At 41.7% G+C, this 72,089-nt stretch overlaps 3 protein-coding genes across 3 annotated transcripts in view; 1 reads left to right on the top strand and 2 right to left on the bottom strand.

The window, feature by feature from the left end:
* The first annotated feature begins 19,083 nt into the window (after window positions 1-19,083).
* und (methionyl aminopeptidase und) lies at window positions 19,084-48,997 on the top strand. The gene is made up of 9 exons (XM_045740778.2): window positions 19,084-19,297; window positions 22,229-22,338; window positions 26,634-26,784; window positions 33,267-33,421; window positions 35,149-35,386; window positions 35,704-35,940; window positions 39,632-39,806; window positions 40,431-40,560; window positions 47,961-48,997. Exons 1-9 carry the CDS (start codon window positions 19,099-19,101, stop codon window positions 48,081-48,083), a joined length of 1,518 nt encoding a protein of 505 aa, XP_045596734.2. The 5' UTR covers window positions 19,084-19,098; the 3' UTR covers window positions 48,084-48,997.
* A 4,366-nt stretch (window positions 48,998-53,363) lies between these two features.
* LOC138364406 (uncharacterized) lies at window positions 53,364-54,847 on the bottom strand. The gene is made up of 2 exons (XM_069324029.1): window positions 54,313-54,847; window positions 53,364-54,172 (listed from the first exon to the last, which is right to left on the bottom strand). Exons 1-2 carry the CDS (start codon window positions 54,845-54,847, stop codon window positions 53,364-53,366), a joined length of 1,344 nt encoding a protein of 447 aa, XP_069180130.1.
* A 16,548-nt stretch (window positions 54,848-71,395) lies between these two features.
* Window positions 71,396-72,089, bottom strand: part of Mct1 (Monocarboxylate transporter 1) — a 269,013-nt gene continuing 268,319 nt past the window's right edge. Inside the window, exon 12 of the mRNA XM_069323794.1 lies at window positions 71,396-72,089. This exon is cut by the window's right edge and continues 237 nt beyond it. The gene's annotated coding sequence lies outside the window, so the exon portion shown is untranslated.

The raw sequence follows: 72,089 nt of genomic DNA, 5'->3' as shown, positions 1-72,089 counted from the left end.
AAGTCTCTAAAACAGTTGGTATACTCTCCAAAATCAGATATTATGTACCTAATTCTGCTCTCATCTCTCTATATTATGTACTAATCTATCCCTATCTTAATTATGGTATCTGTGCATGGGGTTCAACCACTGTAAACCACCTCAAGTCCATCATCACCCAGCAAAAATCTGCTATCAGAATAATAACAAATTCTGCTTTCAGACAACACTCAGCCTCCTTGTTTAACTCCCTAAACATGCTAAACATAATCTCACTCCACAAATTCTCTTGTGTCAACTACATTTACAAAACCCTGTTCTTAAATGCAAATCCTGCTCTGAAACTCTCCCTGGACAGATGTAATAGGACCCATTATCACCACACCAGAAATAAATATCTCTTTGATATTCCCAGAGTCAAACTTAATCTGTGTAAACACTCTATGCAAATAAAGGGACCCAGTCTATGGAACTCACTCCCTATTGAATTGAAAAGCTGTCCAACTTTTGCGTCATTCAAAAACAATACTAAATAGTACCTAATTTCATCTTCATAGTTTTTTACCTTTTGCTTTAAAATTGCACTGTATCTATTGCTACCCAATCTCCCAATCTTTATGTACCCAATCTGAACATCTTTATCATTGTGATCATTGCTGTCTTCTTATATGTGCTGTCAATCTGCTGTATGGTATCTATTAATCTTGTTTAAATTACCAACGATGCAATCATTAGTCTCCTTGACGTTATCTACTCAGCCCTTGACAAAAATGAGTTTCCGATTGGACTCTTCATTGACCTAAGAAAAGCCTTTGATACTGTTAATCACAACTACCTCTTACTTAAACTCCAGCATTATGGAATCCGAGGCCTTGCCCTTGACTACATCCGATCCTATCTTAGTGACAGACACCAATATGTAACCATCAATGATACAACTTCGTCCACTCTACCAATTACCGTTGGAGTGCCACAGGGCAGCATCTTAGGACCTCTTCTATTTCTTATATATATAAACGATCTGCCTAATGTCTCTAATATTCTCAAACCTATACTGTTTGCTGACGATACTACTCTTATCTATTCAAACCTCAACCCACATACACTAAATAATGTTGTGAATAATGAATTAAAAAAAGTCCACTTATGGATGTCAACGAACAAACTAACATTAAACATCGAAAAGACTTACTACATCTTATTTGGAAGCAAATCATCAAATGCAATTCAGCTACAGATAGACAACATTAACATCAGTAATAAAGATGATGGCAAGTTTTTTGGCCTATTCCTAGACAAGAGACTCAACTTCAGCACCCACATTCAACACATAACTAAGAAAGTCTCTAAGACAGTTGGTATACTCTCCAAAATCAGATATTATGTTCCTAACTCAGCTCTCCTCTCACTATATTATGCACTAATTTACCCCTATCTTAATTATGGTATCTGTGCATGGGGGTCTACCACTGCAAACCACCTTAAGCCCATCATCACACAGCAAAAATCTGCTATCAGAATGATAACTAACTCAGCTTTCAGACAACACTCAGCTCCCTTGTTTAAATCCCTAAACTTGCTAAATATAAACTCCCTCCACACATTCTCTTGTGTCAACTACATTTACAAAACCCTGTTCTTAAATGCAAACCATGCTCTGAAACTCTCCCTGGACAGATGTAATAGGACCTATTATCACCACACCAGAAATAAATATCTCTTTGATATCCCCAGGGTCAAACTTAATCTGTGTAAACACTCTATGCAAATTAAGGGACCTAGTTTATGGAACTCACTCCCTAGTGAATTGAAAAACTGTAAAACTTTTGCCTTATTTAAAAGCAAAACCAAAAAGTACCTAACTTCATCTTCTTAGTTTTCCTACACTGAGCTTTAAATTTGCTCTGTACCTAGTGTTACCCAATCTCCTAATTTTTATGTAATTTCAAACAACCTTATCATTGTGTTCATTGCTGTCTTCTTTTATGTGCTAGCCATATGCTGTATTGTGACTACCAATTTTTGTCAACTACCATTCAAGCTGTCATTGCAACCAATCTTATATTGTTTCTGCTGTATTATGCCTACCAATTTTTTTGTCAACTACCATTCAAGCTGTCATTGCAATCAATCTTAGCTACCTATGTGCTTTAATATACTGTACCTACAATTTTCTCTCATCTTTTTTTTCATTTCATGTAATCTGTTATCATTTTTTGTCTATAATTTTGCAAGTATTTACCTCCTTAAAATTTTCTTAGATTAAGGACCTGCCCGAAACGCTGCGCGTGCTAGTGGCTTTACAAGACTGTAATTACCATATTTGTATCCTCACATTCCTTATGTACATTCTTGTATATGCATAAATAAATAAATAAATAAATAAATAAAATACCAATCAAGCTGTCAATGTAATCAATCAGAGCTTTAATATACCAATGTGCTTTAATATACTTACTAATCTTTCTCATCTCATTTTATTTCTTGCAATGTATTTGTTATCATTTTATTAATTCTGATAAAATTTACCTACTTAAAATTATCTGTTAGATTAAGGACCTGCCCGAAACGCTGCGCGTACTAGTGGCTTTACAAGAGTGTAAATACTGTACTATGCTATGTATTCTCACAAACCCAATGTACTTTCTTGTATATAAATAAATAAATAAATAAATAGATAGCAGATTTTTGCCGGGTGATGATGGGCTTAAGGAGGTTTGCAGTGGTTGAACCCCATGCACAGATACTATAATTAAGATAGGGGGTAGATTAGTGCATAATATAGTGAGAGGAGAGCAGAGTTAGGAACATAATATCTGATTTTGGAGAGTATACCAACTGTTTTAGAGACTTTCTTAGTTACGTGTTGAATGTGGGTGCTGAAGTTGAGTCTCTTGTCTAGGAATAGGCCAAGAAACTTTCCATCATTTTTATTAATGATGTTAATGTTGCCTATCTGTAGCTGAATTGCATTCGATGATTTGCTTCCAAATAAGATGTAGTAGGTCTTTTCTATGTTTAATGTTAGTTTTTTAGTTGACATCCATAAGTGAACTTTTTTTAATTCATTATTCACAACATTATTTAGTGTATGTGGGTTGGGGTCTGAATAGATAAGGGTAGTATCGTCAGCAAACAATATAGGTTTAAGAATATTAGAGACATTAGGCAGATCATTGATATATATAAGAAGTAGAAGAGGTCCTAAGATGCTGCCCTGTGGCACTCCAACGTTGGATCCAGATGCGAATCCGGGATCAAAAAGGGTAATTACAGTTGCAACAATGCACGGCCCCCACGTTGGTGCCAGATGGAAGTCTTTGGTCAATGTGAGGCAATCAAGGTTGGAACCAATTACGGCCCATGTTGGTGCCAGATGCCAGATCCGAGGCCAGCGTGGGGTGACTGATGACCGAATGACAACAACTGACAGACTTGTCACTGAGACGAGTCTTCCGTGCAACACTCAGTTTATTACGTTACTTTGTCACCAAGACAAGCAATCACAACAGAGGTCAATGCAATCAACAATGGCTACGGGTAATTAGCAGTCCCTGAGTAATCGTACCAGGATCTGTCACAGCCTCACAGCTCACTCAATTCACGAAGAATTTACGTTAAGGCTAAGAATGCTGAATTAACATCGATCAGTCAACACGATTACTAATCACCACGTATCAAATCAATTGAAATTAACACACTGATATCTCAAGGATAATTGAACATGAAGTTACACTGATGTCGCAAGATACTGAACACAAGTTTAACTGAACACTGAGTATACTGACTTCTCAAGTTAATGAACACAAAGCTGCACTGATGTCGCAAGATACTGAACATAAGTTTGACTGAACACACCAATATGGGTCACTGAGGCCAACACAACATATTAATGATAATTGTACACACCAATATGGGTCACTGAGACCACCAACAATACACTAAACACCAGGTCACACAGACCACCAACAATACACTAAACACCAGGTCACACAGACCACCAACAATACACTAAACACCAGGTCACACAGACCACCAACAATACACTAAACACCAGGTCACACAGACCACCAACAATACACTAAACACCAGGTCACACAGACCACCAACAATACACTAAACACCAGGTCACACAGACCACCAACAATACACTAAACACCAGGTCACACAGACCACCAACAATACACTAAACACCAGGTCACACAGACCACCAACAATACACTAAACACCAGGTCACACAGACCACCAACAATACACTAAACACCAGGTCACACAGACCACCAACAATACACTAAACACCAGGTCACACAGACCACCAACAATACACTAAACACCAGGTCACACAGACCACCAACAATACACTAAACACCAGGTCACACAGACCACCAACAATACACTAAACACCAGGTCACACAGACCACCAACAATACACTAAACACCAGGTCACACAGACCACCAACAATACACTAAACACCAGGTCACACAGACCACCAACAATACACTAAACACCAGGTCACACAGACCACCAACAATACACTAAACACCAGGTCACACAGACCACCAACAATACACTAAACACCAGGTCACACAGACCACCAACAATACACTAAACACCAGGTCACACAGACCACCAACAATACACTAAACACCAGGTCACACAGACCACCAACAATACACTAAACACCAGGTCACACAGACCACCAACAATACACTAAACACCAGGTCACACAGACCACCAACAATACACTAAACACCAGGTCACACAGACCACCAACAATACACTAAACACCAGGTCACACAGACCACCAACAATACACTAAACACCAGGTCACACAGACCACCAACAATACACTAAACACCAGGTCACACAGACCACCAACAATACACTAAACACCAGGTCACACAGACCACCTACAAATAGTAAAACACCACACACAACACTGACACACTCACGTGTCACCAAACCATAATAATACACAAAGTGAATAACTCTTTTCTGATCAGGGAAAAAAGACACCGACAGTATGGGGCTTATTTATTACGTAGTAGAAGTACAAGTAAAATAATTTCTGCAGAACATGTAAATGAGGCGACTATAACTAAGACTTGACAAATGTAACATGTCCATGTCTAACTGAGTACAACCAATCAACTTAAAATGTACACCCATAGTAAAATAAGAATATGCTTATAGCCTAGTAAAACGGTAAACGTAGTTTCGAGTGCAGCGGTCCGAAGCCGGAACAGAGGGCGGGCAGAGCCCCTCTTCCCCCGGCTATTTATATGTCACCCAGTACCGCCCGCACTGCGCCTGCGGAACGCGCTGTGCAATTGTCTCTTTTTCCCCCCATCAGAAACATCACCGCTTTTCTGCAAAAAGCAGTGGCCATTACTTGGACTTACAGCATGTCCCCTGCAAATAAAGACAGAACGGCATGGACATGGGTTAATCACACAGTGATGGTATATAAATAAATGAACCACACTAAACACTGTAAAATACACGTCACAAAAACAACTAAATGTGTAAAACTGAATGTGTAAGATGACAATCACACTAAAGATCTAGCTACAGTATTAACACCAAAAAGCTGAAGCAGGTCTTTACCTATCGTGCTTCCTCGGGGAATCGAACTCGGTCCCGTAGGGGAACTAGTGAAAACGAACACCGGACGGCTGAATCAAATTCAACACAAGGAATTTACACAACAACAGAAGATACAGAGACATAATGTTTGAGTACTCACGTTAATTTATACCAGTATGACACACTCACAAACATCAATCACACGCACACTGCTCCAGCTGTTGATTGAAGACCACACACTGGAGATGACGGAGTGAGGGGAAGGTCGGGTTGGAACACCGACGCTCAAAAGTAGCGTCGAGTGAGGCGGGGCTGGACCACGAGGCGCGGTTGGAGGTGCGACAAGCGAGGTTGGGCGCGAGCCCGACCCTAGTCCAGGGCGGCCAGGGGAGATGACCGCGCGCGCGTTACTTAAGGTCGAGAATGGCTAAGTGCACTCTTGCTTGCTATAAACACCAGTTTTATGCACAAGCGTGTTGTATTGCTGAAGGCTGACTGTATGCACGCTGGAATAGACAAACATATATATATATATATATATATATATATATATATATATATATATATATATATATATATATATATATATATATATATATATATATATATATATATATGCGGAAAATCCACAGAGAAATGTGAAAGGAAGTGAACGTTTCGGCCTGATTAAAGCCGTTGTTAACACCAAACTGAGGCAGGTGATGACATTTTTACACAGGTACCTGATGTCAGACATCTGCAGGAGCTGAAGGAGGCATTTGAGCGGAATTCTGTGTTGCGTTTCACTTATGAGATGGAGAAGGATGGGAATTAAGCTGCCCTTTCTAGATGTAACAGTCACGGAAAGGAGCGGAGGTTTCCACACTGCAGTCTATACTAAGGAAACAAACATAGGAATGTGCCTCAATGCCAACAGTGACTGCCCAGACAGGTACAAGAGGAGTGTTGTTAACGCTTATGTCGACCGTGCTCTCAGCCACAGCTCAGGGTGGAAGCAAGTCGATGAAGAACTCTGTAGGGTAAGGCAGGTCCTAGTCAACAACAGCTTCTCCAATGGTTTCGTCGAAGACATCATAAGAAGGAAGATGAAACGCCATGCAACCTCTGAAGAGACAACTAACACAACACCTGTACCCCCTATTAGACTATTTTACAGGAACCTCTTTTCCACAGCTCATAAAACGGAGGAAAGGGTCCTGAAAGATATTGTTAATAGGAACGTTATCCCTACAGACAAAAATCAGAAGATACAATTGACGATTTACTATAAAACCAAAAAAACGGCCAATCTACTCATGAGAAACTCTCCAGACACAAAGCAGAACGCTTTAAAAGAGACCAATGTCGTCTATGCCTTTAAATGCCCACTTGGGGACTGTAAGCCTCAAAGAACTCAGTATATAGGCAAGACAACAACATCTCTTTCCAGGCGATTACCGATGCATAAGCAACAGGGTTCCATTAAGGAACATATAATCTCTTCCCACAACCAGACCATCACCAGAGAAGTCTTAACAAAAAACACGGAAATCATCGATAGATACAGCGATAGCAGGTGGCTTGATATCTGCGAGGCACTATGTTATAAAAATAAATGGTGGGCTTGCTATGGGGGAACTGGTACTATTAAGGGGTAAGGGTAGTTAGAAGACAGAGTTATCAAATATGGGAGAGCTAAAAGGCCCGGCCCCCAAAATAAACTATCCACAGTAATAATAATAACTTGCTACTAGACTATGTCAGTCTAAGGGTTGATCAATGCACTCCCACACAGGAAGAAGGGATACTCTGTTCTAATTTACTTATTTATTAGCCCCTTAACAACCCCCCATATACACTCACACCAATAACAATAATAATAATTTCTGATAACGGAGGAATGAGACAACGACAGCATTGGGAACTATTTTATTTAATTTTTTAGTAGAAACAAATAAATAAATTTTTCAGACCATGTTAATGAACAGGTAACTTGTTTAAGTTTACAACAGCATAAATACATGTATAACTTGACTACAATGACTTAATAACATTAATACATATGCTTATATCCGGTAACTAAATAGAACATGGTCTGCAGAACGCGGAATCCTTATTAACTATTGGTACAAGTAAGGCAAACGTTTACATAATTTTCAAGTAGAATCAGGGCTTATAGAGTATCATATAGTGGCCTAACACATGACAGAAATAATGCGCCAATCCCAGACATAATGTGAAATGGTAAATTACTAGTAGCTGTAGAATACACCTATAGGACAAATTTAACAATATTCTTACAAGTGAGAGTAAGTAGCTGCGGACAGCGTAATACTTAGGGGCCGGCGCTGCACCCCACTCGCAGAGCCAGCTGGCCGGACCCCCCCCCCAGCGTGTAGGGCGTTGACTTCTCATCTGACGTTGGGGGCCGTGCCACCAGGAATGGCGTAGCCGAAAGTTCTGCGTCGCGGGGTATCATGGAGTTTTTCCTTGTCTGCGTCCACGTCCGTGCCCGTACACCCGTTACCTCTGCCATTAAAAAAACAGTCAAGAATTTCCAGTACTGAAAAAAGGTACAGAGTCGGGCGTACATGGCTGGTAAATGCTGCTAGGTAAGCAGCATCCTGGAAGTGACCAATGGAGCCCCGTCTGGTGCATGTGTATACAATGCGGGCGTCTTGATGTCTGCGTGTTGTGGGCGTATTACCTCGTGCATGCCTCGCGTGCTATGCCCTACCACGCCAGGACATCCTCGTGTCGCCGTCATCGCTGTGTCCCGCCCTTGCAGAGACTAGCCCAGTGAGGTTGACCCCAGGGCGGGTGAGTAGGACCTGCGTGTGCCAATCCGTGCCGTCCGTCGGGAGTGTTCATCGTGCGCGATCCTATGTTCTCTGTCCATGATGTGTTCCCCAATGGTCTGTAATCGTTCTAATGCGTGCTATGCGTGCTGTGTACCGCCACGCCGGGTCGTCCTCGTGGGCGTCGTTGTCGCTGTATCCCGCCCTCGCGGAGGCTAGCCCCAACGCAGCTGAGTAGTTCCTTCATGCGCCCATCCGTGCAGTCCATCGAGTGTGTTCTTCGGGCGCAAAACCAATGTTCCCCGTCCATGTGTTGTTCCCCGATGGTCTGTAGTCGTTCTGGAAATATTACGGCAGTAAGGGTTGGCAGGGGTGAGCATGTGGCATAAGTAGGACAGTGTGGTAAAGCAGTGGGGGAATTAAACGCTCCGAAACCCGAACGAACAGGGCTCCTTGCTCCAAGCTGAAGACAACGTTGTACAGACCATATACACTGACGGAACACGCAAAGTGTGTTGAATAGTAATAACGTAAAGAAATGAAGCACGGATGTGGCAGTTAATCACAAAATGGTAAATATCACAGTTGTGGGACCGACCTTCACCTGAAGGCCACTGTTGGAGGGTTAGTCTGAAAACAACGTATGGAAGTGAAAAAGTGTGTACTTCTATTATGATTCAGGCTAGAGTAATAATACCGGATAGAGTATAGTCAGCTCCACAGGTCCAATGGATGCCGTCTTTCTGGGAGAGGGCTAAGGGCGTGCTATCATGCTCACCCTTGGCGGCAGGAACTGAAGTCAAGAAGTGTGTGGGCTACCTTGAACCAACAGCACCGGGGACGTAGACTGCAACGCCGAATTGATCTTGAACAGATATTGGGAAAAAGAACACTCTAGGGATAATTTAAGTGATGACAGACGGGTAACACTCCCCAGTCTAGGAGACCACGGGTAAGGCAGAGTGCGACTAACGCAAGCTGTGGGTAAATGCCTATTAATACATATTAATGGTAAGCCCGATGTTAGGCAGTGTACTGAAGCATGAACCTAGGGAAAAAAAAACAAATTCGTAGGATGGATGGGCAGCGGACCGCTGAATCAGATTGCGTCAGGTGGGAGCAGGCCGTTCCACGCCGATCTCCTCGTCCCGAGGGGTGTGTGTTGACCCCTCCGCGATGATTCTGTGGACTGAGGGAATTCTGCGAAGAAAGGGAACTTGGAATTGCAATTAGTAAGATGGTTAAAACCAAAGGAGCAATGCATGCTCGGTCTTAATTGAGGCGAATAGGACACTGGGCAATATTAATAAAGGATTAGTAACTTGACGCCTGGAGTTGTTCTTCCGTTAATCTTGCAATGAAATTTGTGCCTTAGTTAGAATAAGCAGAACTGTATTTTGCGTCATACTATAGACGTAAATGAATTCCCTTGAACGTGTACAGGGTAGTAAATGAAAAAAAAACTTGGGTAAATACTGGTTCGATAACATGGTTGGTAAAATTGTAGACCAATTACCACGAACGTAGTGGAGTATGGGACCTTCCAATGTTCCAAGCATGGGAAGACATGTACTATAGTACGTCATTAAATACGCATGAACGTGTAATATATCGCAAATAATGCATGAATATGTAAGAACAACCCATACCCCCAAAATGCAAAGGGGGGGGGGGGGGGGCACCGCATCAAGCTTGATATTACGTCAATGTTTTAACTGGTCGTTAGTCAGAATAAAGTGTGCTGTATAATGTCATACGAATTTTTTTTTTTTTGGCGAAGCATGCCCGTGCCACCCCTTGGGTGACTTAATCCTTAACGACCAACCAACAACCATACTAATCTACTAATGGTACTAATGACTAATCTAACCGCAAATGGGCTGTATAAGAATACCATAAAGACTACCCCCAACAGTCTGTGGATAGTAGAACAAATTAATAAATGATAGAATAAGCGTCCCAGACTGTTACAAGTAAGCGGATTAATGAATATTAAAAGTCATTAACATAACTAAGTACTTTTCATCTACGGGCTCCCCATGGCCCGTAACCCCCCGTTCCAGGCAGCGAAACTTTAACAACAATTAAGTACATTTTAATGACAATAATAGTAATTCCCAATATCTAATGTATAGAAAGAATTATAAAAAACAAAATAGACTTAGAAAAACCTTCAAAATTATAGTTTTTAAATATGTTCCGGAAAAACCCCGTGACCAAATAATTATAAGGAAGGCAGAATTGTGAACAGTATTTAATTACGGTATGGAGGCCAAGGTGTGACGCCGAAGTAATGACAAAAAAGGAAGGCATCAATGAATAAGGTTTATCGTTAAACAGTAGTAACTAATCCAATAAGAACACATCCCAATCTGAGAGAAATAAGCAGCGTGATTAATTAACTAATGCGAAAAAAAAAAAGTTTTATTAAGTAAAAGGTAAGATTGAATGGGGTTGAGAGAATACGTAGCATCGCGTAGTATTTACAAACTTGGAAAGCCTCGAGTACCACAGCGATACAGGAGGAGGGAAGTACCATCAACAAACAAAAAAGGTTTAAGATTACCAGACCAGAATACCTAATTACCTCAGATGATAACAGGGATAATAATATAATCCATGTAACATAAGTAGAAGACAAATAGCGAAATGTCCAAATCCTTAAATAATTACTGTATATAAATATGTAGCGGAAAATAAGTTAATGAATATGTGAAGAGTAAATTAGTAAGAAATTAAATGCCTTAGAGAAGACATGATTAAATTTGTAACGTGAAACCCAGCGACCGACAATAAAATTTACCGCCCGTGACTGGCCGATAATTCCTAAGTAGGGAAAAAACATGCGACTACAGAATTACCCGAAGGGAATCACTTAAAAGAAAAATATACAATAATCCTAACATGAAAACAGTAAGAAAACTTCCCTACTTCGCAGAAACAGAAAATAACAGTTGATAAGTAACTCCGTAAATAAGAATTAAGTCAGTGAAGGGGAAAAAAAAAGAATTAAAAGTGTGTAGACCGCTTGACCTGTAAGTTTTTAGCTTGGATTCTAAAGAGTAAGAATAGATTGACCTTAATTGTAATCCTATTGGGACGCGACAGGATGACCTCGCGCGCCAATGCTTCCGAGGACTGAAGAAGGATTATCTTGAGATACCCACTAAATAAAATTAACTGAGACAATTACATTGAAGTCCATCAAATGTTGTCCTCCGCATGCGGACCGACAAATAAATTGATTTACCTACTGCTATTAAGGATTTAATTAAGAAGCGTTAAGCATATGATAAGTATAAGATTTGAGTAAAGAATAACCACTTAATGTGTAAACCACAGCTTGTAGTCTTAAAGCTGGAGATTAAAAACGTAATCTCGTCCGAAGGAAGTTAAATCATGACTGACATACGTGCGTCCGGACGGCACTGACTCCATAGTATGTGGATGGATAAATAATATAGGAAATATAAGGTCCAATGCAGCTGTTTCCATAATAAGTTGCTCTCCGAATGCGTGGTACGTTTAACGGCCCTGTGAATTTGCTGATTGCAGGTCAGCTGGAACGGCAGCAGTCGGAGGGTCGTCACCTGATGAATAATAGATATTCATTTCTGGTGCGGTGAAATATGGTCCTTGCGTCTGTCCCGTAAGAATTTCGGAGCAGCAAATTAAATTTTTTTTTTTTTTTTTTTTTTTTTTTTTACCGAGTCCGTTGCAATGATCTCCAGCTTCTGGGGTCGTCGTTGGTGGGGCTTCCTGCTACACCGGCGGTCAAAATAATAATTCCGGGCTCAACCGGCAGACATAGGTCTGGCAATCCAATCGCGAGGGGCGGCTGCATAATAATTCCGGGCTCAACCGGCAGGCATGCGACTTCTTCCCCATCGCCGTCTCTAGACGTAGGTCTGGCAATACATTAGCGAGGGCGTCTGCATAAGAATTCCGGGCTTAACCGGCAGACATTAGGTCTGGCAGTCCAATAGCGAGGGCAGCTGTATAATAATAATTCCGGGCTTAACCGGCAGACATTAGGTCTGGCAGTCCAATAGCGAGGGCAGCTGTATAATAATAATTCCGGGCTTAACCGGCAGACATTAGGTCTGGCAGTCCAATAGCGAGGGCAGCTGTATAATAATAATTCCGGGCTTAACCGGCAGACATTAGGTCTGGCAGTCCAATAGCGAGGGCAGCTGTATAATAATAATTCCGGGCTTAACCGGCAGACATTAGGTCTGGCAATCCAATAGCAAAGGCGGCTGCATAATAATTCCGGGCTCAACCGGCAGACATAGGTCTGGCGAGGGCGAGGGCGGCTGCATAATAGATCCGGGCGTAACCGGCAGACATTAGGTCTGGCAATCCAATAGCGAGGGCGGCTGCATAATAATTCCGGGCTTAACCGGCAGACATAGGTCTGGCAATCCAATAGCGAGGGCGGCTGCATAATAATTCCAGGCTTAACCGGCAGACATTAGGTCTGGCAATCCAATAGCGAAGGCGGCTGCATAATAATTCCGGGTTCAACCGGCAAACATAGGTCTGGCAATCTAATAGCGAGGGCAGCTGCATAATAATAATTCCGGGCTCAACCGGCAGACATAGGTCTGGCAAGACAGTAGCGAGGGCAGCTTCATAATAATTCCGGGCTCAACCGGGCGGCCGATAGAATAATTTTTTAGGTAGCAAACAATAGCGAGGGCGGCTGAATAAGTGGAGAAACGTGCGACTACAGTGGATACCCACAGGGAGGCACCAAATAAAGAATAAAATAAACCGGTCATGAAAAACACCGATGTGTACCACCCTTCAACGAGGAAACAGAAAAAAAAACTGTTGAAATACTATGTTAAGGAGATAATGAGTCTATTGGGGGGAATTAATAAGAATTAAATGAGGATAATCCGCTTGACTTAAGGTCTTAACATTTAAGAAAGGCTTAACCCTAACTGTAATCCACGTGACTAGAAACTCGCGCGCCTAATTTAACGAGGACTGTTGACGGAATAATGAATTCCCCCCTAGATGAATCGCACGAACTGGGAAATCTAACCAGCTTAATTATTTAGTACCGAATTAATACTCTAGATAAGTTATTTAGTGACGAGGAGGAAAATATAGGGGAAAACATAGTATCACATGATACACACAATCTTGTAGGAGAAAAATCGTAATTGTGACCAACTGTTTGACTGTAGAGAGACGAACATTTTATAAGATTTATAAGTTCTAGTAGTACAGGATTTTGTAATGTAGCGTATTAATAGAGGTTTATAAGTGTAATGATCGAGACCAAAACAGCCCAATAATAATAGAGGCCACTGCAGACAAAATGAAGGGAATCTATTACCTCGAATCATGTGTTGTCCTCCGATGATGTCCGACAATTAACTTTATTTTACCTTTGTGAATAAAGTTTTATTAATAATGCAGAGTGAAAATTATGTATGATAATGTATTAAAGAATAACCTCTTAGCGCGTGCTTAACCGGAAGTCCTCGGATGTTGTCCGACAAATAACCTTATTTTACATTTGCGAATAAAGTTTTATTTATGAACGTGGATTGAAAATTATGTATGAAAAAGTATTAAAGAATGACCTAGTGCGTAAAACACATCTTCTAATCGTATTGCTGGGAATTAAAACCTAATCTCTGACCCCGTAGGATGTTAAGAACCCGACTGTGACCTGCTTGTGCCTGGAAGGCGAGGACTCCAGAATGTAAGAATGAAAAAGAGAAATAAGAAAAAATTAAAGAAAAAGGGGGCCACACAGCGGATTCCATCTTATGTTGTACTCCTTATTCGTGGTGCGTTTAACAGCCTTGTGACCTTTTTCCCGAATGTTGATCAGCTGTAACGACTGCAGACGGAGTGAATTCCCTGATAAATGAAAATTTTTGCCTCATGGCTTTCAAAGGGAAAATTAGTTCCTGAGTGGTGATAATGGGACCTTCTCATCTGTCCGGTGAGAATTCCATAGCAGCAGAATATAATGTTGGTAACCGGGACTATGGCGATGATCTCCGCTAGGGTACTTCAGAAATTTTTTGTTTTTTTGGGCATAGCCGGCAGGCCAAGGACGGCAATCCCATAGCTAGGTGAACTACATATAAAATTTAAAAATTTTTGTTTGGCTTAACCGTCTGACCAAGGTCTGGCAAACACGCACAAGGACAATTCATGCGGCGAAAGAGGCTGCATAGAAAATTCCGGGCTTAACCGGCAGACAATAGTCTAAATATCAAGCGATAATGGGACCTTCTCATCTGTCCAGTGCGAAGGAGGCGCTGGGAATGTCTGGCATTCTGGCAACAAGAATGTCTGTATAGAATTTCCGGGCTTAACCGGCAGACAAAATGTCTGGCTCTCCAACATGTGGCTTGCCTCAAAAAAAAAAATTTTTGATGGGCACTACCTGCCGACCGAAGTTCGGCGACCCAGCCACAGTGTAGGCTGCATAAAATTATTTGACCTAACCGGCAGACGATATGACTAGCAATCCACAGCTAGGAGCCACATAAAAGGATCCGGGCTTAACCGGCGGACAAAATTCCGGCAAAATAGCATCGATGATACTGAATAAATATAAAATTCCCGGGCTTAACCGGCAGACTATAAATCTGGCAAGCTAGCGGCTAGGGCAAGGCTGTATAAGAATTCCGTATTAATCGTCGTACAATAGTGCTGGGGCAGCCTAGAATGCCCTGCCTAGGCATGACCTAGCTGGAACGTCTACAGGCCGCGTGGGGAACAGCGCTGGGCACACGCCGACACTTGGGAGGAACCTAGCTTTACATTTAGAACATAAGATATCACTTTACCTTGGTGAAAGTTGAGTACTGTAGACCGACACTAGGTTTTCAGCATGTGAGGTTGAAGGGCCCCCGGAGTTAAACTCAACCAGGGTGGGGGCTGCGATCGAGGTAGCAATCGTAGGTTCCATAGCTTCTAGAAGTCCCAAGAACACAAGAGTCCTATGTTATTCCTTTTTCTTGCCAAGCGAAGCGTGTTTGTGGCGAGAATTTTTTTTTTTTTTTTTCCTTTGACTTGTGTAGCGGAGCGAGGCTGGAGCAAGAGAGAACACATGTCCCCTCCTCTCTTATATAGTCCCCCCGCGGCGCTCCGCACGCTGCGCTGCGGATCGCGCTGTGCAATTGTCTTCTCCTCCATCAGAAATTCCTCCGCATTCCTACGTAATGCAGCGGTTATTAACTTTACCACACTACCTTACGTTAAAAGCCTTGGTCCACATAGACAGGATACAAGGTTTTACACTGAACACAAGCTAGGGTAAAGCTCTACTATTGAATAACTTGAAGTTAGAGTCAGCTTAGGGTAGGGGACCACGTGGTTCCAATGGGACCCCCTTTAGAATAACTAGTAATATAAACTCTAAAAACACCTACTACACACAAAATAGACTACTCTACACATAGAACATAAGTATGCAAGATATTGAATAATGTACTTATCTTGAACAAGACACAGAAATAAGGAAACGAAGAGGAAGGGTAAGAGGTTCCTGTCCACACCACGCCAGCTCAGAAAAAGATGGAGTCTCTCCCCTTCATCCCCCCAGCTGGCTGCTGCCGGCAGACTGCTCAACTAATCGTACCGCAGCCCTATACCAAGTTTACTCAGGTTTACCTTACCAATGATTAGAAAGTATTAGTAAGCCTAGTTGGTGCCTATGTTATTATTTAATAATCAACCCCCAGCTCAGTCTTTAAATGCTCTTTGAGAAACAAGAATAGTCTTACGTCTGGCAGGGAAGATACAAACAATGACGCATCGAGTTGCGATTTCCTACTCTAACGTAGCTTATTTAGTTAAATTTTGACCTCTGGTTTCCATTGAAGAACCCAGGGTCGTAACACAACACACAAGAAGTCAACACCAGCAATCAACAGCCAATTAATGCACAACTATATTCTACCCACTTCAAGACTCCGCACCAATATAGAAGCATCAAGAAATATGGACCAATAGGCCCTCTGCAGTTACTTCCATTCTTCCCTTTAATTTACCCAATTTATACCCATTGTTTCGTGTTCTGTCTTGTGTTGAAAGTTTTTGTTCACCTCATCCAAAACTGTTGTAACATCACCTCACCCAAAATGCGGGTATAAAATGAAAGCTGTTTAAAATCATAGCATAGTAGAACTCCGTGGTGTAGTGGTAAGACACTCGCCTGGCGTTCCGCGAGCGCTATGTCATGGGTTCGTATCCTGGCCGGGGAGGATTTACTGGGCGCAATTCCTTAACTGTAGCCTCTGTTTAACGCAACAGTAAAATGTGTACTTGGATGAAAAAACGATTCTTCGCGGCAGGGGATCGTATTCCAGGGACCATAGGATTAAGGACTTGCCCGAAACGCTACGCGTACTAGTGGCTGTACAAGAATGTAACAACTCTTGTATATTTCTCAAAAAAAAAAAAAAAAAAAAAAAACTGTTTAGTGTTATAGTTGTGTGTGTGTAAACTAAAGTCTTTGGAAATGTAATAAGTTATTACGAAACACGTTCAAGTGTTGCGTCAGACTAGAAATAAAAATGAATTTTGGAGAATTGATTTTTCAATTACCATCAACAGTGAAAAGAAACATAAGAAATATTGAGAAAATTTATGTTAGAATTATTAATCTTTTTCGGTCATATCTAATAATATATGTCTAAGGAAAGACTGCTACCAAAATATACTAATATATATATATATATATATATATATATATATATATATATATATATATATATATATATATATATATATATATATATATATATATATATATATATATATATATATATATATATATATATATATATATATAATATATGTGTGTGTATATGCTGGAGGGGAGGGGGTCCTCTCTGGGAGGGGTTTCTGGTGTTTTTTTCGGTAGGGGGGGGGGGGGTTGCGCCGCCTTCTGGCCAGTGTTGCCAGATTGGGCTACAAGTAGCGAATTGGGCTACGTTTGAACTCCTAAATGTTTAATCTCGCTACTTGCGACTTTTTGGGCTAATTTGAAAATAAATTGGTTAGTTTGTACTAGTAATTTCAAAATAATCAATGACTTATTATTTATGCATTCATAATGTAATGTGTGTAAATCACAGAAGTGTCCAACTGCCTTTTTGACCAGACCACAAAGTAGGCCTGGTCAGAGACCGGGCCCTGGGGACGTTGAACCTCGGAACCTGGGAAAAAACGCAAGGTACGGTAGGGTTATCCAACCCTAATTGCCATTAATGTTTCATCCCGGGTGATGTCTATGCAAGCAATCCATCCTCATGAAATGATAGTACTTAACTATTTGGTTGAAATTACCAATATGTAGTGATGGACCACCAGTAAGCCACTTAAAGATGAGTTTAAGTAGTGTACCACATCAAATTGTTTGGATGTGTGGTAATGGTATGATAGACAGAATACTTAGGAGCTATAAGAATTTTGCCCCAGGAGTTTAACACTTATATGCTGTGCTTATTATATTAACCTGCAATGGACGGGCTCACCATAGCCGTGCTACTTGGAACTTTTTGTTCCTAGTAGCGAATCTTAAAGAATAACAACAGGCTGCAATGTTAAATGGGATTCACGCTGGATTAGAAAAATTCACTCTTGGAATACTCTGAAGAATCATGCATCCTGATCACGCAAAGCTTCATGTTAATTTCGACTTTAATTCCATTTATCTGCCCCTGGAGAAAGTTGACTTTGGTTACGAATTTTCTACACTTTAGGTCAGTAACAGACAAAACAATGCTATAAACCAGGAATAGCTTCAAAATGTTCAAGAAAGGTGACGCAAATGTTTAGTGAAAACTTGCAAAGAGCTTCTTTCTCGTATTCATAATAATGCTGAAACTTTCAAAAAGGTGAAAAATCTGTCGCCTAGCAGATTTTAGGCCCAGACACGGCCATCATTTTCAGAACTTCCATTAGTTTTAGCTGACCAGTCTAAGCTTAGTAAAATTTAAAGTCAGTGCGCCTACTGTTAACCACTGACTGGTCCAACACTTGTGAGGGACAAATTCCAACATCTGGATCGTCATTTTGGACCAAGACAATACATCAAAAACGCTGCTGGCGATCCCATACTGATTCACCTCGCTGAGTTTGCATTGAAAATATAGCTTACCGATCAGTAATGCCCTGGTTGAATGCGTATTTTCGAGAGTAACATCTGTGAACACTAAAATTGAGAATTCGAATGGAACTTGAGCTTTCGACATAATTCTTGAGAATCAAACATATCTTGAAGAAAACGGAACTTGTTGCTCTCATAATTTGATCCACCTATAACAATGCTTAAACATGAGTCTACAATACACAAGAACGAATTTGTGGATGCAGACGAAGATCTTGATAATTTTCAATTGTGAAGACGTGGATGGAGTCCACACCCATTATGCTTCATACAACATATATTAATAAATTATCCTATTATCACATTTTTTTATCTGCAGAGATAACATTAATAAAATCATTAAAATCGTGTAGTGTACTCTATGTATTAAAATATATTACTTTAAATACCGTATCCTTGCTCGAAAAGCTATATGCGTATTAGTGGCTATTTAGGTATTGTATGTACTAGCTCTATATATAAATCCAACATCATGTTTGTAATTCATCTTCTTTGTATGTACTTTTACCTGAATAAAAAATTGAATGTGAATTTGTATGAGTTACTAAACAACAAATTGGGCTACTAGAGACTCGCTACTTTTCGAGCGTGAGGCCGCTACTATGAGCAAGTGGGACCTGGCACCCGCGGCCGCTGCTCCAGCAGACATGTCCGCCGCCGTCGTCTACAACGTTGGGGCCAAGGCCGAGGAAAAACACCACAATGAGGAGGAAGACGTAGGCGACGTCGACGATTTAGTTGATGGATCAGCTCCAGAGGACGCCAAGAAGAAGAAGAAAAAGAAAAAGAAGAAGAAGGCAGGTAAGAAGAGAGTGTAGAGGCGAGGGGTGACGGGGTCCGCCTCGCCTGCCTCACCATGCTCACCATCCACCATACTATACCTCCCTCACCCTCACCTTCTCCTGCTGCCCTCACTACACGTCCCTCACTGCTCATCACCGTCATCATCTCCCAGTAAAACTGTGCTCTTACTCGCGTTTGAAGAGTAAGTGTAAGTCATGATGTGTGGCTACAACGGTCTCCCTACCTTTACATTTATTTTTGTATTTATGTATGTATATATGTATGTGTATGTATATATATATATATACATATATATATATATACATATATATATATACATATATATATATACATATACATATATATATATATATACATATATATATATATATATATATATATATATATATATATATTTATATATATATATTTATATATATATTTATATATATAATATATATATATATATATATATATATATATATATATATATATATATATATATATATATATATATATATATATATATATATAAAATTGTTATTGTTTATATATGTTACATGTTATTGTATAGGAGCAGCCCATACAAGGCAGCTCCTATTTATATTAATGTATTTAGGAGCTGCCTCATATGGGCCAAATAGGTCTTCTGTAGTTCCTTTATTATTATGTTTAAATGATGACTGGTTGACCTAGTATACCTCATTACACTCATAAAAAGAGTTGAGAAAACCATATGAACATCATTGGTCTGTGTATCATGTAGTTATGACAGAATTTTATTCAATAACGATAACCACATTCACATAGTAATGTAACAATGAAATGGCAGCAGGATTTTTTCATGAGCCAAGGTAAACTCCATTACAGCCACATAGAGGGATTATATCCTTATTTGCATTATATATGTAAATCTCGAACAGTAATAGTTTAAATTGTCATATCTGCTTGATACCTGCTTGATTGGGTTCTGGGAGTTCTTCTACTCCCCAAGTCTGGCCAAGGCCAGGCTTGTCTTGAGAGAGCTAGGTCCAACAGCCTGTTGCTTGGAGCGGCCCGCAGGCCCACATATCCACCACATCCCGGTTGGTCCAGCACTTCTTGAAGAAAACTATCTAGTTTTCTCTTGAAGATGTCCACTATGACTATAACCACATTACCCTGTGAATCACCATATGATGACAACCTCTCTTTAAGGGTTAAATAAAGATTTTTGTTCAATGAAATTAGGCTTTAGAACAATTTCTCAACTGGGGTTCTACAAGAGAGAGTGATATAGGCTAATTCAAATCATATACATATACATTTTTGAGTCGTTTTTTTTTCATTGTCATTTAACCAGTATCTGGAGCAAAGATAGAAATCGTCGTCTTTTAGTTGACGATGAAATCCATGTGTGTGTCTAAAGTATGACTTGGAACAGTTTGATGGGTACTAAGGTTGAGAAAAGCTGCTGTGGAGAATGGGAAATAGTAAGATATGAATGGTAACTTTATAAGACACTAAACACATTTTTAAAGACTTTCCTAGACAAATTAAACATTTGGAGAAACGGGTACTGTATAGTAATGGTTATCTCATAAAAACTAAATAAGTGAAAAATAAATTGCATCATACAAATGCCTCATGAAGGCATCTCCAGTTATAATGAGTGTCTGGATACAACAAATCAAAGTTTGGCCACTTACAGTTCACCAAATTGAAGTTGTGCTCTATCGGTAACGCCTTTCAACTTGGAAACATCAGATTTGTATTTCCTAAGACACTCGGTTTGCATAAGTCTGGTGCATACATCTGAAAACCAAGTACAGTACAACAATTAAATATTCAGGGATGAAATTACAGTGGTACCTTCGTTTTCGTAGTTAATCCGTTCTCAGAGATGGTACGAAATCCGAAATGAATTTTCCCTTAAGAAATAATGTAAATTGAATTAATCCGTTCCACACCCCCAAAAATATTTACTAAAAAATAGATTTTATATGGAATAATACTCTTGGGTACCTTACCTTTACGGAGGACTCTTGTTGGTATATGGAAGACAGTGAGGATGGGGGGAGGAGGAGGAGGAGAGGTGTTAGTGTTTAGAAGGAGAGTCCCCTTCCATTATAACAGCAGTGATGACATTTGTGGGGTACTCACTCTTATATTTTGCAGGCATACCACTTGGACCTGGTTGTGGCTCACTGCTTGCTTGTCTTACTAAGAATCTATCTATAACACTCGTTTTTCCCAACGTTTTAACACTTGTCTGTAGTGAGACATCACATTGTCTCTATGAATGATCTCTTTTTCCTCTATCGTCATCCTCACAACTATTTTCTTAGGTTGAACATTACCACTGACTTTCTTTGAACCCATGGCATGATATATAATGAGAACTTTTATGTTTAGAAACAAAAAAAAAGCACAAAAACAATGAAATTCTTCACAAAGAATCTAAGCGTGATCATCACTAGGCGGGAGACACTGGTAAATTGAAGCGCCACGCTCGCGGTGGACCTGTACGTGTATAAAACAAACTACGACCCCTGAGGCAAACTACAACAACCGAATCTAGAAATTTATTACAAAAACCGAAAACTATGAGAACAGGAGCCTACGAGAACCGAGGTTCCACTGTATTATGCTTCGGCCAGATCAGTAACATTACTTACATTTCATTCTTATGCTATGTGCAACTTTTGGTGGGGTATCAATTCATCTTATGTTACTCTTATTAACTGTCATATATGTATATATTACATATATTTGAAAAGAATACTGTATTGGTAAAAAATATTTGGATTCTTATTTCTCTAAATACACTTATTATATTGCTGGCTCTAATGTATACACCCTTTATATCCAGTTCTTCTCTTTTATTTCATATTTCTTTGTATATTTACATAAGCATCAAATGTTAATATTTACTGGATAATATTGTTTATAATGTCTACTCTGTTAAAGCTGGTGGTGTGAGCTCGGTAAACGTCCCAGATGGAGACGACGATGGGGCCGTCAACGGTGTGGCGGATAACATAGCCAAGATTAATATAGAGGTGGATGATGAAGAGGAGGTAATGAATAAAAGAAAAATTATATTCCTTTTTGTTAGTTTTAGTAGTTTCTGTAGCAGGGAGAAAAAGGTAACCATGGATTATGCTTACATTTAAACACTTGACAACAAATGTTTTACACATGTACTGATGTCAGGGATAATCTCAGTAGTCTTTGTTGCAACTACTGTAATATCAAGCAAAGTTTTGTGCAAGACCCAATTAAAGTACGTTATTTTGTTTTTATGCCTTTAAAATGGTTGAAGATACAGTACAGTATTGTTAAAATAGCTCCCGCCACCTTGACCACTACAGAGCACCACTTGCTTTTCGAACCCCCTTGGGGACGAGACCCATCTGTTATCGTGTAAGTTAGTAAACGAGAAATGTAGGGGAAAAGTATGAAAAACTCTAAGGGAAAACATTGACAGGTTCATAGCATAAATGCGACAGTATTTTGTTTGTACAATAAGAGAAGTCCTGATTCGCTTATGTTGATGATCAATGTTGATAAAGCATACTTGTTAACATGGAAGCGGTGGTGGTGGATGTTGTTGGTGATGGGTTGACTGGGTCAACATGTGATGAGCCAGGTGCAGGTGAGGCAAAGCGAGCTTTCTTTGAAACCATTGCAAAAGACTTTAATTGACATTTGTTTCATTCCCTTTGATCTTGTTTTTAAAAACTTCATATACAAATTGTACAGACTCATCATGCCCTTAGTTGCAAACTTGCTGTAACTCGTGTCCATAAATGCCAGAATGGCTTCAAAATGTTGCTGAATTTTTTCCATATAACATTTTTCCTTTAACGTTTCTTCATCCTCTTCCTCTCCATCTTCTTCATTGCACTCTTCTGGCTTTTGTGCTGCACATATTAATTCTATAATTTCATCATCAGTCATGTTTCGATTGTTAAGGGCTTCATTAAAATCTATCCACCTATCTATGTCATCTTCTATTGTTTCAGTCACCAGTTCTGCTCTCAGTTCAGGGGACTTAATCCTCTTGACATAGGCTAGGCATTTCTCTCTTAATTTTTTCCTCTCACTAACTTTCATCGCTGCAACTTGTTCAAAATCTGGCTCGTCATCTTCCTCAGGAAACAGACATGATGTGGGTCAAATTTTTTTCCAACCATTTCTTAGTGTTGTCTGCTGTCCCATGCACTATCAGTCCAGATAGCTGACTTTACTGTGAAGACTTCATAAAAGTCCTTAATTGTTCCTAGCTGATTACAGGCATACCTCAGTTTAAGAGTTTAATTGGTTCCTGGAGACGCCTCGTATTCCGAAAACTCGCATTCCGAAGCTAATTTCCCCATAAGAAATAAAGGGAAATGAATTAATCCGTTCCTGACTACCCCAAAAACCCCACATCAAACTAAATTTTTATACCTAATTCATCTAAATAAACCTACAAAACTATGTTCAAGTTATTACTTACCTTGCTGTTGAATGCTGTAGGCATATGGAAGATGGTGAGGAGGTGGGAGGAAGAGAGGAGTTACCGTTTGGAAGGGGAGTCCCCTTCCATTATAACATCAGGCAGTGAGGACTTCACTGGTATGCACACTCTGGCACATTTTGCCTGCATACCACTAGGACTTGCTTGTTTTACTAAGAATTTGTCTAATGACACTTGTTTTTCCCTACATTTTAACACTTGTCTGTAGTAAGACATCACATTATCATTTAAAAGGTCAATGCAACAGCCTGCTACAGCTTTATCTGGGTGAGTCTTTTCAACAAAACTTTGCAGTTCTTCCCATACTTCACACATTTTCTTAATCAAGAAGGGACATCCTCTACTGCCTCTACTCACAGCTATTTTCTTAGGTTGAACCTTACCAATGGCTTTCTTGAGACCCATGGCAAGATATATAATGACAACTTTTATGCTCAAATGGCCAAAAAACCGATAAAAAACTGTAAATCCTTGTGAAGAATTCAGGTGGGATAGTCACTGGACACGAGACACTGGTAAACTGAGGCGCGATCGCCATGCCACCACGCGCCAGTCGGCCTGTACACGTATCAACAAACTCGCTTCCCGAGGTAACCCTCGCCTTCCGAGACATATTTTTGGAGTAAATCCTGCTCGTCTTCCGAAAAACTCGCATTCCGAGGTACCACTGTATTAAGATGTCTAGCAAAAATCCTCTTGTAGTGATGTTTAAGGTTCTTAATTATTCCTTGATCCATGGGTTGGATCAGTGAAATTGTATTGGGTGGTAAGAACGTTCCAATAATATTGCCATTTACTAGCTCATCACCTCGTGGATGCGTTGAACTGTTATCTAGCAGCAGCACAACTTTGCTGTTTTGTGGGAGGCCAACACTTTTCAAGTGCTCCTGCACCTCAGGTAGGTACATAGTTCTTATTAAACCACTCGACAAATATTACTTGAGACATCCACGCACTTGGCTGGTCCTTATAAGTCACAGGAAGGCACCTAGGTGACTTTTTAAAGCCCTGGGATTTTTGCTAATTTCAGTCACAAGTAATTTTAATTTGTGCATGCCAGCTGCATTTGCACAGCACAACAAAGAAGTATGTTGACCAGACCACACACACTAGAAGGTGAAGGGACGACAACGTTTCGGTCCGTCCTGGACCAAATTATGTTGGTCTTCCTCCAAAATAATCTTTCCTGCCTCTACTCTACAGAGACGCCGTCTTGTTGAATCGGCTCTAATACACAATGTACCCAACATGAACTTGAGTCCTGGCTTTGTTGCTTTGGACTCCTCCCTTTCACAGTATATACTTATATGCTCTAATCTTTCTAACAAACGTGACCTAACATAAGCTTACCCTTTCATTTATCTTTCTTTCTCTTTCCTTTTCTGTCTCTCTCTTCTCTCTTTTATTCTGTTCATTGTTTTCTCTTATGTTCCCTTACTATCCTCTTCTTATTCCTATTACTATCTCCTTCTCATTCGGTGGTTATAATAGGAGCTGCCTCATATGGGTCAATAGGCCCTCTGCAGTTCTTATTTCTACTACTATCCCCTCTACTACACCTTACTTTGCTCCTCACCTCTCTCTTGCCTATTTATTGCCTGCATCTACTTCATCACAATCGACTTGAGAATGGTCCAGGACGGACCGAAACGTCGTCGTCCCTTCACCTTCTAGTGTGTGGTCTGGTCAACAACAAAGAACTTCTCTGTTTGTTCTGTTCATAACCACCTGAAGGATCGTGTCCTCACCACTATGAGCCATCGTGTCTGGGTAGTATATGCCAGTACAAACCTGTCTCATCAGCATTATAAATTTGATCTGGAGATAAATTTTGTTCTTGCACCATCTCCGATAATTTACTTGCATACTCGTCAGCACCAACAGTGTCAGCAGATTCTTTCACCATGTACTTTAATGAACCTAATGCCATGGCGGGTTTTAAAGCTTCTGAGCCATCCATCACTGTATACACACTTCTGAGGAATTTTCATGGCTTGGTGAAATTCACGTGCCTTTTCCATGAGCAGCCAGCCTGCCACTGGCTTCATCACCCCGCGCCCCTGTTTGTATCACTCCCACGCTGCGTTATCAATACTCCACTTTTGCTCTACTTACTACCTTTCTATTTCATATTGCCTTACAACTTTCACTTTTAGAGAAAGTAAAAAATGATAGGTTTTGCCTTAAGATCATCAAAAACAGTACTTTTGCTTATGCCATATTCAGCGCACACGACATTTCTCGGGACACCGCTCTCCACCTTCTTAATTATTTCAACTTTCTTTTCAAATGTCATCACTGACCTCTTTCTGTTACGTAACCCGCTTGTTGATGCTTTCACTGAAACAATCCGTGCATTTGGAGCCAACATGGTGCACTGATGTTCCTTGATTGTGCTGATATATAAAACAAAGTCACGGAAGTCACTCCAATCTCATGACAAATCAAAACAATGGGAACAATAGGCTGTGAATCTGTGACATCACAGGATAGCAGGCACTAGAGTGGTGGCACCCGATACGGTCAGTGGGTAAACTAGACCATCTCCCACCCACTACCCTGGGCCGGCGCGACGCTTGGGGGGACCGCTTCCTCATTCGAACTTGGTTCGTGTAGGGTAACTCCAACCCCAACCAGCGCGATGCTAGGCGGACCGCTTCCTACCCGAACTTTGTTCGTGTAGCGTGACTCCCCAACCCCAATTGGGAAACTGGAACTTTCGGATAACTAAAGTTCAGAAACCAAGCGGTGCTCTGTATATTGTAGTAGATACATAGCTTTTGTTTGTAACCATATTCTGATATTGTAACAGTGCTTAGCAAAGATGAGTATTACTTGTAAAATCTGCAGGGTGAAGGTGGCGTTGAGGGAGAGGATGGAAGTAACAAGAAGAAAAAGAAGAACAAGAAAAAGAAGAAGGGAGGAGTGGGGATAATTGGAGGACCTTGTGTGCAGCAGACTGACCCACCATCAATCCCAGTGGCAGATCTTTACCCTGATGGTGAGTTGTAATGAACTTTGTAGTTTTTTTCTCAGATGTTTGGTTTAATGGCCCTTTGTTGACAAATGTCACCTACAACACGATGCGTGACACCCTCCACCTCTCAGAAAGTAATTTTCTCAACACAAAAACTTGAACTATAATAATAATAATAATTTTAAATAATAGAGTATATTTTTTTCTAATTTTAATAGCTATTTGGATGACAATTCATATTCTCCATTTTTGTTGGCCACCCTGTTTTAGACAATATTTGGAATGGGGAGTACTCAAACAATTGAATGCAAAGGTAAACCAAATATCTAAATGAGTCAGACATATAAGGAATTTATTCAGTGTCATATTAGAGAAGAAATGGAATGTATTATAAAAATGTAGTAGTGGTGGCAAACTACTTATCACTAGTTGAATGTTGAAAGGCTGGACCAAAGAGCTGAAGCTCAATCCCAAGGATCACAATTGAGTATTCCTGCTCTAAGCAACTATTCTTGCTCCACCTACTTCATTTCCCATTTTGTTCTGTCCCAGTTGAGGTGAAGGTGGTGATAATGGCTTTGTTTTGTTTTGGTTCATTTTGGTTTATTCATCTTGTTTATTTGATAGAAAATACTGGGTTCTTTTTTGTCAAAGCATTTTCTCTCACTGAGCTGTAACATGATTCTCGTTGAAAAATGTGCTTGTTTTTAATGACATTTACGTCTATTTTAGAATGTTTCTGCATTTCATTGGGTGATCATAAATGAATGTTTTGTTATTCCTTTCTGATTGCTCATATTTACACACATCCATTCCATGCATAGTATTAGCAGGCTTTGAATTAATGTTTTATTTGTTTAACTTTATTACACACAGTTTTGGCTCTTGTGTTAGTAAAGTTTCACTGGGTTCCTTCAGTTACTCAGCTTTTACATTTTTTTATCTTTTGTCTACTGTTGTGTTTTCATTAAGCTGTTTACCTGTGTGTTCACTTACCTGAGCGTCAGTTATTTACCTTTTGTTTGTAACTTTGATACATTTAACCATTGAACTTGTTTGCAACTTTGATACACATGACCATCTGCAGAAAGAATGTTCTTCAGAATTTCTGGTGCCTTCAGGAAGGTGGAATTAGCCTTGTCGCAAATCCAGTCAAGTGGATGTTTGACAGTTTTGATTCTTAAATTATCTAGAATATTGAGATTTAATGCAGACTTGTGCAGAACATAATGGCAGTCAGTGTAGTTGGGGGGTATTCTGCCCTGATTGCATTTGATGCAAAGCTTGTGTAGTCACAATTTCTTTTTAATTTTAAACATTTTTGATATTTCTGGTGGTGTTATTTGTTATATAGTTGGGTGGGAATGTGATTTATAGGTGGTCTGGTTTTGGATCTGTGATGGGGGCCTAATAGATATTGCTGCCTTGTATAAGTTATGGGATTATTTTCTTTTAATTATAGGTTGATGTAGTATTAACAAGTGTGGTAGTCAAACCACTATAAAAACGTTAAAACCAAATGGGTTGAACACCTGGAGAGGAGTGACATCAGACAGACAGTATGGTGTTTGAACAGAAAGAATGTGAAACATAACTACTTAGTTATTATAAGAATCAGAGATTCTACAGGAAAGAGATGGTTGGGTTGCGTCTAACTGGACCTTAAAAAAAAAAAAAACTTGACAGAGTCCCAGACAAGAGGTTGTTTTGGAAACTGGAATATGCTGGAGAGGTGATAGGGAGACTTCTGACATGGATGAAGAATTTTCTAACTGACAGAAAAATGAGGGTGGTAATCAGAGGCAATGTATCTGACTGGAGGAGTGTTACTGGTAGAGTACCACAGGGCTCAGTTCTTGCACCGCTAATGTTCATTGTTTACATAAATGATCTACCAGAAGAAACACAGAATTATATGAATATGTTTGCGAATGATGCTAAGATACTGGGGAATGTTATGGAATGTGTAACTGGAGTAAATATAAATAGACCACATACAACTTATAAACTATGTGGAAAGGAATTAAAACACACTAGTAAAGAATGAGGTCTAGGTGTGGTTTTGAATAGTAAATTGTGACCAGAGGAACACAAAGAACATTGTGTGAGGAGCCTATGAGTTGCTTTCCAGCTTCAGACTTGCTTTTAACACTTTGTCCCCCCCCCATCCCCCCATCCCCGACGTGTGCCCAAGCCAACCTCAAGTGGGGCTGGGTGTTTTGCATCAGCGTGTGGCCAGACTAAATGTGTATACTCTTCAGTTTTCACACCTCAATTTTCATGTTATGTCATTCATTTTGGTATCATAGTTTTCGCAATAGAATTCCCTACAGGGGTATATGCATATAAGGTCCAAAAGCCCCAAAGATGACCAAATGTTACCTGTGAGCAAGCACCCATTGGCACACTCGCAACACATGCACACAAATGTGTATACTCTTTCAGTTTTCTCGCCTCAATTTTTGTTGTACGTCGTTCATTTTGGTATCATTGTTCGCAATAGGATTCCCTACAGAGGTACTGTATGTGCATATAAGGTCAAAACGCCTGGCGTGCCACCTGCAGCAAACCCGAAAATCGGCCAAGCATTACCCATGAGCGAGCACCCATCTGCACACCACCAACACCCGCACTAATATGTGTTTTCTCATGTCAAGTTTCGTGTTGTCGTTTATTTTGGTATTGAAATGTTCACAGTCAAATTCTCTAAAGGAATATTGGCATATAAGGCTGGCATGCCACCCGCAACAAACTCAAAAATCACCCGAGTGTTATCCGTGAGCGTTGCCCATCAATTTTCGTGTTGCATCGTTCACTTGGTGTCAATTTGTTCACAATAGACTTTTTGAAAAGGATATATGTATATAAGATAAAAATAAACAGGCATATTACCCACAGCACACTAGGAAGTCCACCGAGTGTTAATCAGGAGTGAGCACCCATCTGCACACTGACTAGAAGAGGGAAGGAAGAGGTGGTGGTGGTGTAGCTCTGCTGGTAAGAATAGGCTGGGATTTTGAGGAGATGGTTATTCAAGGCTGTGAAGGTTTTAGTGAGTACATAACAGGGACAAAAAATTATAGTTGTAGACATATATAATCCACCACCAAATGACAGAAGGCCCAGACAGGAATATGATAAACAACATGGCCACCATTAACATAGAGAGAACAGCTTCTGTTGCTAGCAGGAATAGATCTGGACTACTAATTGTGGGAGACTTCAACCACGGGAAGATTGATTGGGAGAACAGAGACCCACATGGAGAGCTAAGCTGCTGGACGTGGCAAAAAGAAGCTTTCTAAACCAACACATCAAGGAAACAACAAAAATGAGAGGGGAAGATGCTTGATCTGATATTTACCCTAAATGAGTGGGATATAAGTGAAGTTAAGTTGGAAGCACCCTTGGGAATGAATGATCACAGTGTATTGATCTTTGAGTACCTGGTAGAGCTAGGATTTATCTCCTTAAAAAAAGGACTAGGAAACAAAAGGCTGGCATACCGAAAGGAGAATTATGAGATGAGAAGTTTCCTAAGGGAAATACCATGGAACACAGACCTCAGAGATAAGTCTGTACAGGGTATGATGGACTATGTTACCCAAAAGTGTCAGGAGGCAGTAAACCGGTTTATCCCGGCCCAAAGGAAAAATCCAAGAAGCAAAAGAAGAATCCATGGTTTAATAGGGCATGTATGGAAGCAAAGGAACTGAACAAAAGGGCATGGAGGAACTTCCGAAATAACAGAACACCAGAAAGCAGAGAGTGATACCAGAGAACCAGGAATGAGTATGTTAGTGTGAAAAGAAAAGCAGAGAAAAAATTATGAAAATGATATAGCAAACAAAGACAAGACTGAAACAAAGCTACTCCACAGTCACATTAGGAGGAAAACGATAGTGAAAGAACAGGTAATGAAACTTAGAACAGGAGAGGACAGGTATACAGAGAAGGAAAAAGAGGTGTATGAAGAACTCAACAAGAGGTTCCAGGAGGTCTTCACAATAGAACAAGGTGAGGTCACTGAGCTAGGAGAGGAGGAAGTAAACCAGGCGGCTTTGGAAGGGTTCAAAATTACGAGAGATGAGGTTAAGAGACACCTGTTGGATCTGGATGTGAGAAAGGCTATTGGTCCAGACAGGATCTCACCATGGGGTACTGAAAGAGTGTGCAGAGGCACTTTGTTTGCCATTCTCCATAGTGTATAGTAGGTCACTGGAGATGGGAGACCTACCAGAAATATGGAAGACGGCAAATGTGGTCCCAATATACAAAAAGGGTGACAGACAAGAGGCACTGAACTACAGGCCAGTGTCCTTAACTTATATACCATGCAAGGTGATGGAGAAGATCGTGAGAAAAAACCTAATAACACATCTGGAGAGAAGGGACTTCTTGACAAATCGCCAACATGGGTTCAGGGAGGGTAAATCTTGCCTTACAGGCTTAATAGAATTCTACGACCAGGTGACAAAGATTAAGCAAGAAAGAGAAGGCTGGGTGGACTGCATTTCCTTGGATTGTCGGAAAGAATTTGACACAGTACCCCATAAGAGGCTCGTACATAAGCTGGAGAGACAGGCAGGAGTAACTGGTAAGGTGCCCCAGTGGATAAGGGAGTACCTAAGCAATAGGAAGCAGAGAGTTAGTGAGGGGCGAGACCTCAGATTGGCGTGAAGTCACCAGTGGAGTCCCACAGGGCTCTGTACTCGGTCCTATCCTGTTTCTGATATACATAAATGATCTGGAGAGTATAGACGCATTTCTCTCAATGTTTGTTGATGATGCCAAAATTATGAGAAGGATTAAGACAGTGGAGGACTGCTTGAGGCTTTTAGAAGACCTAGACCAACTGAAGGAATGGTCGAACAAATGGTTGTTAAGAGTTTAACCCAAGGAAATGTAATGCAATGAAGATAGGTGTAGGGAGCAGGAGGCCAGATACAAGGTATCATTTGGGAGATGACATTTAAGAGTCAGAGAGAGAAAAAGACTTGGGGGTTGATATCATGCCAGACCTGTCCCCTGCAGCCCATATCAAGAGGATAACATCAGTGGCATATGCCAGGTTGGCCAACATAAGAACGGCATTTAGAAACTTGTGTAAGGAATCATTCAGAACTTTGTATACCACATATGTCAGGCTAATCCTGGAGTATGCAGCCCCAGCATAGCGTTCATATCTAGTCAAGGATAAGACTAAACTGGAAAAGGTTCAAAGGTTTGCCATCAGTCTAGTACCCGAGCTGAGAGGTATGAGCTACGAGGAGAGACTACGGGAATTAAACCTCACATCGCTGGAAGACAGAAGAGTTAGGGGGGACATGATCACCACATTCAAGATTCTCAAAGGAAATTGATAGGGTAGATAAAGACAGGCTATTTAACACAAGGTGCACACACACTAGGGGACACAGGTGGAAACTGAGTGCCAAAATGAGCCACAGAGATATTAGAAAACTTTTTTTAGTGTCAGAGTGGTTGACAAATGGAATACATTAGGAAGTGATGTGGTGGAGGCTGACTCCATACACAGTTTCAAGTGTAGATATGATAGAGCCCAGTAGGCTCAGGAACATGTACACCAGATGATTGACAGTTGAGAGGCGGCATCAAAGAGCCAGAGCTCAACCCCCGCAAGCGCAAATAGGCGAGTACAATAAAATGTGTGTACTCTGTTCAGTTTTCTCGCCTCAATTTTCATGCTGCGTCGCTCATTTTGGTATCAAATGGATCGCAATCTAATGGTGTGCATTTTAAAACTAGTCCCATAATGATTGGAAAACAAATAGTTTTAACAAATATTTTTATTTTGAGCGTTGCGGCCGTCCCTTTCGCACGTCCTTGGAATTAATTGTGGATGTCGCAGACGTCCACGGGAGACAAAAATGGTACTTATTTTCATGGTGAAATACTAAAGAAACTGTTCTTGACTTTTGTGAGACCAAAATTGGAATATGCAGCAGTTGTATGGTGGCCAAATCTCAAGAAGCATAACAATAAACTGGAAAATGTGCAAGTGCTTGCTACAAAATGGCTTCCAGAACTGAAAAACAAGTTACGAGGAGAGGCTAGAGGCATTAGATATGCCAAAGCTAGAAAATAAAAGAAAAAGATATAATCACCACTTACAAAATAATAATAGGAATCGACCAAATTGACAGGAATTCCTGAAACTAGCAACTTCAAGAACACAGGTTCAAGCTAAGGAAACAATGGTGCCAAAAAATATTAGGAAGTTACATTTTGCAAACAGAGTGGTAGATGGTTGAAACAAGCTAATTGAGAAGTTGGTGGAGGCCAAAACCGTCGGTAGTGTCAAAGCGTTATATGACAGAGTACTGGGAAGATGGACACCACGAGTGTAGCTCTCATCCTGTAACTACACTTGGGTAATTACAAATCATGTTTTCACTCATGTCCTCACACAGTCCTCTAGGGCCTCTATCCTCTCCATCTTGAGTGCCAACTGGCTAATGTTTTATACTTTTGTTATATTCTAGGTAATCCTCCAATCGGAGAAATTTGTGAATACAAGATTAAAAAGGATGATAGAACTGCTATCAATCGAATGACATCTCAGGAAAAGAAAGCTCTTGAAACTTCGTATGAAGACATGTATCGTGAAATTCGAATTGGTGCAGAAGTTCATCGCACAGTAAGTCATAATTTAGTTATTGAATTTGATTGTTCAGATTGAATTACTTGGTTTAGAAAGTAGGTACAGTATATGACATTTCCTATGAAATGCTAATAAAAATTAGATAAAAACATTATCATGCCTGTAATCCAACTGAAATTAAGTACCCCAATACCATGATCCTCTATCAAATTAAGTCTTGTGGGGCATAGCATCAAAGGCTTTGCTAATGTGAAGGTACACAGTATTGCACTCTGCTTCTGTTGACTGCCTCAAAATGCTGTAAAAGAATGAGATGCAACTTGTCAATGCGGCTCATAGTGCGGTCATTAAGGGGGCGTCATTTCCAAATTTGCCCAAAATATGCAATAAATGAAAACTCATTTGATTTCAAACTTTTTTGACAAGTTGTAAATGAAAAGGGTGTCATCTGGTCCAAGTCTCGGCATCGTAACATAAATTGGAAGGAAGAAAAAATACTGAATTATATGTCAACAATTTTCCAAAATGTTCAAAAATGTTTATCAAACAAAAGTGTCAACTGAAATCATGTCTATGACTCAGCTATCACAATAGCATATATTAAAAACAAATTATAATTAGTTTTATTAAAAAAAAATTTAGTTAAATTTTTTTTTTCTCTTTTGTTTATTGGGCGACTTGCGTGAAACTTATACACCTGACAGCACGTAAGCCTATCTGTAAGGGTGCCAATTTTGGAAGAAATTGGTTGATGTCAACCTGAAGTCACAGATGGCACCACCTTAGACTTTATTTTGTACTTATTTATTTTCAAGTAACATAAACGTTCAAATATCTCTTTCATCTTTTATTCAATTTACATGAAACTTACACCTTATATGTAAAGTTTGTCTCTAAAATCTGAGAGAAGCATTTTTTCCTAAGTTCATTTATTGATTTTATAAATAGCAATAAACATGATATATTTGCATAATTTTGGGGGGAACTTTGACTATTTGTATTAGGAAAACTAAATACGTTTTGGAAAATCCCCTTCTACAGATCCTTTATTATATGCTAATGTGTCAGAAAAGTGTCATAGAATGATTATATCTGAAAGGTGTGGTTGTAAATATACACTTGAAAATGTGTAAAAAAATTTGAAAAAAAAATAAAAAAATAAAAAATCTCCCTTACTATTTAGGCTACAGTACTGAAACTTTGAACAATTGCAGCCCTTTTCATATACAACTAGTCAAAAAATATTGGTTGACATTGAACAACTTTCATTTTTCCAGAGGTAATGCCCCCTTAACCAATTATGTGTGACAACTTTGTGGCGCAGTTGTTAACAAATTATTAACATTATTTAAAAATGTAAAAATAGAAAAATGTCAAAACATTGTCAAATTTAAAAATGTTCATTTCAAATTGGTGAAAAAACATTAAATTATTGCTAAATTAAAAAAAAAAATTGCACCATCTGTCAAGTGCCTGAAGGCACTATGTGCAGTGCAGTGGTTAAAGTAACTCTAGAATCCCATATAATTTTCATCAAATTTCTGTAGGGAAAAATGTCATTAAATGTAAGTGGTTTCATTCTGGATGAACCAACATGTCATATGATAAAAGCCATTGTCTAAGGGTTAATTATAGTGTGCACCAATCTATTATAGGTACTCACTTGTAATGAATATTTAAGATTTGAGGTATGGACTTACATTGTATGGTGTCAATACTTTTATATTTGAACTGTTAATGATTTAATTTTTTCTCTTGGACAGACTCGCAAATATTTTCAAAAGATTGTTAAGCCAGGGATGACCATGATTGAAATTTGCAACATTATTGAAAACACCAATCGTAAACTGATCAAGGAGAATGGTCTTGAAGCGGGGCTGGCATTTCCCACAGGCTGCTCAATCAATCACTGTGCTGCTCATTATACTCCCAATGCCGGAGACACGACAGTTCTTTCATATGATGATGTTTGCAAGATTGACTACGGAGTTCACATTAATGGTGAGTACAGTAATAGTATTTATAGAAACATTAGTCTCATTGTTTCAGCAGCTCATTAAATCTTGCAATTTTTTATATCTTAGTAGTAGCTTCAATTCTGTATGGTTTATATCATAAAGTTCAATGAAATACTGCACTATACTTTTTTTTCTTAGGGATTTGGTTTTATGAGTAATCGAGATAAAAAAAACTGGTGTGTGGACTGATAATTGGCATCTGATATATTGAGTAATAATGAACAATTCATGTCTTGATTTTTTTAACAGAATAAGTTTTCAGGTTGGTTTATCTGATACAGAAAACTTGTGAATTTGCAGGCCGGGTGATTGATTGTGCATTTACACTTACTTTTGATAACAAGTATGACAAGTTAGTGGAGGCCGTCCGTGCTGCTACCAACACTGGCATTCGGGAAGCTGGCATTGATGCCCGTCTTTGTGATATTGGGGAAGCTATTCAAGAAACTATGGAAAGTTATGAAGTTGAGTTAGCTGGCAAAACATACCAAGTAAAATGCATTCGTAACTTGAATGGACACTCAATCGCTCCATATAGTGAGTATTACCAGTAGTTAGAGGTGTGGATGTTCTGGCCTGCTTGTTATGTTTTCTTTCCTCTGGGCGATATTTAATATGTGGGATGCCGATGTACAAATTTGATTTTACCCGTGTTAGATTGTTACTCCTGAAAGAGTACCTGAAACCTTTGACAAAATATTTCATATGCCAGTGTGACTTATTACAGTGAAACAGTTGTCACTTGCTTACTCTGGAAAACAACAATGCATGAAAGAACATAAATGTGATGGTACAAGTGAAGATAAAATACAGAAAGGCACAATACTGTAAATGGAAAAAAACATTATTGGGTGGTATGAATGTGAAGCAATTATGCTGACTATCTAATGTTGGCCTGCAGAGTGAATTAAGTCATCTTGGGTACAATAGTGTATTTTAAAACTTTCACATGCGTCTATCATTAAATACATGTGTGCAAAGAAACATTGTTTCATACATCATGCTAGGAGCCTATGTTATACTTTCTAACTTCAGAATTGCTTTTAAATACATGCATGGCAAAATACTAAAGAAATTGTTCACGACTTTTGTTAGACCAAAGCTGGAATATGCAGCTGTTGTATGGTGGCCATTTCTTGCACATCAACAAACTGGAAAAGATGCAAAGACATTCAACTAAATGGCTCCCAGAACTGGAGGACAAGAGCTACGAGGAGAGGTTAGAGGTATTAAATATGTCAAACTAGAAGATAAAAGAAAAAGAGGCGATATGATCACTTCGTCCAAAATAGAAACGGGAATCGATAAAATGGATAGGGAAGAATTCCTGAGACCTGGAACTTCAAGAGGTCCTAGATTTAACACATGAGGTCACAGATTTAAACTAACTAAACAAAGCTGCCAAAGACATATAAGAAAATTCACTTTTGCAAACAGAGTTGTAAACGGATGGAACAAGTTAGGTGAGAAGGTGGTGGAGGCCAAAACCGTCAGTACTTTCGAAACATTATATGACAAAAAGAGTGCTGGGAAGACGGGACACCACAAGCATAGCTCTTCATCTTGTAACTACACTTAGGGTAATTACATAACCTGTCCAGTGCACTAAAATTTAATATTTAACATATTTCTTCTTTAGAAATGCTACTAAATTACAATAACAGTAATTTAGATACTGTGTTTTGAGGTTATCTTCAGATGATTTCGGGGCTTAGCATACCCGCGGCCCGGTCCTCGACCAGGCCTCCTTTTTGTTACACCCCACCAAGCAGCAGCCCGTAGCAGCTGTCTAACTCCCAGATATCTATTTACTGCTAGGTGAACAGGGGCATCAGGGTGAAAGAAACACTGCCCATTTGTTTCTGCCTCCACCGGGGCTCGAACCCTGAACCTCAGGACTACGAATCCCGAGTGCTATCCACTCAGCTGTCAGGGCCCCTATAATTGACAAAATTTAATATATTGACATATATCTGTATTGAAAAATTTTAATATAACTTTTAACGAGTTATCCATTATCATCTTAATGCAGAATCAATTTCCCTCAACACGATATAAATGAGGGATGCGTTCTAGAACCACCAAAGATCAACATAGAAAGCCCAAATCTTGGGACAAATAGTATGAGAAACACTGCATTTTATTTACCTTGAGTTATGACGTTGTGGTGCATATGAGTTGTTCCCTATTAAGGCATCCAGAGGTATAATTATTAAAAGAACGTGATAAAGCTTTGATGCACGAACACTGATGTTCAATCAACAAAGTTTCTCTTCTTATTAATTATTATCAAGGGAATTTGATAAATAGCTGAAATAGTGCATTAGTTACATTGTTCATATTGTGGGGACGTGGGAATATTTTGTTAAGTAAAAAGAAGAGGCTGAAATCGGGACTTGGGAGGCTGTTCAAAAGATCAGATGTTCGGAAATCTGGGACCCTGTATTTCATTCTAACATGTGATTTACAGCAGGCAGGTTACAAATGGTTAAATCTGCCTTTAGTAGATAATTGGAGTCCAAATGAGCCATTGAAAACAAATTTTCTTTGGTATAAATACTATGTAAACCATTCTGGATAATTTGTTAAAACAAATTTATTTTTGTCTATTTCAATCCATCTGTGCTTATTATCTGTGGTTATTATGTATTAATAGTAATTAAATACAGTAGTTGTGATTTGTAACATTAGAAGATTCCTTTAATATGCATTATTCAAAAATAAGCAGATGGCGAGTCACAATAACATGGCTGAATACACGATGAGAAAATCACACGTCAGAAAATTAAGAAATTACAATGTTTCAGTCTGTCCTGAACCAATATCAAGTCGTGTAATAGAGAAATAGTGGGAGAAACAAATATACAAGATAAGAATAAGATAAAAGGAAAAAATAAGAAAAATCTGGTAAATTAAAGGAAAGGTACACAGCCAGGAAAAAAGGAAGAATAGGAAAGGTATAAATAAGAAAAAGTTGAAAGTTATTCTTACCATTCTTCTTGTTCTTACCCCTTTCTTCGTACTCTTACCCCTATCTTCGTACTCTTACCCACTACCGTTCTCTTACTCCTAACCTTTCATGTCGCTTTCTTACTTATTTAATTATGTCTCCCATTCTCTACAAAATTAACTTAATAATGATAGTGTGTGTACATGCACTGCCAGTAGCGCAAAGTTGACGTTTGAGCATGTCGGTATGAATGGCCATAACTAGCATTTATAGCAAGGACAAAAAAATAGCAAGCAAGAAAAGATGTAAATTTGTAATGCATTTTAATAGATTCATTCTTGCATCAAGAAAGTATGAATTGGCCTGGCTCGATACCAGACCGCCGGGACGTTGATCCTCGGATCCATCACAAAGTAGAAATCCAGACTGGTGTGCAATCTGCTCACGTTGGCATTTGAACTCTCAACCAAACTGTCTGAACAAACCCTGAATAGGTGACTTCTCTAATTGTGGGATGTGCATGGCACAGAGGGACATGAGACACCTTCTGTTATTGGCATTAATTTAACAATATATTATTTGGTGTTTCTTTAAAAGTGTGAATGCTCAAAGATACCTCTCTGATCTGAGCTGTTGTGACACAAATTTGCGGCAAGGCAAGTGAAGGAGTGATGATCGCTTTAGAGGATTTATACGTTAGCCGTTTCACTTTAATTTAGTGCACACAGTATTACATGTAAATCTGTTCCTGACACAGCTCAAAGGAATTGTCATGCAACCCACTTTTTGCTGCTATTTTGTCTGATAATATCTAGAAGTAGATTAAAACACAAGAGAAATGCCAAATTGTGATTTGAAGATAATTACCTTGCTAGTGGTACAAGATAATTTCATCTATATTAGGCATTTAAAAAAAAAAAATTTCATTGTGTGTATGTATGTATGTGTGTGTGTGTATATGTACTCACCTAGTTGTACTCACCTAGTTGTGTTTGCGGGGGTTGAGCTCTGGCTCTTTGGTCCCGCCTCTCAATCGTCAATCAACAGGTGTACAGATTCCTGAGCCTATTGGGCTCTATCATATCTACACTTGAAACTGTGTGTGTGTGTGTGTATAATAATTATTTATATATATAATAGTATAAAAACTGGGTGATGACTAAAATCAACATATAACAGCTTACCCTGAGATCACTGTACATTGATAACTGTACTTTAAAGGTGTCAGCTGCTGCATACAGTACTGTCAAGCTTTTAACACAACTTTAATTTTGTCAGGAATACATGCTGGGAAGACGGTGCCCATTGTAAAGGGAGGTGAAGCCGAGATTATGGAAGAGAATGAAGTTTATGCCATAGAAACATTTGGCTCTACTGGTCGTGGTTATGTTCATGATGACATGGAAACCTCTCATTACATGAAAAACTTTGATGTTGGACATGTTCCTCTTCGGTAGGCTGATACTTTTATTTATTTATTATATACTGTGTGTGTGTATGTATGTATGTATGTATGTATGTGTGTATGTGTGTGTGTGTGTATATATATATGTATGTGTGTGTGTATATATATATGTATGTATGTATGTATAATATTATATATATATATATACATACATACATACAATGTCTACTTTGAGCTTATAAAATACACAGACGACTACAAATTATTATACTAAGTAGTAATTGAATATTGCTTGGTGTTTATAGTAACCCTTCTTGAAGGAAGGTGTAAATTAGAGGTACAGTACCTATATTAGAAGTTGGTTGTCATATTTGTACATGTGTTAACATGGTGACTTATAAAGCATGGCTTGAGACATGCTTCATCCCACTCCAGCACCAGGTCATAACAACTATAACCATCTAACCTTGGTCTGAGTGTGTATAATGTCCAATATAGTAACCTAAAGACGGATTACAGGAAAAATGCATAGAAAATGACAAACATTTTTTTAACTTACAAAATTATTTAGCAGTACTGTGGCAAGTCATATCTGTACTTTAAATAAAAAGTACATATCAGCACAGTGCACGTGAACAGTCTGGTTGACAGATTTTATTTTGATTTTCCAAGATTGACGAAGTCTAAACACCTGCTAAATGTGATCAACCAAAACTTCGGCACACTGGCCTTCTGCCGTCGTTGGTTGGACCGCTTGGGAGAAAGCAAGTACCTGATGGCCCTCAAAGATCTCTGTGATAAGGTATGTTAATTTGTTACTAAATTTGCATATTGGGTCCTTAGAAGGGATTCCCTTTAATTGGAATATTTATTTGTATGTTGGCTTCAGAGATATCCTGAAAACTATTTAATATATCTTTGCTAATTTTTTTACACACGTCCAGATGGCAGGAAATGCTCCCAGAAGTCTCAGGTGCTACTATAGGAAATTTGGTCAAAGACCATTTTATTAGTATTATTGTTTTTATTTTTGTATGTGAAGGATGTTTTAAGATACTAGTACAGTTGTGTGATTTGAATTTAATATATACATGTATTTGAACCATGTTATATACACTGGTACCTACACTTACAAATTTAATCCGTTCCCAGAGAAGGGTCGTAACTCGAAACGAATTTTCCCATAGGAAATAATGTGAATTGATTTATTCTGTTCCAGACCCCTAAAAATATTAACTTTAAAACATTTTATACCAAATACCACTCTTTTTGTACTAGTTACAATACAATATGTATGTCCTACCTTTATTGAAGACTCTTGTTGGCATATTGAAGATGGTGAGAAGGTGGGGAGGAGGACAGGTGTTATTGTTTGGGAGTCACCTTCCATTATAAAATCAGGCAGTGACACCTTCTCTGTGGTACTCTCTCTCTCCCCCATGTTTTGCAGGCATACCACTAGGACCTGGTTGTGGCTCACTGCTTGCTTGTCTTACTAAGAATCTGTCTAAAGATGCTTGTTTTCCCTACATTTTAACACTTTGTCTGTAGTGAGACATCACATTGTCATTTAAAAGGTCAATGCAACAGCCTGCTACAGCTTTATCTGGGGGAGTTTCTGGGGGGGGAGCCCCTTCGGCTACCTGGAGCTATATGGCTATACTGTATTAGATGTTGGCATCAATGAGAATGGTCTAGGCCTATTGGGGACCACAAGCCAAAATCTGGGCCCCCTCAGAGAGGCACGAGGCGCAATGGCCTAATGAAATTCACAAGTGGGTATAGAGCATTCTATGCCATGGACCGGGTCAGGCACCCAGAAAGGTAAGCACCCGAAAACAAACCCCTATTCTGGTTGAAACTATTACCGAGAGTCAAACGAGTGGACAGAACACCAGATGAAAATGAGCAAACGAGCATGACGTCACCCCGTTGCCGCACCACTTGTCTATGCAAACCCCACCCTCCCCGGGAGGGGGAAGGGGGAGCCCCAGACCCTCGCGCCGGTGATCCACTGCAGTTCTTGTGCTGATGTGATAGGCAACGGTCGTGTGACTGGCTGCTGAATTCTGTCCTCCAGCTCTGTGCCTTGTGTTTTCGGGTTTTCGGTGTTTTGCGGTTCTCTGGTGGTGCACGAACCAGGAATAATTTCACAAGTACTTGGGCTGCATGCGCCTAGGGTCACCTTCCCTGGGTGCCCTGTAAGTACTGCCCTTGGGGCTTGGGGCCACCTTCCACAAATCACCTTGGGATCTACATCTGCTTGGTCTTTTGCTGCTTGGTGATCGACCGCCCTTAGTGTGCTGGGGTGTTTTCTACACCCTTGTTTACCTTTGGGAAGGGGTAGTTTGCACTGGTAGGGGCACAGGGGTGCTGCACAGCTAGTTATCACCTCTCATAGTGGCCGGCTCTGTTCCGCCTGGGTACATTGTCCTCTTGCAGGGTTTTTCTTTTTTGTTTCCTGCTTGGTGGGGGGTCTGCCCCTTGTTGGGTTGTTACCATTGTTTATTGGTGGTACCTCCACTAGGTCCCGTGAGTGGACACGTCCCGGGGGCAGCTTTTAGTGGATCTCTTGGTAGACTTTGGCACCGATTACCAGTACCCTGCCTGGGATTCCTTTTGTGATGCCAGTCTGAGGGCCCTGGAATCCCCGTAGGGTTGCGTGGGTCCGATGGATGCGACCCCTGGGTCCCCATCTCACCTTGTGCGTTTTTGAGGGTTGCTCGGTCCCCTTGTCTCAGGATGACACTCACCGTTTTTGCCTCCGTCATGTTTCCTGTTGGGTTGGCGACACCTTCGACCAAGAGTCCTGCGAGTTTTGTTGCTCGTTTGTGACTCGGTTCACCCAGTCCGCTGATGACTCTTTTGCGGGTGCAGGCAGCTCGGGCATTGAATGCTTGGTTTAGGTTGCTGCAACAGGCTAGGTTGGTTGCTGTCCCAGAAGCCCCGAGGCTGCCTCGTTTTGATTATAGGGACCCGGACTTGGGGGTGGTAGTTACCTCAACTGGTTCAGTCCGCGCCCCCTCGTCCTTTTCCTCCTGTGGTTCATTCTGACCCCTCCCCCCTCCCCCCTTTCCCTGCTTCCGACTCCAAAGCATCTGAGGGCTTCGGGTCGGAGCAGGGTTTAGCTGGTTTTGAGAGACTAGCAGTTTCGGGGGATGCCCCTTCTGGGGTGGCAACGGAGGCGGCATTCGAGTCGGTTCCTCTTGCCGTGGTGTCTAGGTCTGACCAGTAGGCCCTTTCCTTCCTGCCTTTCCCATTGCTCCGGCTTTTTCTTTTGGGACCGGGGCATTGGAGGATAACTTGGCCCTGGGTCCTGATGTGGAGGTTCCTGGGGCTGGGGAGAGGTTGATTTGGGGGGTTTTGGGCCCCGCTGGACCCCACTTGGGTTTTTCTACCCTCAGAGTGGGGCTTGCTGTTACAAGGAGTGGGGTTCAATTTCTTTCCCTCTGCGTACGAGTTGGATTTGGTGTCGTCCCCTCCCCAGGTTTGGTTCAATGTCCCTTCGGGTCCGTCAGTCTCGTCCTTATGGAGGTTTTCGACTTCCCGCCTCAGGTGCGGGAGGCCATTGCAGCTTCCCTCCTGCTCAACCCGGATTATGCCTCTATTTATTTATTTATTTATTTATTTATGCATATACAAGAAGGTATATTGGGATTGTGAGGATACATAATATGGTAATTACAATCTTGTAAAGCCACTAGTACGCGCAGCGTTTCGGGCAGGTCCTTAATCTAAGAAAATTTTAAGTAGGTAAATACTTGCAAAATTTATAAAAAATGATAAGTTACAAAAAGAAAAAAAAAAAAGATGAGAGAAAATTGTAGGTATACTAAAGCACATAGGTAGCTCAGATTGATTGCAATGACAGCTTGAATGGTAGTTGACAAAAATTGGTAGGCACAATACAGCATATGGCTAGCACATAAAAGAATCATGAGTCCCTCTTCATTCAGGTTTGGGTTTTTGTGCGTCTAAGGGGTTCATTGTGAGATTCCGGAGTCGTCCTGGCTAGTGGACTGCCCTGTGTTTTCGTTGGAGGCTTGGGATGCGTTCTGTTGTTCCCGCACGCTTGAATGGCGCTAAGAGCAGATGGTTATCCAGGTTTACCTGGGAGGGGGGGGCGGCGAGTTTGAGCACCTCCATGCTTGCTTGTTCGCCCCTGCCCTTCCTCAGGATGTTGGCAGGGTGCAGGTTCCTTCTCTTTCGGCTGCACTGGTTACTGGGGAGTTGTGCGCTTGTGGCCTGTGACCTCCGGTCTTGCGTTTTTTTTCCCCTTCTGGAGCTGTCCTCAGATTGGCTTGCGGAGGATGTGGAGGCACTTTTGACTGTTTCTGGGTCTGGTGCCTTGGTCTTCGCAGCACGTGCATTGTCTGCTCTGATGCAGCTGTTTGCGCCAATCCAATGGGATGCGGTGTCTCTGGTTTTTTGCTTCGCGTCTCGCGTGTTGGCAGGTGGTGCTCACTTCCTCCTTGGAATCTGCTTGGGCCCCTGGCTCTTTGGTTTCCTTGCCTTTTTTGTCCCTTGCTGTTTGCAGTTTCTGCGGTCAGGTAGTATCTGCAGGCAGCTACTTCTAGTACCGTCCGATGTCAGACTTGTTGATTCTTGGGGGGGTCCTGGGGGTTCTTCCTGGAGGGGTCGTGTTGGGGCTTGGGGTTCCTCTCGTCGTGGTAGGCCGGCAGTGCCAGTTCGGGGCCGGCGCCGTCTTCAGACCCATCTTCATCTGGTCGGTGCAGTGCTCGCTCTGCGCGTCAATCTGGTTATTGCAAGGGAAGTTGGCCCTTACGCAGTTCACCCTGTTGACGGGCATTAGGTGGGGGGAAGGCTTGCTCTGTTTGCTCATGCCTGGTCTCACGTTTTGTGGGCTTTTTGGGTCATTTCCATCAGCCTGCGGTGGCGTTAGGTGGCTCCTCCCCCTTTGTGGGGTTCGGAGCAGGCCTCTTCTCCAGCGCTGTGTTAAGGGTCATCTTGGAGTGGGTACGCTTGGGAATGGTCAAAATGTCTTTGTCCTTCAGGTGGGATTCCCGCCGGTTCCCAATCCTGAAATGCGACCGCGTGGACCCGTGGTTCATCCACATTTGTCCCGTCTGAACCCTTTGGTCTATTGCCCATCCTTTCGGATGACTCCTCTGTCCCAGGTCTGGTATCTTTTGGAACCAACCGGGCGCTTGTGCGTCCCGATTCATCCGGGGTTCAGGGACTGGCTCGGTTTTGTTGTGGGGCGTCTTGGTTACCGCTTTCGTTGCCTTCCATTCGGTTGAACCTGGCACCTTGTGTGTTCACATGCCTTACCCAGGTCGTGGTGGCCTGTCTGCACCTGTTAGGTTGTTGGGTCCTGGCCTGCCTCAACGACTGGTTGGTGTGGGCTTGCAGCCAGTCATCGTGTCTGTTCGCCAGAGGTTTGGTTCTTTCCCAGCTCGCCGAGATCGGTTCCCTGTGAACTGGCGGAAGTCCCATCTGGTTCCCTCTCAGGTTCGGTCTTGTGTGGTACTCTCGGACCACTTCCTTGTCTCTCCCTCCGGTTCTATGCTTCGGCTGCGGTCCCGCCTTCGCTTGTTTTTGGGGGGCTCCCAAGTCACCCGTAGGATACTCGAGGGTTGTGCGGGTGCCTGAACTTTACCATGTTGTTTTACTTGCTGGGTCGGGTTTGGCTTGTTGGCTGTTCTGGTTCCTTTGGGGTTTTCCCTTCCGCCTCTCTCGTGTTTGCTGGGTTTGGCCTTTGGAAGCCTTGCGTCGGTTGCTGTGTCACCAGCTACCTATTTGGGGTTCAGTGCCTTGGCACGCCTGCTCAAGCCCTTGCTCGATGTGTTCACAGTTGCGGCTGGGGCCTTGTGACCAGTGCTCAACAGGCCGGCCAGGGGTGGTGAGGTCCGTCCTTTCGTCAAACCCACAGCATGGTGCAGGATTTTGTGGCAGTGTGGACGACGCTCACGGATACGTTCACCAGAACCCCTCATGGTCGACGATGTATAATGAAAATCACTTTTGATAGTAGGTCCCTTCCATCTTCCATAATTCTCGCTGGTGCTAGATGCTCTATTCAGGAGTACATCCCCTCCCCTCTCCTCACCTCTGCAACAGGTGCTGCAGATTTGGGCATGGTCCCTTCAAGTGCACAAGTGATGTGTGTGCGCCCCTTGTGTGGAGACTCGGGTCATTCTAAGATAGTGCTCTTCTTCCTAAGCTCAATGCATCAATTGCGATGATGCCCAGTACAAATTTGAGGACGCCATCCGCAATTTTAAACATCGCGATTGTCTATCGTGATGTTTTTCCCCATATATGTTTCATTATTTACTGAATATTTGTAACCATACCTGGGAGTTTTCATCAGTCCCTGAGGACTGGCTTGAGGCAGTTGTTCTTTTTATTCAGATATAAGGTTCTCTAAGGACATCCCATAAAGACTTCCGCCCCATTGCTCTAACAAATTGCGTCTGCAAACTTTTTGAACATATGTTATCTTGAGATGATTTCGGGGCTTTTAGTGTCCCCGCGGCCTGGTCCTCGACCAGGCCTCCACTCCCAGGAAGCAGCCTGTGACAGCTGACGAACACCCAGGTACCTATTTTACTGCTAGGTAACAGGGGCATAGGGTGAAAGAAACTCTGCCCATTGTTTCTCGCCGGCGCCTGGGATCGAACCCAGGACCACAGGATCACAAGTCCCGCGTGCTGTCCGCTCGGCTGACCGGTATGGTCAATGTCTGGCTGATGTTGTTCTTGGAATGCTATCACTACCTCTTCCCTTCTCAATTTGGCTTTCACAGATATCACGGCATGACTGATGTCTTAGTGAACTTGGAGGTCTATATTCGTACTGCCTTTGCTGTGAAGACCTCTGTTGTTGCTGTCCTTTTTAACCTGGAAAAGGCCTATGACATCACCTGGAGATACCATATTCTGTCCAAATTGTTTTTTTTGTCATTCATAGTAAAATCTCTCTTCCTCCAAAGCGTCTTATCTAGTCGTTCCTTTAGAGTGAGGCATGGTACCGCTCTGCCTCTTCAGCAATACAAAGGTGTACCCCAAAGTAGTGTTCTGAGCACTGCTCTTTTTCCTGGTTGCCCTCAATGGTCTTCTTTCCTCCCTTCCCTCTGGCATTTTCTCAGCGCTCTATGTTGACGATCTTACCCTCTGCTGTGAAGGTGATGACTCCTTTCCTTCAATGGTGGCTTCAACTTGCAATTGATGCCGTGTTGTCCTTAGTCTTAGTCGTGTTGTGTCCATACTTCCTGGGGGTGCTGATAGACGCACACTCCTCTCTTTACATTTCTCTCTTGTGCCATCTAAACTCGAATATGGCTGTCAAGCTTACTCGTCTGCCAGTCCCTCTACTCTTTGTTGTCTTGATGCTCTTCACCATACTGGGTTATGCCTCAGTTCTGGTGCCTCTTGTTTGACTCCTACCCTGAGAATATAGTGGATGTGTGGGCTGCAGGCCACTCCAAGAAACAGCCTGTTGGCCCAACCAGAAATATTATCTTAAACCACATGAATCTACTTTATTACACAAATATGCAATGTTTAGAAAAATTACATATAATTACATAATATTTATATGTTCACTATTGTTGTTCCATATAATATTTGTCATATACAGAGGGTTTGCACTACAATGCTGCCACACCCCATACCTATTTTTAGACATATTCCACCAATAATTTTATTAGTTTTAATATTTTTATCCCTGATGCCTCCTTAACTCTTGTTACATTATGTATTAAATTATTTGCCTATGGTGTTATATGTTGTTGTTTCATGTCCCCTACCAGGGGCTTCCTTGTGCCCAATTACAATTAAGGTGTGGTGTTGAGAGCATGTAGGAAATATGCTGCTGCATTGGAAGAAGTGGATGGGGTTGGGGGGGAGGGAAAGGAGGTACTATTAGAAGTTATCGTCTAAAGATAAGAAGGTATGGAAGTGCTACAAAAAAAATTATCATGTAGCTAATGGTATCAGATATGAAAGAAACTAGTCATGGCTTTAAGTGGCATCTATATTAACCAATATTCATATAGCATACTTTTTTAGCACATGGTAAGCCTCTATTTAAATTGGTTGTGTTAGGTAACAATATACACAATGGTCCATCTGAAATTAAATAGGTTTTCTTATTGTGTACATATTTCCAAGGTGCAGTTGCAGGAAAGTGTAAGGCGAGGGAAACAGACAACACACTAATGTATGGGTTTTGTTTCAGGGGATTGTGGACCCATACCCTCCACTCTGTGATGTGAAGGGCTGCTACACTGCACAGTTTGAGCACACTATTGTTCTACGACCCACCTGCAAAGAGGTGGTGACTCGTGGTGATGATTATTAATACGCTCATTCTTCATTACTCTTACCACAATCATTAGATGAGTGAAAAGTGGACCCCAGAACTCTGTCATGGAAAAAATATTACGAAGAATATTTTAAGAAATTTTAATGCCACTTATTATTTGTAGTAGTTTATAGCCTCCAATAGATAACTTGCTTGTTAGAGTTCTGGCCTCCAGAGAGATGATGAATGATGGCTATTTTATCTGCTGCTGCTGTGGGCAATGCTCAAGTAATTCTTAAATTTTTCATTTTACATTTGTCTTTGTAGGTAAGTGGCGTCTCGGGCATAATACTTAGACAAGATGCTATCATAACTAATTCTCTACATTACAGTATTACTTATGGGTTTATTTGAATATCTAATCATTATTTCAATAATGGACAAATATTTTTTAATAAAACCCAACAAATTGTTTGCTGTAACTTGAATCAAATATTACATAAAGTTGTACAGTATATACATAAAACTTCTTAAGACAGTATTTTAACCACATAATGTGTGCTTTATTCATAATCAATTTAAGGCAAATGTATAGGTTTATATTAATATGTATTGTAATTGCGGTTGGTAAAAACTTGGGTTGTTTCTTAAAATCCAACCACCTAGGTTAGAGTAAGTTGGGTTAATTAACATTAATCTTTATTAATCTATCTAATCAATAGATAATAAAAATGCAAGTTATTTATCATTTGTAAGGAATCATTTGCACTTTTTTTTGTAAAGTTTGAATGTTTACATTATGTGTGCCTCGAGTAAATGTCTCGTAGTCATTGTGCACATTGCTACTGTGTTGCATAAGAGAAATGAAATGCAGAGTTTTGCTTCTTTCTTTCCTGGGAGGTAAGGCCACAAATTTTCTAAAGTGTTTGTTGGGAATATAAATGCTATTCCTAAAAAATCATTGTAAGCTGCCTATTATTTAATTATCCTACACCAGAAACATAGACTAATGATTATATAGCCCACCTGGTGGGTGATATTAGAATAAATGAAGAAAAAATCACTGGAGATGGAGGTAACCTTCACCCCTAAAATAATCAAAAGACACCAAGCTGAAGAGACTATGCAGGACCATCAGTATCTCTGCATATTTAAAAGCTGTTAAATATCACTGAGGATATCAATATGAGAAAAGCACATGGGAGAGCTATACAGTGGGGCCTCGATTTACGATGATAATCCATTCCCAGAGACGCATCGTAAGTCGAAGTGATTTTTCCCGTAAGAAATAAAGGAAATTTATTTAATCAATTCGCCACCCTCCAAAATATTAACTTACAAATACATTTTATACTGAATACAATTTTTTTCTCTAACTACAATACAGTACACATGTTTATCTTACCGTTATGCCCCTCCCTGTCCAGCTTGTTGCCATGGAGGGGCTTGGTAGGCGGTTGTCGGAGTGTGATACTCCTTAGGGCGGTCCCCTGTCCTTTTGTAGCCTTGTGCTCCTGCTGCTGTCCTGACAAATTTTGCTGGACCCCTTTTCCTTTTCCTTATGTTTCGTTTTTCTCCCCCCTCTTCTCATATCTGCTTGTCGTTACCTGCCGGTCTTTTGCTTGTTTTGGTTATTCTTTTGGACTTCTATTTTGACGCCCGGGTGCTTGAGGAGGCATACTCTTGCACCCGTAAAACTGTAGTACCCAACGTCGCGAGGGGAACCTTTTATTGTCAATCCTGTTTTCGTCACAGAACACGATCTCAACGGACTGACGGTTCTTATGGTGGCGTTTGTGGGGCGTATATTCACGACGCACCCCTAGGGGGCCCCGACATAATCGGTGATAGCTTCTTGTTGGGTGTCCTGCCTCTTAATTGTGGCTCCATGGTGGGTATGGGCGGCACATTCGTGAATGAATGTTTTTCCCTTTCGTACCTGTCACATTCTGTTCCTCTTTTACCTTCTCAGGCTTGTGGGGTGGGTGACCAAGCCCCAGAGTCGGACCGTGTTGGAAGACAGGGTTCTGTAGCCCCTGGTGCCTTGGGCCCCGACCTTGCTCCTCCTTTGACCTCTGACTACTCCCCTCGGCTCCCCTCCCTCCTCTGTGGTTGGGTCGAGCCACAAGCTCCCAGTGGTGACCACCACCTCCCCTGGCACGGCTCAGTCTCTCGTCGTGACTACTGCGCCTTTTAACCTCCTCTCTCTGGGGGTTTTCAAAGCCGTCCTCGACACGGCCGCACTCGCTCAATTCCTTCCCGTACTGATGCGTATCAGGCCTTGTTTGGTCCCGCTTTTGCGCCTCCTGATGATTTCTCCCTTCATAGGCACCTTGTTGATTCCGTAGATGCCTCTTACTTTCCATCCCACCCGTCTTGGTGCACGTGTCGTTGCTGCTCCTTCTCAGGATGCCGCCTCCCACTTGGCCGCCTTGTCCTGCCTTGGCGAGACCCCTGTTCGAGTCTCCAAGAACGCTCAGTTGAATGCCAGTGTTGGCAATATTCTCTAACCACCCCATGTTGCGACCAGTGCTCGGAATCTCCAGGACTGCCACGAAGATATTCGTCATATCCTCGATGCCCAGGGCCATTCTGTCCTCCAGGTAGACTCGTTTACTCGTCCCCCTCGTGGTCGTCGCCGTCAACCCCTTCGGGTTGTGAAGATTACCTTTGATGGTAGGACCCTTCCACCCTCTGTCATTCTTGCTGGTGCCAGGTGCTCTGTCCAGGAGTACATTCCCTCTCCTTGGCTCTGTAATAAGTGCTGGAGGTTTGGGCATGGTGCCCTCAGCTGCTCTGGAACTCTCACTCTCTGTCCTTTGTGTGGGGGCAAAGATCACTCACTCTAAGTGGGAGTGCACTTCTCCCCAGGCTCACTGCCTCAATTGCTGTGAGGCCCACCCTACCTTCTCCTGTGCATGTTTACATTACAAGCTTGAGGCAGCTGTCCTCAACTTGAAGCACCGGGAGCGTTTATCTTTTCCTGAGGCGAGACCCAGGCTCCCACCTTATGCTAACGTCTCTTATGTTCGCGTGTTGCGCTCTTCCTCTCCTGGTCCTTCCCACCTTCCTCAGACTCATAACCGTTTCCAGGCCTTGGACCCTGATAAGCCCTCTCCTCTGTTCTTTTTTGAGATATTTTTTTTTTTTTTTTTTTTTTTTTTTTGAGATATATACAAGAGTTGTTACATTCTTGTACAGCCACTGGTACGCGTAGCGTTTCGGGCAAGTCCTTAATCCTATGGTCCCTGGAATACGATCCCCTGCCGCGAAGAATCGTTTTTTCATCTAAGTACACATTTTACTGTTGCGTTAAACAGAGGCTACAGTTAAGGAATTGCGCCCAGTAAATCCTCCCCGGCCAGGATACGAACCCATGACATAGCGCTCGCGGAACGCCAGGCGAGTGTCTTACCACTACACCACGGAGACTGCTAAAGTTCCTTTGAGTTCTTTCCCAAAGGGTCCCCCTCCTGGTCCTCTATCTGGGGTGCCCGGTCTGTCATGTCTCCTGTGTCTTTCTTGTCTCCCTCTGATCCTCCTTCCCATCCTTCTCCGTCTATTGGCTCTCTACGCCGCCTATCGGCACGGGTACGGGCTGATGTTCATCGCTCTCCCAACGGCTGGCGTGTATGCTCTTGTTCAGCTTCTGTTGAGACGCTGGAATCCGTTGCCTAGGACGTAGTTGCTGGGACACCTGTCTGAGTCAGAAGCGTAAGCCTGGCTCCTTTGTTTCTCTTCCCCGGCAGGTAAAAAGGCTTCGCTTTCATACTCGCCCCCTACTTCTGACTCTCGCTCCGTCCTCTCCCGTTTCGGTGGTTCCGCCCCCTGTTCCTGCTATGGAGGTCTTTTTGGCCCCCCGCTTCCCTCTCGGTTGGTGCCCTTGCTGCACTGCATCCCCTTGTTTCTGTTCCTGCTGCTGTCCTTGACACTTGTCAGAAAACCCGACACCATTTAATAATAATACATGCAATTTGCAGATAATATTGCTGCTGTGTTGTATACACAAGTTACCCATAGAAAATGTAGCTTGTAGTGGAATTTTCCGTCAATAGAAAATGGGATATCATTGCCACGTAGTACTATAAATTCACCACCTAAAATGTTGGGAATTATTCTTAGATACATTAGTCTTTGAACTTATTATATCATAAAAACATCTCATTTGAATTAACTTAATTATCAGTACCAAAATAAAGTAAATGTGACCCTTCTATCACTTACTGACATCTGGACAAAGTAAGCCAAGAGCATCAGTGGTGAGGAAGGGGTCAGCCATTGTTTGTTAAGACCAGTGCAGGGGAGCAAATTCAGCTCCTATAATTTCTCGTGGATGAAGCGTTATGGAGATCAAAGTGTTCTACCATCATCGACATTCTGTCAACGTAAACTAGGGAAGTGTCCTACCGAAAACCATTTATCTAATCATTTCTGGCCAGTTAATGTTAGGTAGATATTGGGCGACCGGTTAGGATGCGAACTAGCCTCTTTATGAAGGTAATTAAGCCTTGGTCTTAAGCCTTCTCGCAGGGACCTCGTAGCCTGGTGGATAGCGCACAGGACTTAATTCTGTGGCGCGGGTTCGATTCCCGCACGAGGCAGAAACAAATGGGCAAAGTTTCTTTCACCCTGAATGCCCCTGTTACCTAGCAGTAAAATAGGTACCTGGGTGTTAGTCAGCTGTCACGGGCTGCTTCCTGGGGGTGGAGGCCTGGTCGAGGACCGGGCTGCGGGGACACTAAAGCCCCGAAATCATCTCACCTTGGTCCTTATTATCTAATATACAGTGTTTTCTCTGATATAGCTGTCATATATTAGGATTCCGGCTTGTTGTTGTTGCAACCCGTTCTCGCAAATTTAATAAGTCAATATTGACTTATTAAATATGTGCATAGGTGACATACTTAACATAATAGTTTCCCTTGTAAAGCTTCATAGAAAACACCGACCTTACCTAACCTACTTAGTATGTTAAGATAAGCATCTTATTGCTTCGTAATTACAATTATTACCTAACCTATACCTATAATAGGTTAAGTAACAATTGTAATTACGAAGCTATAAGATGCTTATTTTAACATACTAAGTAGGTTAGGTAAGATCGGTGTTTTCTATGAAGCTTTTCAAGGGAAACTATTATGTTTAGTATGTCACCTATGCACGCAACTAATAAGTCAATATTGACTTATTAAATTTGCGAGAACGGGTTGTGTTATTGTGTTGATTTAGGGGCGACGACGATCGTGGGAGCGGATGCGCCCCGGCTGCCCGATACGTGGAAATAGTGGAGGGATGGGGTCCCTATAGTCTCTTCAGGCCATAGACCCTACAATATTCTCAGACCACAAATTTTACAGTCTCTTCTGGCCACAGACATGACAGAATGAAGCGAAAGGTATGGCGAAGGGTGTCATAACGGACGTCTTCGTCTCTCGCACCTGCCCCGTCAAGGAGAACGGGAACTGTGAGGCGGGGAATATTCAGCCTACGAACGGCACTCTGTAGTCTGACACGAGCGCTATGAAATCGAGGGCAGTAAAGTAGGTGCTCCACTGTATCCTCCTGGGTCGGACACCACTGGCAGTATGGGGAATCTACCAGCCGTAGACGATAGAGATGTGCGGCCAGGCAAGTGTGCCCAATCCGGAGACGAGTGATGGCAGTGTCGAGGAGTCGAGAATGATGACGAGTCCATGGACGCGGGGAGGAATCCTCCCGTAGACCCGCCAAAGAGGAGAACCTGAGTGCTGGCTCCATCATTACCTCCCAACTCGTGAGGCAAGCCGCCCGGAGTTGCGGGAGAATTTCGGAAAGGTCTAGAGGCACATTTGTAGAGTCATGGAGAGCATGCGCCATCCCTGCTGCTGCGTCGGCTACCTCATTGCCTTTAATACCGACATGTAACGGAACCCATTGGAGATAGATGGACCAACCTGGAGTAACAGAGAGGCAGTTCTCCACGGATCTGTGACACAGTATGACGATGGACTCGTGGACGCGAGATGATATCAGATGTAGGGCTGTGATTGAGTCCACGTAGAAAACCACTGCAGAGGGCCCTGAAACTTGTCGAAGGAGTCGTAAGGCTAGTAAGATTGCAAACAGTTCCCCGGCAGGCACGAATGAGCAGGGAAGAGTTTCCACGTCTGACAGAAAGAAAAAGGAGCAAAGTATGCTGCCGCAGATGTAGATGGTGGCTGATCTTTGCGGGACCCATCCGTGTAAACCTCTAAGTGTCCATAGTATAAGGAGGCTCGTAGGTCTGCAAAAATTAAAGAGGCCAAACCCTCTAAATCTCTCTTCCGACGAGGAGGCTTGGAAAAGTCGACAGAAACTCGAATGATCTCTTCTGCCCACGGAGGCACCGGTGAGATGATCGGGCCAGGGGTGAGTACAGGGACGGGAAGGGAAAACTGTGAATATGCATCCAAGGCCCGGACGACGAAAGGCAACTGACGGCGTCTGGAGTGTCCAGCCGGCACATTCCACCAGTTAGCCTCGAGCTGGAGGCGAGTAAGTGGATGGGTAGCAGGGAGACGCACTATCCGTTGAAGTTGGCGGCAGTGGGCGAGAAGACGTTGAAAGCTCAGGGGCCATAGCCCCGACTCGGCATGGAGAGAAAGAACTGGCGAGGAGGGCATAGCTCCTAACGCTGAGCGAATGGCACCATTTTGAATGGAATCCAGCCTTGCCAAGACAGATGCTGCTGCTGAATCATAGACTTCACTCGCATACATGATCTTGCTACGAATGAAGGCCTTGTAGAGAGCTAGGAGCGATTCCCGTGAAGCCCCCCAAGCCGCACCAGAGACCCGTTTCATGATGTTCACGCGACGAAGGCATGAGGCCCGAAGGTAGTCGACATGATGCCTCCACGTCAGCCGAGGGCTATCTAGAACGACCCCCAGCCACCTGTGTTCGGTAGCGATCGGGAGACGACAGCCCCCGAGGGTCACCACTGGCTGGCCTGGTAAGCGGGTTCAGGTGAAGCTCATGACGCAACTTTTCACAGGGTTAATGGAGAGCCCCTTCCCCAGCACAATTGCTGAGAACACAGTCACGGCATTTTGCAGGGAGCCTTGTGCCTCTAGGAGAGTGTCACCATCCGCCACGAGGGTTTCATCATCGGCATAGGCTAAAACCTGGACCCCCCGGAATACAGGGAGATCAGACAGAAGAATAGAGAATAGTAGTGGGCTCAGAATCGCTCCCTGAGGGACACCACGAGAGACAGGGCGGGACATAGAGACGACTCCACCAACCGCTACTTTGAATGAGCGGCCCTGTAGATAGTTTTGGAACCACCTTAACGCGGGACCCGAGAGACCTAGTCGAGCCAGACTCAGAAGGACAGCAGAATGAGAAGCAGAGTCAAATGCACTCTTGATATCGAAGAATGCTGCAAGGAGCACTCTTCTCCGGCGATAAGTGTCCATTATTCGATGTTCCAAGGAGAGGAGGCAGTCCATCGTGCTTCTTCCCGGCCGAAATCCACTGATACCCTCAGGTAGGAGACCTGAGGTTTCCACCACCCATTGTAGCCGGGTGTGAACAAGACGTTCCATCAGTTTCCCGAGACATGGAAGCAAACTTATGGGCCGATATGAACTCGGGACAGACGGATCCTTCCCTGACTTGGCCAATGGTAGAAGAATAGCATGTTTCCACGGAGCAGGGAAGACACCAGAGGACCAGCAGGCGTTGTAGAAGTAAAGGAGGTGGGACTGAAGGTTCTTGGGTGCCCTCCGAACAAATTCATATGGGACGTTGTCTATCCCTGGCATAGTGCCCGACCTAGAGAGTAACAGAGCGTCCTTCAGCTCAACAGATGTAAATGGTCGATCCAGGTCCTGAGCTAGTCCTATACCCTGTCGGGAGCCCCAACCTATGGAACTCACAGAGAGGAGCTGGGAACGGTAAACATCTTTAAAGTGGTCAGCCAAGAGTTCGGCTATTTGTACTTCCCCTAGGCCCCCATTACCACTGGGGTCTCTGAGTGGGATGGTAGGCCAGGAGTACCTACCTGTCATCTTACGAACAAAGGCCCAGGCTCCCGCAGAGGAGGAGTCGAATCGGAGAGAGGCACAGTAATCAGCCCAGGCCTTGCGTTTGGCAAGGAGGACTGTTCGTCTACACCTGGCGTCCGCCCTGCGGAAGGTCTGCCGCTGCAGTGGAGTAGGGTGGCGCCGCCACGAATTCCACGCACGTCGCCGGTCCAGTACTGCCTGCCGACATTCAGGAGTCCACCACGGTGCCCCACGGCGGGAAGGATTGGTTGTCTGGCCACTAGTCCTCCTGAAATGCCGAGAGCCTATACTGAAGAGGGACTCGGAGAGAGCATCTGCTGACCCATGGAGATCTGCAGTAACTGGGGGAAGGGTCAACCAGTCATCCGCCTCATAGCCATGCCATCCCTCTTCCGAAAAGATCCATTTGGATCTACGGGAGGTCAGAGCAGGACGAACAGTGCTCCCGAAGGAGATGACGATGGGCAGGTGATCACTACCCAGGTACGGCCCGGTCCATATCTGCGCCATCGTGAAGGGGCCTCTTCCAATGCAAAGATCGAGTGTTGAAGTATGGCCATTTAGCGGGTCTATCCGAGTTCCCAAACCTGGCGGCGTCAGTAAGGAGAGGTCTGGGGAGTCAAGGAGAAACTGAAATAGGGCTCGGCCAGCCATGTTGTGGTGGCGACCCGATAGCATGGGTTGCCATGATGAGTGCCGAGCGTTAAAGTCACCCATGACGAGGCAGGTGTCTGTGATCTGACCAAAATAGTGTTCTAGTTCCTTCTTCGTTACCGGTAGACAGGGGTTATACAGAACTCCAAAGGTGCCCCACCCATGGAAGAGGGCGACCTTCACTGCCATGAATTCTAAATGTCCACCCGGGAAGGAGTGAATCCGGAGCAAAGAGCTGGGAACTGAGTCCCTGACCAAGAGGGCAAGTCCCCCTCCACCCCGTACTGGCCGATCTTGTCTATAGACAGAATACCCCGGCACTGTGAAGGAAAGATCGTCTGTAAGCCAAGTCTCACAGAGTCCCACGATCAACGGTGGTTCGCTGGCGATAAAATTGCGTAGAAATTGCGTCTTCTTAAAAAGGGAGCGGGCATTCCAAAACACCACAGTATTCTCAGGATGGGGCGCCATTATCCCTGAAATACAACAGCTAACTTTTTGACCACTAGTGCACAGACGTCTCCAAAGGGGGAACCACTAGAAAAAAGCCATAAAACCCTCATACAAAGTAAGTAAAATGTGTGGTATCAATGACTTCCAGTCAAGAGGATGTTGATCTATGCTTCTCTCTGCCTGACGGAAGCGGTGGTCGGCTCGCGAACTCTCTTGACGGCGTCTGCGACTGGTGGGAGCCTCACTCTGGGCCTCATGTTCCCTCGGTGTCACAATCCCTTGGGAAAGTGCCTGGGGAACCAGAGGATCATCAGGGCTGTCTGTTGGAGCAGTACCTCCTGATCGATGGGTGTGTCGACGACGCCGGTGTTGGCTTCTTTGAGGAAAGGCAGGAGGGTGACGAGTGCTAGGCTCCAGCCGAGACTGAGCGTCCATGTCTGTATCCGTGGATGAGTTTCCGTCAATGTCAAGGCTACCCAGGAGGGAAAATCGATTAGCAACCTGGGTGTATGAGGCATGTGACTGGGACAGGCAAGAGCGTCTGCTAGTTCCTACTTGTGAAGAGGCCCGACCAGGGGGAACCTGGAGGCGAGAAGAAGCGATAGGCTGATTGAGGGTGCGCAACTTCTGGAACAGCTCATGTCGAGGTGTCCCCGCTGTTTTATGATCGATGTCCAACTGGAGGGCCTCAAGATATACAGGGCAACTCTTAGATGTAACCTTATGATGGCCATGGCATAAAACGCAGCGAGGTGCAGCAGAGCACCCACCGTTACCTCTGTCTGAATGGCCTGTTTTGCCGCAGTTTGCACAACGTGCTGCATTACGGCAGGTCAGGCGACTGTGGCCCAATAGATGACAAGCGTAACATCGTAATACAGGGAAATTGTAGGGCTGAACCTGATACGAGGTCCTGTGTAGTGCCACTCGGTCAGGGAGGTGCCCATCGAACTTTACACGGACCATGGATGTCGGCCCTGCTGCTCCGCGAATCCTGGTAACTTCCAATAATCTCACTGATGCACCCCCTAATACCTGCAGAGCGGCCTGGATGTCATCCACATCTAGACTCTGGTCAATTGGGCCAATCTTCCCATACCGGGCCCGAGACTCCTCCTCCTGCGACAATACCTGTCGGCACCTGACAGGCCAGTTCCCCAACTTAATAATGTCGGATACACAGATGTGTGATAGAGCCTCCTTTCTGATATGTAGCTTCAGTGCTGCACCCCTACCCCAGGGTACGTATAGTCTCAGGCAGGCAATGTGGCCACAATACGGAAGCCTCGATTGCTGCACCTAAGGTACGAGGATTTGCAAAGACGCACTGACCTGATTCTGACTGGATTAGGACTACCGCAAACGAGGAACGGGGTACCACAAGACTAAGGTCTTCTGAAGGGGAAGACATCCTCTTAACATCTCGCTCTGGGGCAGCATCAGCCGACTCATTTTCCAGCAGACGTTTTCCTCTCTGGGACTTGCTGTCAACATCCATGGCGCCCCCGCTCGGGGAGGCGTCCATTAGGGAGGCTCCGGCCTCCCCCGGTCCTGTGAGCCCCTGGATAGCTGCAGTGAGCACACACTGGCCCAAAGAAGCCAGCTGAATTCAAAGATGAGTTCCAGGTAAGGTGTGGAAAGAAAGTCCAGCCAGGAGCGTTCAATCCGCGCGCCAAGATGGCCGACCTTCGGGCCCGGCCGGATTCCGGCTTTATAGCTAGTGCCTTTTGACAGGTCAAGAAGAGAAAGCAAGACTTGGTATATCAGTTACCAGGGTGATGGAAGCTAGCCTCATACGAGGATAATTTGGTGTCTACATCCTAGTTATACCTGGTGGACTAAGCCTGCTGTACAATAAAATAAGGCACCTCCAATTTATTTACTAATATATGTAGTTAATACTGTAGTTTGATTGGCTGCATATATAAATTTAATATAACCCCCCCCTAATGTGTAAGGATCGATTTGTGAGATTATTGCAGAAATACAGTCCACTTATCATACCAATTGCTATCGAAAGATATAAATTAACGTAAATATAAATTCTATATAAATTAAATATAAATCTCACAGGTCGGTTCCCACAACCCTCGATTGTTCCCACAACCCTCGACTAACCCCTCCTTCCTCCTCCGGACCCTCCTCGTCCGCCCCTGGTCGGTCCTCTAGCTACCTTCCCTCCTTCTTTACTTAGTTTACCCATGCCCTCTAACCCTGACTTCGCTGACCCTGATCCTGCATGCACTTCTTTAACGTGCTGTGTTCCCTTTTCGAATTTGTTTCTTCGCTGTTCTCTGTTGCTGTCCTTCCTTTTCTCGTCGATGTCTATTCTTCAATGGAACGTTCGTGGTTATTACACCAATTTCCTCGAACTCCAGCGTCTGATTTCGCCCCTTTGTGTCTGTCTCAGCAGGAGCCGATGCTTGGTGCTCATCCTGGTCGCTTTCGTGGCTATTCCTCCCCCCCCCCCCCAGCTGTTGCTGGAACTCCTAACTCTTCTGCTCTCTTGATTCGCTCTGATGTTCCCTTTGTCCCCTTACTTTTTCCTTCGCCTCCATTGTTCTGCTGCTCGTATCTGTGTGAGGAAATGGTACACCGTTTGTTCCATTTATCCCCCCCCCCCCGAGTGTTCCTCTTTCTCTTCCCGATCTGAAACGCCTACTGGACTCCTTGCCGGGGACTGTGTTCATGCTAGGTGATTTTAATTGTCTTCTTTCCCTTTGGGGTAATGTTCTGACGAACACCCGGGGTCGCCTTCTTGAGCCGAGAAGGTGGTGGAATAACCTTTTGGTGGTTTAGAAGAAATAATGGCATGGCAGTTATAGCAGAGCAGGCTAGTTTCCTGCTAGTTCTGACTCTCAGTTTAATGGGAGGGGTAATGATACGATACCTAAAGCCCATCTTAATATCTCCCTGTCTGCCCTAAAAGTCATACACGATCTTAACAGAATCTTAACACCGCCAGGAACATATAGTGTTCATTTGGTTGTATTTATGTAGGCAGGAAGTGAGATAATCAATTATTCTTGTTTAACTAGAATATTCTAGAATCCAATATGGCACCCGATTCAGCAGTGATGTCAGTCAAGCGAAGATGCTTTCTTGGTGACGTGACGCAGAGTAGCCAATGGGAATGAAGTGACATGGCATGTCACTTCATCGAGTGGCCACTGTGAGTGGCCAGGTCAGGCTACTAACATCTGACACGTCATTGTGAATTCTCGTTATGTGCTTGGGATCCGCCCTCACCTCTGCTCACACATCCAAGTGTTGTGTACACAGGACCATCTTTTAATGCTTCTTATTTCCCGAGTAAAACTCTAGGGAATTGTGTATTCACTGTTCACTATGTCCTTAAAAGAGGGCATCAATTCCATATATGCCAAAAATATACAATAAATGAAAACTAGTTCGATTTCAATCAAACTTTTTGACGAGTTGTATATGAAAAGGGTTTCATCTGGTCCAAGTCTCAGCATCGTAGCATAAATAGGAAGGGAGAAAAAAATATTGAATTATGTGTCAAAAATTTTCCAATGGTAAAAAATTAACATCAAACACAAGTGTCAACATGACTCTCAGCTATCACAATAGCATATATTTAAAAAAATTAATGATTAGTGGACAGTCTGGGGCAATAATGCTCCAGTGGAATGAAGAACACTAGTTGCCAGGAAGAGATTTCTCCCAGAGGCTAAGGCTCTTGGCTAAGGCTAAGACCCCAACAATCTTGGGCACCCTCCTGATTCTATGGGGCACACCCCCCGGCCTGTTGGGGGTGCTCTGTATATAACTTGTCGTGTGAGTACTCACTCGACAAGTTAGTGTACTCTTAGGCAGGCCAGGTAAATCTACCTGCAGGCTTGGGGGAACAATACTGACATGCTGAGATGCATTACTTTCCTGCTTGGTTAGAATAAGTTAACTGGGATACCTCCAGATGGCTGAGGCCCCTTGCTGCACTCACCTTATTTAAAAAGTGGAAAACCATAAATCCTTGAAAAAGAACCACAATATGGAGTACCTATTATGCCCCAAATGCCTCCCCCAGATATCATTAACAAAACCTACATACCCAGGGCAAGCCCAGGTGAAGTTGGAGCTAACAAGCTAATACCCTATCCATCCACTTGCATCTGTCAAAAATCCACATTCCAGGAAAGGGCCAACAAAAACAAAGGTGCAGTCAGTGCCACAAACTCAGGTATCTTTAACACACCTGAGGCTTTTGCAACATGAAAACCAGGAGGGCCCAGAGCAGAACCCTGATTTTTATCTGACGCCCATGAAAACAGAGAGATATCCTCCCAGGGGAAGACTTCAAGCCATAAGGAAATACCAGCTCCATCAGATTGAAGGAAGGCAGTTAAGGCTTGGCAGAATTTAGATTCAACCATCTACACCACAAACTCGGACAAGGCACCCCTTTCCAGGGAAACAGTTGGAAGCTGTTTCTTTGATGGTTCAGGCTTCTCCACTATTCTTCCCATGAGATCTTTCATGGTTGAGAGTCCTGCCATCTGTCTGGTGTGCAACTGGTCAATCTTTTCCTACCATGTCTGTGGCTGTCATCTTTGCTCTGACCTGTGGTGGTTTGTATGGTTTTTGCCTTTATCTTTTCCTTTCCATCTATCATTAGATTCTAGTGGCCACGTCCTTCCATCTTGGCTTTGGTTGACCATTCGGCTGATGCCTGCTGTAGTAGCCTCTTTTCATTGAGATTGGTTGAACCTCCCATTTTGGCTTTTGGTGTGGACGCTTCATCTGTACTGCTTTCGTGCCCCTGGCTGGTTTTATTCTTCCTAATCCTTCTTAGCCTCATTTCTGTTCCCCTTTCAGTCCTCGGGATCTTTTTTCAGGCAGTTTGCTCAGGAAGACACAGAGGGGAAGCCCATCCAGAAATCAAGTGTTGAATATAAAGAAATTCCTCCTCCTGGTAGGTCCCACTGTATCTATCCGTTCCCTCACATCCATTCTTTGTGTAGTGTTCAGATATTGTTGTTTGGGCAGTGCAAGAATGATTGTGCTAGCTACCTGGGACCATCTGTTTGCCATCTGGTGGCAAGAGAGTGGTGTTAACTAGCATTTGGACATAGACGATGAGTGTGTACATAGTTTTAATAAGGGTTGCAAATGTTCAAATAGTTGCTGGATTTTGTGTACTACCTTTCTGGTGGTTTTATCTTCAGTTATGTGGGTGATCTTGTACCCATTTACCCTATGGCTCTATTTAGGGGGCCAGATTGTAGTCATGGTCTCCAGTAGGTGCTCATGATTCATTGCAAGCCTGGTGTGGTACCAGATGCTTACCTATCAGTGACTATGGGGGAGTGTGATCTAGCTCTTTATACCTAGTTTGCTAATTACCTTTTTCAACAGCAACATTTCTATCACAGTTTTTCTTAAAGTTGTTGGTGAAATTAGTTTCAACAACCTCTTCTTTCAATGTGTTCTGCTTGCCGAGCACCCATACAGGTAATGAAAACTTCCTTACATCTCTGATTTGGTTGCATGTCCAGCTATTACTGATCTCCCCTCATCCTACCTCTTTTTAATTTAAATTGGTTTCCTTTGTCCACTTTGTCTTTTCCAATCAGGATCATGTATGTAGTGATCATATCTCTATTTTTCTCTCCTCTAAGGTTGCGAGGCCCAGTTCCCTCAATTTGTCCTCACAAGCTGAACCCTTTCAATTCTGGTACTAATCTATTTGCAAACCTCTGGACTTTCTCATGTTTCTTTTTGTGCTTTACATTGATAATGGTCTCACATAGGAAATGTGTATGGACTTGAAAGTCTCCTTGTTTACACTCTAAATTTATGTTCTTATGTTTGCTAACTTACTATATGCTGCTGATGTTGGTGTGTTTACATGAGCTTTTGGGTAGCTAAAGGAGATACAGATGGGAGTCACCCTGAAAGAGAAGTTTCATTACCATCGATGCTAGATTTTCCTCTACAATTTACTACATTCTGTTATCTTATATACTTTAAGGGATGTGGGAAGATATAGTCCTGGAATGAGAATATTTAATAGTTTATTTGAAAGCCGTAATACCATGAGTTTGAAGCTGTGTTGCGGAAGTGAAATATAGGAGACAACTGTCGCTTCTTCAAATACACAATATCAAAATAAACCTAGGCCTACTTTACACACACCAGTAAATAAAAATAAACCTAGGCCTACTCTACACACCAGTAAATAAAAATAAACCTAGGCCTATTCTACACACCAGTATATCAAAATAAGCTTAGGCCTACTCTACACTCCAGCACTTACTGCTTTTTCCTGACAAGATTAACTCAAGTGGAATCTAATAAAATGCATTGTATTACAAAAATTGACAAATCTTTACTTCTTCCATTACAATAATACTTTCCTTTATAATATGTTTAATCATTCACCAAAATTCAGACCTAAGCAGTTGCATAATGTAGCACAGATTAACATTGTCACTGTAATGTACTTAAAAAAAACTTTCTATACGTACATTTTAATATGTTTCTTGAAGCATGTGAAGGCACAGTCATTGAGCGTTGCTGCTGATGAAGCACTCAAACTCAGCTTAAATGAACTTTATGATGTAAGCAATCATTATGTCACCTACCAGCTAAAACTGCATCATGCATTCGCCTCTCACTCTTTCTACGGCATGTAAGCCCCCACATTCCAAGTAGTGCACATTCAAAGCCTTTTCACATCACTCAGTCCCAAACGTTTCTATATAAACTAAACTGTTTGGAATAAATAATTTGTATGTAATGTGGATGTATTAATTTAAAGGCATAAATAATAGATATGTTAAACATGATTTGGTAGTCTATACCTTTGGTGTTGCAGTGAGTCAAAGCATGCACAAGCTCCAGTAGATTGATTGAAAATTAATCTCTTATCCTGTACATACATTGTTCACAAGGAATAATCACTTATTCAGCTCATTCATGTTTCCAATGTATGTTACATGCACACTCGCTCATCTTTCCAATGTATGCTATTCCTACGCTCACTCATCTTTCCAATGTATGCTATTCCTATGCTCACTCATCTTTCCAATGATGCTATATCAGTACCAATGGTCACTCATTTAATAAATACACCAAGGGGCCTTTTTACTCACAATTTCTACAGATAGTATTTACATTACAAGTACAGTAAATCCAATGTGTATGCCATTCATGCACTTTTTACTCTTCTTATACTTGTAATAAGAAAATTGTACTTGTCAACACTTGTAATAAGAAAATTAAATGTACACCTATGACTGATAAACTTACAATGCTAGATTTTAACTATCAACAACAGCATTCAAGTGCATTTATCAAATTGCCTTGAATTTTTGCATCGCTGCATATTAAACAAATTATATTATGAGCTCATTACAAAAACCTGTTTCTTATTCCCAAGGTATACATATAGTGATACATGTACAGTATGATAATCTTTGAAAATTCCAGCTTTAAATACTTGACCACAATTCACATAAATCATGAGTTTAAAATACAGTACTGTATAAATATTATCTTTCATGATGCATCTTGCAAACATTTGTGCAATGCTTGCCAATACCAGTTGTAAGCCAAGTTAGCTAAGCTTGAGCTGTGTGTTGTATTTCATTAGGTAAAGTTATAAAGTGCAAAAGTTGCAAGAAAGGCATGTCAGATGTGCTGACAAGGCATAATTGAGGTAGACTTGCCAGGTAAGGAACACAAGACTGGAAGGAATCGACCTCAAAATGCCAAGTACGCACAGAGCTCGTAGAGCCCAATCATAACGACCCAAAGTGAGTCTGAAGGAATCAATGGATATGTTAAATCCTTGAAACACTGTAAGAGCATATTGTCTATACAACACTCATACTAACATCAGATACAAAACAGCATTTAAAACGCACATCAAAATCTTCATTGTACACATTAAAAGCTCCCATTTAACTAAATTACATTAAATTAATGAATAAGTATATTTTCAAATCCAAATCACTATATTTTAAGAAAAATAATTCAACAAAACCTTGAACTAAATTAGATTGCAATGCCAATCAAAATATAATGTAAAGTGTTCACTAGTTAAACAGTGAATGCAGATTTTTACAGCTGTTAGGAAACTGCACCCTAATCTAACTCTAACCAGAGTCCAGTGCAGGGACATCACTTCTCACCCAGACTATGCAAACATTTCCACGAGCCTATCAAGGATTATCTTATTACATGCTTGAAGTGTTACGAGACAATCACAGTACTGTGTAAAGCAATTATCAATAATGGAAGCTCAGGTGCTTCAAACAAGTAATCTCTATAAAAAATGTTTTGCTACACTGACCTTACATTGTATAACCTATTAAACAGAGAATATATTTGATAATGTAATGAACAAATAAGCTTAGTTATCACTGGTTATTGTCTGTGGCTGATCTGACAATCATCACCTATATTATACCATAGTATAATATTGTGTATGGTGCACCATACACAATGTCAGTTTTTTAATCACAAGTTCCCCACAAGAAAGAACTTAAGATTAAGGAACGATAAATGTTTTTTAGAAATGAAGAAGTTTATAACGTGTATGATGCACCTACATGAGGAGCAAAGGAGTAAAGCAATATGCCATACACACTATTTCATATCAAGACGCTGCCATAAAACTTGACAGCATCACCACATAGGTACATATTGCTGTTGCAACACAAAACAACTGAGCTGGCTTCCAAGATCATGATAAAGTCCTATACTCACATTTACCATTTCTATTTTACTTTTGCATTAATAACTAATTAAATATATCTTACTAAGTAGAGTATTGTGAGAATGAGCTCTCATTAGCAGAGACAAAATAAATACAAGTAGTGGAAGAGTAGAGACTATCAAGAGTAGACATAAGGCCCACCACCTCACTGCTCTAGCCCATAACACACAGTGGTACAGTATGTAAAACCTAAGATTAAACAGCAGTCGTTCTAAACTCCTGGTATGGAATATACGAGTATCATCTTAATGACATAATATGACATTCCACCACCAGCACAACACAATACCTATCCAGGATCATGCTTAATGGCCTCCACTGAGTTCATTCATAAATATAGTTACTTTGATTTCATAGCATTCTGAAAAACACATTAGCCCTTAAAGCAGTTAGAGCATCCATTATCTTGAGCACAACCATCTGTCTGGCAGGATCACTCATCACTTTTCAATGATTTTGTATTGACTATCTTATTTATTTAAATCAAATAAGTCTACATTAGTCTGATGAGGAAAATGCTAGCTCAGAAAATGGGCAATATGAGTAACCAGCTTTGGTATACACAAAATATCCCTTCCATGATTATGGACTCTCATAAAGTCATTAAGAACTCAAGTTTCATTTCTGAGTACCAATATGGAACACACCAGCACCTAGAAGACACATACTTTAGTTCTGCTATGACACCAGTAGCACCAAAACCTCTGGAGGAGTAATCTTATAAATCTGGAACCTATACACTTTGTTTGGCTGGTGATCACAATATATATAAATCCTTATCAAGTTGTTAATATTCAACCAAAATAGCATTCTTATGTTCCTGATTATGTATGTGAGAGGAGGCCACTTATAAATTAAACGTTTATGAGCAAGGCCCCTCCCCCTCAATTGCTCTGTATATAGCAAAAGAGCAGAACCATAGTAGTCATCTACCAATAACAGATAAATGGCATCATAAGAAAAGCCATTCAACTCTGATAACTACTGTATCAGCTAACTAATTACAATCCCAACTGCTACAAAATGGCAGCAGCAGCACTATAACAACAGCCAGAGACACATACAGCCCTAACTTATAGTCTGTCATCCATCCTTACCACTACAACCAGTTCTGCAGAAGCCTATTCAATTAAGTTGTCTACCTGTTTCTCAAGACCTTTTGAAGAGCATCGCCTCATGCCTAACATGATTTTGTCTTATTGGTTGATTCTGGCAGAGCCATTGATGTTGGACTTTGGTGTGGATCTCTCTCATCCTTTTTTTAAAGTGGCTTGTATCTTATTTCATCTTTAACCTTTAATTGTCCTGATGAAGCTAACCTGTGCTTTGGATTGGGTCCTTCAATTTCAGTAAAGTTTCATATTTAGTCTTCCTTCGAGGATCTGTCACTGAAGGTTTTAGTATGTTGACTTACTATGGATCATTATGGCAATGGCATTGTTTCTTTTCTTCAGTTCCACCAGAGGGCTAAATGACCATCTTTGTGATGCTATTTATCTCACACAGTGAAAGTCGATTGCCATGGTTCTGCTCCTTTGTATTATAGCAAGCGGTTCCTTGGTTGTGTATGAAACTATCTCCCCTGTCTGCCTTCTATACCGAGGTAACAAGACCATAAATGTTTGTGGTCACCATGGGCTACAGGTCGGTGAGAGCCTGGCGGGTATGCAATGTCCTCGCTGGATTGTGACATGGGAAGACACCGAGGGACTATTCACAAATAAGCATTTCATAATTTTCCAATTTAACAGTGCATAGCCTGGGTTGTGTAAAGCATCAACAAACTGATTAAGATCTGTTAATTTTCATACAATAAAATTTCATCACTATTTCATTTATTAGAGAAATATATTTGCAAAAACTGGTATTTTTTTTACTGAAGACAAGTAACTGCTGTATGTCCAAAATGTCATCACTCTTGTAAATACCAAGCAGTGTCCATACTTGAATATTGTACTGTAAAGTGGCTATCCCTGTATTTACCATATTTTGTGAATATCCCCTAAATATACCATGCTAAGTGACCACCTCTGTATACACCATGGTAACTTGTCACCCCTATACACAGTATACTAAACAAAGTGACCTCTATTGTATATACTAAACTACATTAAACAAAAAGTGCTGTATTTACTACCCTAAGAGACTAAAACTGTATATACCGTGCTAAGGAATCATTCTTGTATATATAATGCAAAGAGATCACTTCTGCATACACTTTGTTAAGAGAGCATTCCTGTATAGCCTAGTTGCTAAGGAATCAATTGCATATACCATGCTAGGGGACCTTTCCAGTATACACCATGCTAAGAGACCTTTCCAGTATATACCATGCTAAGAAATCTTTCCAGTATATACCAAGCTAAGAGATCCCTTTTGTATATACCATGCCAAGGGACCTTTCTAGTATATACCATGCTAAGAGGTTACTTTTGTAAATGCCATTATAAGAGACCTTTCCAGTATATATGATGCTAAGAGACCTTTCCAGTATATACCATGCTAAGAGACCTTTCCAGTATATACCATGCTAAGAGACCTTTCCCGTATATACCATGCTATTAAAAGACCTTTCCAGTATATACCATGCTATTAAGAGACCTTTCCAGTATATACTATGCTATTAAGAGACCTTTCCAGTATATTCCATGCTATTAAAAGACCTTTCCAGTATATACCATGCTATTAAGAGACCTTTCCAGTATATACCATGCTAAGAGACTTTTCCAGTATATACCAAGCCAAGAGATCCCTTTTGTATAGGCCATCCTAAGAGACCTTTCCAGTATATATCATGCCAAGAGACCTTTCCAGTATATACCAGGCTAAGAGGTCACTTTTGTACATACCATGCTAAGAGACCTTTCCAGATATATCATGCTAAGAGACCTTTCCAGTATATACCATGTTAAGAGACTTTTACCATTAGATACCATGCTAAGAGACCTTTCCAATATATACCATGCTAAGAGACCTTTCCAGTATATACCATGCAAAGTATATACCAAGCTAAGAGATCCCTTTTGTATATACCATGACAAGAAACTTTTCCAGTATATACCATGCGCTAAGCGGTCACTTTTGTATATACTGTACCATGCTAGGGGATTTTTTCAGTACTGTGCATGGTTTAAGGTTGTCAGGGACAGGAAGCCTGTACTTAAGAGTTGTCGAGGTTCCCAAAAAGACCAACTATTGACCTTTCCCAGGATACACAACCTACAATCATTACCCAACTTCTGTGTATCTATTTACTGCTAGATGAACTGGTTCATTAGGTGAAAGGAAACATGCCCAAAGGTTTATCCCTATGTATACCATGATGAGAGACCTTTCCTGTACATACATAGAGGAAAGGTCACTTATGCTATCATGATGAGAGATCTTTCTTGTATTTCCATGATAAGAAACCTTCCCTGTATATACCATGATGAGAGACCTTGCTTATATATACCATGGCCAGAGACCTTTCTTGTATATACCATGGCCAGAGACCTTTCCTCTATATACAATGGTAAGGGATGTTTTCTCTGTATACCTTAATTATGGGCCTTTCCTTTAGATACCATGATAAGGGACCTTTCCTGTATATGCCATAACAAATGACCTTTCAAGTACATACCATGATAGGGAACCATTCCTGAATATACCATGATAAGGGACCATTCCTGTATATATCATGATAAGGGCCCTTTCCTGTACATACGATGATAAGGGACTGCTCCTATATATACTGTGATAAGAGACCATTAATATATATGTTATTTTAAAGGGACCTTTTCTGTATACACCATAGTAAAGAACCATTACTATACATACCATGAAAAGGGACAGTTTCTGTATATACTGTGATAATGGACCTTTCCTGTATATTCTATGATAAAGGAGCTTTCCTATACACAATTATATAACTGAAATGAAAGATTTCCTTTATACTGTATACCATTATAAGGGAGAGTTCCTGTATACTGTATATCATGATCGGGGAGCTTTACTATGCAAACCATGATAAGGGACCTTTCCTATAAATACTGTACCATAATAAAGGACTTTTCCTGTATATAGCATGCTCAGGAACCATTCCTGTATATACCATGCTAAGGAACCATTCCTGTACATACCATGCTAAGGAACCATTCCTGTATAAACCATGCTAAGGAACCATTCCTGTATATACCATGCTAAGGAACCATTCCTATACTATGATGCTAAGGAACCATTCCTGTATTGTGTGCTACAGGATCATCCACATAACACGACCCACATACATCTAGGATTGGCTATACTTCCATGTATCAATAGAGCAATCATTGGTGTAAATATAACCACCATCTCTGAACTTAGCATATTTAGTGGTTACCGGTAAGCATAATACACTGTATAGCCACTGTTGTGTGTCTCACTGACTGCATCTGACCATCACGCAACCCACCACACAAGGACGTGCTGCCACAACACTAAACATGCACTAAACATGCCACCCTTAATGCTCCTCTCTGCTCATACTATGCTATGTGATCACCCCTATTCGTGACACCCTAGGTGGCCATCCCTGCTTGTGACACCCTAGGTGACCATCCCTGCTTGTGACACCCTAGGTGACCATCCCTGCTTGTGACACCCTAGGTGGTCATCCCTGCTTGTGACACCCTAGGTGACCATCCCTGCTTGTGACACCCTAGGTGACCATCCCTGCTTGTGACACCCTAGGTGACCATCCCTGCTTGTGACACCCTAGGTGACCATCCCTGCTTGTGACACCCTAGGTGACCATCACTGATCATACCATCCTAGGTGAGCAGTTGTGTACACATCACACTAGCTGGTCACCTCAACATACCACTTGGGGATGACACTCGCTACACATCCACAAGAAACAGCCAGCTCATACTGCATATTCTCTAGTGCTTGACCAACATCATAAGTTAATAGTAATCATTGTGATGAATCGGTGCCTAATTCACCACATGGACTCTTTATTAGTGTATCAAGGACAGCAAACAATACAAATCATTCAATACATAACCTTCAGACTCCAAGATTATTTATCTTAATATGCATAATCTGCCATCTTTTATCATACTGTATAAAGTGGCTTCACTAAAATGCCTATTATAAAAGTAATGGTGAATTTTCTCCTTTATTGAAGAAACTCAATGACGACTCTAGGAAGTGAAATATCCCAGCCCTCATCTGGCAATAATCACAAAGTAAGCATTCATATATAAAATACATAAATAAGAAATCTTTTAGCATTATTTCATTTATTTCCAATGGAGGCAATGAGTAGATTAGTCAGTTGAAGAGTACTTACTCAAAGATATGTAATGAAGTTAAATGTGCTTACGCATGTAGCTCTGAAACACGACACCAGTACAATCTTACCAAAGGGGAGACACTTAACTATTGGGTAATTTTGCACTAAACCTGTAGCACCTGGTCCCATAAAATCTTATTACTTTGTATTATGTAATTTTTCAAAGTTCAAATTCAGGGTGATAAATTTAATAGCGTATTAAAAGTAAGGTGACCTGATCAGTAATAAATACAATAGCATTAAAAACATCAGTTGTATATAACATATTTTATGCTAATTACAATTCATTCAAACATTTCTGATTAAAATTTATATAATACAAAACAGATTCCTTACTCTAGTATTGACAAATAATTGTTTTCTGCATCATTTTGGGCCTCTTGGAGAAAACAGCTTGGCACTAGCAGGCTAACTGTCTCATGACTGAAAATGCTGCCAGGCTCTACCTAATAATAAACTTGTACTTGAATATAGCCCTCCAAGATAACATCCAATTCTGACAGACATTCTTTTAGCTGTTACTTGTTCAACTAAATGTGGTGTCTTAATATATATAACTCTCACCTCCCAGAAGATTCAGTTTGGTTCTGTGAGAAGTGTTCCTATTTGCATAGCTTCTTGTTACCCTAATTATTTTCTCATAGGCAGCAAGTCTTATTTGTGCCACGGAACCATACTAAATCTTTACTAATAAAAGTAATATGAATTAGCACTTTTCCAATATTCATTCATTTCAGTGATACAAGTCAATTCAGTACAAAGTGTTCTATCATATAAATTGACACTGAAATTAAGTGTTTGTTTCAGTTATAATTGAGAGGGTCTTGCTCACCATCACAAAGCCTGGATAATCAAAGCACATCTCA

The sequence above is a fragment of the Procambarus clarkii genome, chromosome 13, assembly GCF_040958095.1.
Source record: "Procambarus clarkii isolate CNS0578487 chromosome 13, FALCON_Pclarkii_2.0, whole genome shotgun sequence".
NCBI classification, from domain to species: domain Eukaryota; kingdom Metazoa; phylum Arthropoda; class Malacostraca; order Decapoda; family Cambaridae; genus Procambarus; species Procambarus clarkii.
The sequence above is the reverse complement of the archived record's forward strand: the minus strand, read 5'-3'. Positions and strand labels throughout refer to the sequence as shown.

Coding starts and splice junctions, on each gene's coding strand:
- und (XM_045740778.2), top strand. CDS start 19,099: ATGAGCAAGTGGGACCTGGCACCCGCGGCCGCTGCTCCAGCAGACATG. Junction 35,387..35,703: donor CTACGGAGTTCACATTAATG/GTGAGTACAGTA, acceptor GTGAATTTGCAG/GCCGGGTGATTGATTGTGCA. Junction 35,941..39,631: donor ACACTCAATCGCTCCATATA/GTGAGTATTACC, acceptor TAATTTTGTCAG/GAATACATGCTGGGAAGACG.
- LOC138364406 (XM_069324029.1), bottom strand. CDS start 54,847: ATGAAACGGGTCTCTGGTGCGGCTTGGGGGGCTTCACGGGAATCGCTC. Junction 54,173..54,312: donor TCGGAAGAGAGATTTAGAGG/GTTTGGCCTCTT, acceptor TCTTTCTGTCAG/ACGTGGAAACTCTTCCCTGC.